Source organism: Callithrix jacchus, chromosome Y, assembly GCF_049354715.1.
Source record: "Callithrix jacchus isolate 240 chromosome Y, calJac240_pri, whole genome shotgun sequence".
Classification (NCBI taxonomy): domain Eukaryota; kingdom Metazoa; phylum Chordata; class Mammalia; order Primates; family Cebidae; genus Callithrix; species Callithrix jacchus.
Genome location: NC_133525.1, coordinates 9,209,219 through 9,281,307, shown reverse-complemented (window position 1 = coordinate 9,281,307; position 72,089 = coordinate 9,209,219). Strand labels below are relative to the sequence as shown.

The 72,089-nt window shown below is 45.5% G+C and overlaps 1 protein-coding gene and 1 pseudogene across 1 annotated transcript; both read right to left on the bottom strand.

Annotated features, from left to right (window-relative positions):
- Positions 1-21,266: 21,266 nt before the first annotated feature.
- LOC128930812 (uncharacterized) lies at positions 21,267-32,388 on the bottom strand (annotated as a pseudogene).
- Positions 32,389-49,576: 17,188 nt separating this feature from the next.
- On the bottom strand, positions 49,577-63,635 carry LOC128930742 (RNA-binding motif protein, Y chromosome, family 1 member B-like). The gene is made up of 12 exons (XM_078364525.1): positions 63,498-63,635; positions 61,246-61,358; positions 59,973-60,076; positions 57,449-57,626; positions 55,691-55,843; positions 53,642-53,756; positions 52,666-52,776; positions 52,481-52,569; positions 51,683-51,800; positions 50,713-50,823; positions 50,539-50,627; positions 49,577-50,148 (listed from the first exon to the last, which is right to left on the bottom strand). The coding sequence occupies exons 2-12, from the start codon at positions 61,349-61,351 to the stop codon at positions 49,859-49,861; spliced, it is 1,464 nt and encodes a 487-aa protein (XP_078220651.1). The 5' UTR covers positions 61,352-61,358; positions 63,498-63,635; the 3' UTR covers positions 49,577-49,858.
- Between the last annotated feature and the right edge of the window lie 8,454 nt (positions 63,636-72,089).

Genomic DNA, 72,089 nt, shown 5'->3' with positions numbered 1-72,089 from the left:
CAAACCAACAGCCAATATCATACTGAATAGGGAAAACTGGAAGCATTCCCTTTGAAATCTGGCACTAGACAAGGATGCCCTCTCTCACCACTCCTATTCAATATAGTACTAGAAGTTCTAGCCAGAGCAATCAGGCAAGAAAATAAATACAGCGTGTTCAGATAGGAAAGGTAGAAGCTAAATTGTCAACATTTGCAGACGACATGATAGTATACCTCGAAGACCCCATCGCCTCAGCCCAAAAACTCCTGAAACTGATAAGCAACTTCAGCAGTCTCAGGATATAAAATCAATGTGCAAAAAGCACAAGCATTCCTCTACACCAATAACAGACTTAAAAAGAGCCAAATCAAGAACAAACTGCCATTCATCATTGCTACAAAGATAATAAAACACCTAGGAATACAACTTACAGGAAAAATAAGAGACCTCTTCAAGAAAAACTACAAACCACTGCTCAACGAAATAAGAGAGGACACAAACAAATGGAGAACTATTACATGTTCATGGTTAGGAAGAATATCTTGAAAATGGCTATACTGCCCAAAGTAATTTACAGAATCAATGCTATCCCCATCAAGCTACCATTGACTTTCTTCACGGAACTGGAAAAAAATCAACATGAATTTCATATGGAACCAAAAAAGAGCCTGAATAGCCAAGTGAATTCTAAGCAAAAAGAACACAGCGGGGGGCACTATACTACCGAATTTCAAATTATACTACAAGGCTACAGTGATTAAAACAGCATGGCACTGTTACCAAAACAGAGATATAGACCAATGGAAAAAAACAGAGGCATCGAAGGCAACACAACATATCTACAACCATACAATCTTTGATAAACCTGAACAAAAACAAGCAATGTAGAAAAGATTCCCTGTTTAATAAATGGTGTTTGGAAAACTGCCTAGCCATGTGTAGAAGGCAGAAACTGGACCCCTCCCTGACACCTTACATTAAAAGTAACACCAGATGAATTAAAGACTTAAACATAAGACCTGGCACCACAAAAACCCGAGAAGAAAATCTAGGAAAAACCATTCAGGACATAGGAGTAGGCAAGGACTTCATGAAGAAAACAACAAAAGCATTGGCAACAAAAGTCAAAATAGACAAATGGGACCTAATCAAACTCCACAGCCTCTGCACGGCAAAATAAACAGTCATTAGAGTGAATCAGCAACCAACAGAATGAAAAAATACTTTGCAGTTTACCCATCTGACAAGGGGCTGATATCCATAATTTACAATGAAATCAAACAGATTCAGAAGAAAAAAACAAGCCCATTCCAAAATGGACAAGGGATATGAACAGACACTTTATAAAAGAAGACATACATGAGGCCAACAAACATATGAAAAGATGCTCTTCATCACTGGTCATTAGAGAAATGCAAATCAAAACCACATTGAGATACCATCTCACACCAGTTAGAATGGCGATCATTAAAAAATCTGGAGACAACAGACTCTGGAGAGGATGTAGAGAAATAGGAACAATTTTACACTGCTGGTGGGAGTGTAAATTAGTTCAACCATTGTGGAAGACAGTGTGGCAATTCCTCAAGGCCTTAGAAATAGAAATTCCATTTGACCCAGCAATCCCATTACTGGGTATATATCCAATGGACTATAAATTGTTCTACTATCAGGACACATGCACACGAATGTTCACTGCAGCACTGTTTTCAATAGTAGAAACCTGGAACCAACCCAAATGCCCATCGATGATAAACTGGATTGGAAAAATGTGGCACATATACACCATGGAATATAATGAAGCCATCAAAAACGATGAGTTCCTGTCCTTTGTAGGGACATGGATGAATCTGGAGAACATTATTGTCAGCAAACATACATAAGAACAGAAAATGAAATACCGCATATTCTCACTCATAGCCGGGTGATGAACAATGAGAACACATGGACACAGGGAGGAGAGCGTTACAGACTGGGGTCTACTGGGGGAAACAAAAAAGAGACGGCAGCAGGAGCTGGGGAGGGATAGCATGAGGTAAAATGCCAGATGTGGGTGAAGGGGAGGAAGGCAGCAAATCACACTGTCACGTGTGTACCTATGCAACTATCTTGCATGTTCTGCACATCTACCCCAAAACCTAAAATGCAAAAAAAATATAATAAACATATCCATAACTTCCAAAACAAAAAAGATATATAATTCGGTAAGAAACCCATAAGATTATGTTCAATATCTTTTGTGATTATGCAAATTAAAGACTGCAATGAGATATGATTGCACAACAATTAGAATAATGAAAATTTCAAAGATTGACAACACCAACTGTTGGCTCGGATATGGGAAAGTCTCAGTTTTCACGGTTTTCTAGTCGAAATGTAAAATGGCACCAACCTCTGCGGAAAACAGTTTGGTTGTTATCAAAAAAGTTTAACATACATTAATCTTATGATTCCATAGTTCCACTCCTTGATATTTACCCAAGAGAAATTGAGGCACATGTCCCTAAAAAGGCATGTACATGAATGTTCATAGCTGCTTTATTTATAATAGCTAAAAACTGGGAACAACCCAAATGTCTATCCACAGGTGAATGAATACGCAAAATGTTGTATAGGGATATGGAAATACTAGGCAATAAAAAGCGATAAACTACTGATACATACAACAACATGAAGGAGTCTCGAAACAATTATTCCATGTGAGAGGACTCAAGATGGCGCAGTGAGAACAACCCAGGATTGAAGCTCTCGTTGAATGCACAAAGAGGTGGTCCGGGCCACTTTTCCAGATGGATCTTTGTTGCTCACAGAACGGGGAAATTTCCAGGCATTAAAGAGACGCGGGATCCCAGGCAGAAGTTTTGGCTGGTGCTGTAGCGCAGTGGTGCTGCACAGCGCTCCGCACATGGCACACTGGTCTGGGTGCTCTGTTGAACCGGCAATCTGAGATTTGAGAGGGCTGAATTTGAGACTGAAAAAGACTTGAACAGTGAGCCAGCCCAGGACATTCCAGGGAAACAGCGTTTGGGGTAGCGCAGTGGGACACACAAAATGGTGATTCCAAACGCTCCTGGTGGAGAGGTTTCCTTAGAGCACAGCTGAACCCAGTAGGATGCAGCTCCGTTAGGGAAAGGCATCTGCCATTACCGAGGCAATCCGCCCCTACTGAGGTACACGCCCATTCCTAACACAGCCTGCCATTGCCAATGCAACCCTCCACAACAGAAAGACTCTGCTGCAGGGCGTAGCCCATGGAAGCAGGGCAGACCGCAGCTGAAGGGAAGAGCTTGCAGCAACAGGGCGAACCTCACACCAACAGCGCAGAGTCTCGGCAGGCAAATAGTGACTAGGCTGCCTCCTAGCTGGGCAGGAAAGCACAACGGACACTCACAAAGAAAGCCAGAACCCCCCCGGAGACAGAACATGTGAGAAAAAAAGGGTTTTCTTAATGAGTTCTGTTGCAGCAGAATTAAACGTAGCAGCCTAACAGCCCTGAATGAACAACAGAGCCACAGCTCAGCACTTGAGCTCCTATAAAGTACAGATTGTCTCCTCAAGCAGCTCCCTGACCCCTCTATATCCAGAAGACTGACATTTGGCAGTCATCATTCTGGAACAAAAATAGCAGAAAAAGAAGCTGGTAGCATTGCTCCCTGTTCCGCAGCTGCTACAGATGCACCCCAGACAAGCAGGGCCTGGAGTGGACCTCAGCAGTCATACAGTGAAGGGGCTAGACTGGTGGAAGAGAAACCAAGTAACAGAAATACTTCATCATCAACAATTCGCGTGTCCACTCAGAGACCCAATCGAAAAGTCAGCAACTACACAGATGACAGATGAATAAATCCACAAAGATGGAAAAAAACCGCACAAAAAGGAGAAAAACACCCGAAATCAGAACACCTCGCCTCCTAAAAACAACCAAAAATCCTCACCAGCAAAGGAACAAAGCTGGATGGAGAATGACTGTGAGGAAATGACAAAATTAGACTTCAGAAGGTGGATAATGAGAAACTTGTGAGCTGAAAGAACATGTTTTAAATCAATGCAAAGAAACTAAGAACCTTGAAAAAAGATTTGAAAGAAGATTCGAGGAAATGATAACAAGAATGGATACCTTAGAGAGGAATATGAATGAATTAAACAAGCTGAATAACACAATACAACTTCGCTAAGCATTCACAAGTTTCAACAGCCGAATAGACCAAGCAGAAGAAAGAATATCAGAAGTCGAAGATCAACTCAACGAAATAAAATGAGAAACCAAAATCAGAGAAAAAAAGCACAAAAAGGAATGAACAAAGTCTCCAAGAAATGTGGGACTATGTGAAAAGACCTCACCTACGTTTGATAGGTGTACCAGAATGTGACGAAGAGAATAAATACAAGCTGGAAAATACTCTTCAGGACATTATCCAAAAAAATTTCCCCCACCTAGCAAGACAGGCCAACACTCAAATGCAGGAAATACAGAGAACACCACAAAAATATTCCGCAAGAAGAGCAACTTCAAGTCACATAATCGCCAGATTCAACAAAATTAAAATGAAGGAAAAAATACTAAGGGCAGCCAGAGAGAAAGGTCGGGTCACCCACAAAGGGAAGCCCATCAGACTCACAGCAGATCTCTTGACAGAAACATTACGAGCCAGAATAGAGTAAGAACAAATATTCAACATCCTTAAAGAAAAGAACTTTCAACCCAGAATTTCATCTCCAGCCAAACTGAGCTTCAGAAGTGAAGGAAAAATAAAATCCTTTGCGAACAAGTAAGTTCTCAGAGATTTTGTCACCACTAGGCCTGCTTTACAAGAGCTCCTGAAAGAGGCACTACACATACAAAGGTACAACCAGTACCAGCCATTCCAAAATCACACTAAATGCTAAAGAGCATTAACATAATGAAGAATCTACAACAACTAATAGGCAAAACAGCCAGCTAGCATCAAAATAGCAGTATCAAATTCAGACATAACAATATTCACCCTAAATGTAAATGGACTAAATGCACCAATCAAAAGACAAAGACTGGCAAATTGGATAAAAATCCAAAACCCATCAGTGTGCTGTATCCAGGAAACCCATCTAACATGCAAGGATACACAAAGGCTCAAAATAAAGGGATGGAGAAAAATTTACCGAGCCAATAGAGAGCAAAAAAATAGAAGCAGGAGTTGCAATTCTCTTCTCTGATGAAACAGACTTTAAAGCAATGAAGATCATAAGAGACAAAGAAGGCCATAACATAATGGTAAAAGGATTGATACAACAAGAGCTAACAATCCTAAACATATATGGGCCCAATGAAGGAGCACCCAGATACATAAGGCAAGTTCTTAATGACTTACAAAGAGACTTAGACTCCCACACAATAATAGTGGGAGACTTTAACACTCCTCTGTCAATATTAGACAGATCAACCAGACAGAAAATCAAGGATATCCAGGGCTTGAACTCAGACCTGGAGCAAGCAAACCTGATACACATTTACAGAACTCTCCACCCCAAATCCACAGAATATACATTCCTCTTAGCACCACATCACACCTGCTTTAGAAATGACCACATAATTGGAAGTAAGGCACTGCTCCGCAAATGCAAAATAACTGAAATCATAACAAACCGTCTCTCAGACCATAGTGCAATCAAGATAGAACTCAGAGTTCAGAAACCAACCCAGAACCACACAGCTTCATAAAAACGGAAAAACTGGCTCTTGAATGTTGACGGGATAAACAATAAAATGAAGGCAGAAATAAAGTTCTTCAAAACCAATGACAACGAAGACACAACATGCCAGAATCTCTGGGACACATTTAAAGCAGTCTCTAGAGGAAAGTATATAGCAATAAGTGCCCATATGAGAAGAATGGAGTGATCCAAATTTGACACCCTATCGTCAAAATTGAAAGAGATAGAGGATCAAGATCAAAAAAACTCAAAACCCAGCAGAAGACAAGAAATAACTAAGATCAGAGCTGAAGTGAAGAAGATAGAGACACGAAAAACCCTTCAAAAAATTTAAAAATCCAAGAGCTGGTTTTTTGAAAAGATCAACGAAATAGACAGACCACTAGCCAGATTAATTAAAAAGAAAAACGAGAACAATCAAATAGACGCAATAAAAAATGATAAAGGGGAAATCACCACAGATTCCACAGAAATACAAACTATCATCAGAGAATATTACAAACAACTCTAGGTACATAAACTAGTAAACCTGGAAGAAATAGATACATTCCTGGACTTCTGTGTCCTCCCAAGCCTAAACCAGGAGGAAGCTGAAACTATGAATAGACCAATAACAAGGTCAGAAGTTGAGGCAGCAATTAAGAGCCTACCACATAATAAAAAGCCCAGGTACAGATGGGTTCACAGCCGAATTCTACAAGACACAAAAAGAGGAGCTGATAGCATTCCTTCTGAAACTATTCCAAATAATCCAAAAAGAGGGAATCCTTCCCAAATCATTTTAGAAGACCAATATCATCCTGATAACAAAACCCGGCAGAGACCCAACGACAAAAGAAAACTTCAGCCCCATATCCATGATGAACATAGTCGCAAAAATCTTCAAACAAATACTGGCAAGCCGATTGCAACAGCAAATCAAAAAACGTATCCATCATGATTAAGTAGGATTGATCCCAGGAATGCAAGGCTGGTTCAACATACGCAAGTCTATAAATGTAATTCACCACATAAACAAAACCAAAAACAAAACCTCACGATTATCTCAATTGACAGAGAGAAGGCATTCGACAAAATTTAACAGCCTTTATGCTAAAAACCCTAAATAAACTCGGTATTGACGGAATGTATCTCAAAGTAATAAAAGTTATTTATGACAAACCAACAGCCAATATCATACTGAATGGGCAAAAACTGGAAGCATTCCCTTTGAAATCCAGCACTAGACAAAAATGACCTCTTTCACCACTCCTATTCAATATAGTACTGGAAGTTCTAGCCATAGCAATCAGGTAAGATAAATAATTAAGGGTATTCAAATAGGAAAGGTGGAAGCCAAATTGTCTCTATTTGCAGACACGATAGTATACCTAAAAAACCCCATCGCCTCAGCCCCAAAACTCCTGAAGCTGATAAGCAACTTCAGCAAAGTCTCAGAATATTAAATCAATGTGCAAAAATCACAAGCATTCCTCTACACCAATAACAGACTTAAAGAAAGCCAAATCAAGAACAAACTGCAATTAACAGTTGCTACAAAAAGAATAAAATACCTAGGAATACAACTCATAAGGAACGTAAGGGACCTCTTCAAGGAGAACTGCAAATCACTGCTCAACGAAATCAGAGGGACACAAACAGATGGAGAAACATTCCATGTTCATGGGTAGGAAGAAATAATATCATGAAAATGGCTACACTGCCCAAAGTAATATACAGAATCAATGCTATCCCCATCAAGCTACCATTGACTTTCTTCACAGAACTGGAAAAAAACACCATGAACTTCATATGGAATCAACAAAGAGCCTGCAGAGCAAAGTCAATTCTAAGCAAATAGAACACAGCGGGGGAAATCACACTATCGGATTTCAAACTATATTACAAGGCTACAGTAATCAAAACAGCACGGTACTGGTACCAAAACAGAGACATAGACCAATTGACCAAAACAGAGGCATCGGAGGCAACACAACATATCTACAACCATACAATATTTGATAAACCCGACAAAAACAAGCAATGGGAAAAGGATTCCCTTTTCAACAAATGGTGTTAGAAAAACTGGCTAGCCATGTGCAGAAAGCAGAAACAGGGCCACTTCCTGACAACTTACACTAAATTAACTCCAGATGGGTTAAAGACTTACACATAAGACCTGGCACCATAAAAACCCTAGAAGGAAATCTAGGTGAAACTATCCAGGACATAGGAGTAGGCAAGAACTTCATGAACAAAACACCAAAAGCATTGGCAACAAAAGCCAAAGTAGAGAAATGGGACCTAATCAAACTCCACAGCTTCTGTCCGGCAAAAGAAACAGTCACTAGAGTGAATCGGCAACCAACGGAATGGGAAAAATTTTTTGCAGTTTACCCATCTGACAAAGGGCTGATATCCAGAATTTACAAAGAACTCAAACAGATATCCAGGAAGATAACAAACGAGCCCATTCAAAATTGGGCAAAGGATATGAACAGACACTTTACAAAAGAAGACATATATGAGGCCAACAATCATATGAAAAAATGCTCATCATCACTGGTCATCAGAGAGATGCACATCAAAACCACATTGAGATACCATCTCACGCCAGTTAGAATGGTGGTCATTAAAAAAATATGGAGACAACAGATGCTGGAGAGGATGTGGAGAAAAAGGAACACTTTCACACTGTTGGTGGGAGTGTAAATTAGTTCAACCATTGTGGAAGACAGTGTGGCGATTCCTCAAGGCCTTAGAAATAGAAATTCCATTTGACCCACCAATCCCATTACTGGGTATATATCCAAAGAACTATAAATCGTTCTACTATAAAAACACATGCATACGAATGTTCACTGCGGCACTGTTTACAATAGCAAAGACCTGGAATCTACCCAAATGCCCACTGATTACAGACTGGATTGGGAAAATGTGGCACGTATACACCATGGAATATTATGCAGCAATCAGAAATGATGAGTTTGTGTCATTTGTAGGGACATGGATGAATCTGGAGAACATCATTCTCAGCAAACTGGCACTAGAACAGAAAATGAAACACCGCATATTCTCACTCGTAGGCGGGTGATGAAAAATGGGAACAGATGAACACAGGTAGGGGAGTACTAAACACTGGGGTCTATTGGGGGGAAAAAGGGAGGGCCAGCGGGAGGGCGAGCTGGGAAGGGATAGCCGGGGGAGAAATGCAAAATGTGGGTGAGGGGAATAAAGGAAGAAAAACACACTGCAATGTCTGTACCTATGCAACTGTCTTGCATGCTCTGCACATGGACCCCAAACCTAAAATGCAATAAAATAAAATAAAATAAATACAATCATACTGTGTGAAATAAGCCAGCTAAAAAATGAGTGCCCAACATTTGATTCAATTTATATAAAATCTTAGACATTGTTAACCCATAGATAAAACCAGAAAGTAGATCAGCAGTTCCTTGGGGTCAAGGAAGTATTTTAAAAGGCATAAAGAAATGTCTGAGGGTAATGGATATATTACTATCTTGATTGTCAGAATAGTTTAACAGATTTATAGATACATCATTAATTATCAAATTGTACACCTTAAATATATGCTCTTTCCTTTATGTCAAGTATATCTCAATAAAGTTGTTTGATTTGGGGGAAAAAAAGAATACAAATAGGCTGAAAGTGGAGAACTAAAAGTGATCTAAGGAGATCTAAGGATTTCAGGCAAATGGAACTAAAGGAGAACTAAGGTTCCAAGCAGATGGCAACAAAAAACAGCAGGGGTGACCAAACTTGGAAGAAGACAAAATAGACTACAAGTCAAAAACTGTCACAAAAGACAAGGCAACTCAAAAATGCTTATATTACAAGAAAAGAAAGACCTCAAATCAAAGCCTAACTATATCAGTTCTAAGAGGAAAAAAAAAAGAAGAGAGAATAAATCCAAGATTAGCAGAAGAAAGGAAATAAAGATTGGAGGAGACAGAGAAAAAACAGTAAGAGGAAAAAAAACGCTAAGGGTTAATTTAAAAAAATATTAACAAAATGGACAAAACCTAGGTCAGGTGTGGTGATTCCCGTCTGTAATTCCAGTGCTATGGGAGGCAGAAGCAGGTGGATCACTTGAACCCAGGAGTTAAAGACTAGGCTAAGCAACATGGAACAACGGTATTTCTATGATAGAAATACAAAAATTAGTCAGGTGTGCTGGTGTATATGCCTGTGTTCCCAGCTACTCAGGACACTGAGTTGAGAGGATCATCTAAGCCTCGGGAAATTGAGGCTGCACTAAGTAGTGATCGCATCACTGTACTCCAGCCTGTATGACAGAGTGAGATCCTGTCTCAAAAATACAAAACACAACAAAACAAAAACTCTGACAAAACTGTAGCCAGATTAAGAAAAAGAAGATTCAAAACATTTAAAATCAGAAATGAAAGGAGATATAACCAATGCTACAAAAATAAAAGCACCACAAGAATAATATGAACAGAGAGGAATTCAAGATAGTGCTGTGACAAACCAGGATTTAAGCTCTCGATTAATCCGTGGAGAGGTGAGTCAAAGCTGCATTTTGACTGAAGTTTGTTGCCCACAGAACTAGAAAATTCCTAAGTATAAAGGAGACGCAGGACACCAGGCAGAGGCTCTGCCTGGAGAAGACGGCAGCCGGCAGCCGGGGTGGCGGTGGCCAGCCCTACCCAGCGATCCCCACAGGGCGCGCTGGTCCGGGTGCCCTGTTGAAACGGCAAGCTGAGACTTGAGAGGGCTGAACTCGAGACTGAAGGGGACTTGGGCAGTGGGCCAGCCCAGGGGATTGCAGGGACACAGCGTGTGGGATAGCGCAGTGGGACAGAAAAAATAAAAATCCTACTTATAAACAGTGAGGATTTTGCAATGGGAGGCATACTTGTTGCATGACTATACACCCATGGACTCCTTGCAGCCTATCCCCCACCCCTGAAGAATGCCTCCTTATACCCACATTTTACCACTCTTCTAAATGGATCATAGTAGATAAAAAATAATTCTTTCTCCAATCGGAAAACAAAACACAGAGCCACTCATTCTTCCCCACTAACCCCTTTTTAGCCGCTTCCTAGAGCTGCCCTAGCTAGCACCCTAGGCACATGGGAAAATGAGAACTGTAAACTCACAGTTTTTTTTTAACACACATAAGCAGTTCTGTCTGCTGAACCAAGCCGTATTTTTCATGTGTGAAGCCTCAACTCACCTTGCTTCTCCACCAATTGGACTGGCTTTAGTACCCTGTTCACTTTAAGTCCCAAAATAGACATTGCTCAAGGGAACCGAAGCTTACCAGTCCTTATCAAAGCTCAAGTCTGCCAGCTCTGAGCTGTACAGCTAATAACTCTACTAACAGGACTTGGAATTACTGTGGCCCAGGAATAGGAATAGTACGGCTGTCCACCTCCCTGTCCTACTTCACACCCTCTCCAAAGATCTCCCAGACAATCTGCAACATATAGTAGAATCCATTCTTACTCTTCAATGCCAAATAGATTCTCTAGCAGCAGTTACACTCCAAAAACATCAAGGTTTAGACCTCCTCACTGATGAAAAAGGAGAACTGTGTACCTTTTTAGTGGAAGAATCCTGTTTCTGTACTAACCAGTCAAGATAGTACAAGATGCTGCACGACAGTTAAATGAAAAAGCTTCTGACATCAGAACGTTCTTCTAGGACTCCTGGGCTAATCTTTGGGGCAGTCTGGCTCCTCCCAATAGCTGGACCTCTTGTGTGTGTGTGTGTGTGTGTGTGTGTGTGTGTGTGTGTGTGTGTGTGTGTTTCTGAGATGGAGTTTTGCTCTTTCTACCCAGGCTGGAGTGCAATGGCTCGATCTCGGCTCACCGCAACCTCCGCCTCCTGGGTTCAGGCAATTCTCCTGCCTCAGCCTTCTGAGTAGCTGGGATTACAGGTACGCGCCACCATGCCCAGGTAATTTTTCGTACTTTTAGTAGAGACGGGGTTTCACCATGTTGGCCAGGATGGTCTCGATCTCTTGACCTCGTGATCCACCCGCCTTGGCCTCCCAAAGGGCTGGGATTACAGGTGTGAGCCACGGCCCCCGGCCCAGACCTCGTTTCTATCCTTCTCCTAGCAGTTGAGCCCTACCTTTTCAACTCCTCACCCAGGGCCTTATTAAACAATATAAGCTATTGTTTATATTTAAACAATATGAAACAATATAAGCTATTTGCCCTTGAAACAATATAAGCTATGTTGCTGATCCAAGAATACGAATAGTTCCAGGAAAGTCAGTCCCTATAATCTAGTCACTGCCCAAAAGTCACCTCTGTCCAGCCAGAAGCAGACAGATGACAAAGGCAGTCCTCCTCTATAATCTATTAAAAGGCTGGAATGTTAGGAACAAGCTGCCTCAGAAAATCCACTCCATGCAGGTTAACCCATTCCCTCCATTCTGATTGCTCTGCAGCAGCATTCCTGAAGTCCTATGTGGGCACCACATCAAGGCTGCCTGAAGTACTACAATGAAGCAAAACTTGATTACAGCCATCCCAGGCAGCTTGGGGGAGGACAGGGAAAACAAATGTTTATCCATACTTGTAAATTCCTGTTTGACACTTACCTGTAAAATCCGTTTTTGTTTTTGTGTTTTTAAATGCTGCCACAAAGTTTCATAATGTATTGTAAGTCTGTCACAAGTTGAGAAACTATCTCTGTGCTTATTGCAAGCTGATAGATTACTTCAGTCCTGAAACTCCCTTTTGCCCCTTTCACCCTGTAAGGTCTATTACCGAGAAAATGAAAAGCCAATTTATTCAGCTCCCGGGAGAAGTTGTATGGTCCGGGAAAGGGCCAGAGAAGTCACACTTGACTTCTCTGTTATTAAAGAGGAATTTGCTAATTTCCATGTAGTTTAGTGGGTGTTGTTTTCTATTTTTATTACAGTGTGGTTCATGAGTGTGACTGGTATGTTTTTTAAATTTTATTGTGGTGTGTTTAGTGACCAAGCATGTGGTTAATCTTAGGATATAAGCTGTGTGCAAATGAGAGGAATGTATATACTGTGCCTGTTAGATGGAGTGGTCTGTAGATATCAATTAGATTTAACTGGTCAAGGGTTGTGTTCTGTATAAGAATCTCACTGGGGATGTTGACATCTTTTATTATAATTTGTAGTTGTTTACTAAATCTGGGTGATTCAATATTGAGTGAATATACATTAGGATGGTATCATTATGTCATGCCTTTCATTATTTTTCGTATTAGTGGTTTACAGTTTCTTTTATGTAATATATAAATAGCAGCAATTCCTTTTCGTTTTCCTTTTCTTTTTTTTTTTTTAAAGATGGAGTTTTTCTCTTGTCTCCCAGGCTGAAATGCAATGGCATGATCTCAGCTCACTGAAACCTCCACCACCCGGGTTTCAGCAGCATCTCCTACTACTCCTGCCTCAGACACCCCAGTAGCTGGAAATACAGGCACCTGCCACCATGACTGGCTAATTTTTATATTTGTAGTAGAGACAGGGTTTCATCATGTTGGCCAGGCTGGTCTCAAACTCCTGACTTTAAGCGACCTGCCCATCTGAGCCTCATTTAAATGATAAAATATAATAGAAAAGAAAAGAAATGGATGCAGGGATACAAATTACATTAAAGGGGAGAATAAAACAGACATCCTGAAAGGAAAAAAACACAGTAACTCTCCCCTGTAAAATATCTCAGGAAAAACAAAATACAGAAATTACTGAAAAAATAATCCAAAATAAAGGAAATGAGACCTAAAAGATAGAGACATTTAACACAATCAGAAAAATTAATTCTTCTCAATCAGAAAGTTAACAGAGATAGGCATCATTTAAAAAATGACATTTGACTCTGAATTAAATAAATTAATTTTTACAAATAACAATACTTTTAACTGCAGACTGGAACAAGCAAAAGGAAGACTCTGAAGACAGGCTGCATAAAATTACTCAATCAGAAAGTGAAAAATAAGAATGAAAACGTATGAAGGCAGCTGACAAGAAGGGACTCTTAAATTACACAAACTTCCACATTATGGGAGTTCAAGGTATGATGTCACTTTTGCTTGTAATGGCTGTATCCAAGACCTAAAGGGGTGTATAAGTGACCATGGCAAATGTGGTTGAGTGTGATAGGCGAGGGGTGGGGAAATTGAAAAATAGTAAAAAAGGTTAGTTGGATTTGAAGTCACATGGCAAAAAAGGGTTGCTGCACTATCCCTTAGCTGGCTGAGGCAGTACCTTGTAGAATCAGAAAAAGGCAAATTAAAGAAAGGTTTCCTTTTTACTTACAATGGCAACTAGAACTTTGTTTTTAGTCCTACTGAAATTTCTAAAGTTGGTAGGTTTTGTTCCTTAAGATCTGTAGAAGCATTTTAATGAGGTAACTTATGCAGATTACTAGTAACTTTTTTAAACAAGACCCAATATTCATAAAAATTAAAGATGCATTTGAGATATGAATTATTAAAAAACCTAATAAGAGTATGTGAAATTAACATATCCCTTCAAAAACAAATTATACGAGTAGGCAGTGAACTTCTGAAATAAAATATCCACTAATACTCTTTATCTTTTTATATACCTAACAAAAGAGTATCTTAAATTAGCAGTGACATTTTATATTTTGTTCTACATTTTGAATCCTTTATTACTTACTAAACTGAAGTGAACACAACACATAATGAAAAAGACGAGCCTACTCTTTATTTATTTTGAGATGGAGTCTCGCTCTGTCACCAAGCTGAATGCAGTGGCGTGATCTGTGCTCACTGCAACCTCTGCGTCCCAGGTTTAAGTTGTTTTCCACCTCGGCCTCCTGAATAGCTAGGATTACAGATGCCCACCACCACACCTGGCTAATTTTTGTATTTTCAGTCGAAGTGGGGTTTCACCATGTTGTTCTGGCTTATCTAGAACTCCTGAACTCAGGCGATCAACCTACATTGGGTTCACAAAGTGCTGGGATTACAGGTGTGAGTCACAGTGTCCAGCCCAAGGTTTGCCTTTTAAGAGTTATGATGTTATTAAAAAGTAAAAATATGTATTTCATATATTTCCATATAGAATATTTTAAAATGTTAATTTGTCAAATATGATTTAGATCATGGTTTGGCATGACTACTGTACATCACTCAAAAAATGCAATCCCATATTTAGAATTTGGCCAACAGCCTTCATTCAGATCAATAAAGAAGAGGCAGACACTTCCTTTACATTGTTCCAAATAAGACAAACATAATTTTATATGAAGTTGGTACAAATTAGTTACAAATTATTGTCAAATTCCTGATTAAGGACTTGAGAATAAAATATCAGTGGTATCAATATTAAAACTATAAACTTTTTTGTAGCAATATATAGTAGTGGCATATCCTTCCTTTTGGCAAAGTAGGTTCAAGCAACTTATAGAACTCTATCTTGTCTGGAGTTAAATGATATTGACTACAATTATTTTAAATACTCTGTTAATAAGAATATACAGATGTCTAGTCCACATAGTCTATGACAGGCATTAAGAACTGTAGATGTACGTGAAATACAGAATATAAAATACGTAGATATCTAATACCCCATACCTCTGATATCCACTATGAGGTGTTAGAAATCACTCTACCTACAGTAAATGAATGTACACAGATAGATCTTGCAACACTTCTGTGGAAATATTAAATTATTATTTTGGATAGTATTGATTCACACTCCTTTATTACAGTAATGTCCATTTCACTCTCTAAACAATATAATTGAAATTTCAGTTAGGAATTATTAACTGTAAGCCCAGCACTTTGGGGGGCCGAGGCGGGTGGATCACGAGGTCAAGAGATCAAGACCATCCTCGTCAACATGGTGAAACCCCGTCTCTATTAAAAATACGAAAAATTAGCTGGACACAGTGGTGTTGTGCCTGTAATCCCAGCTACTCAGGAGGCTGAGGAAGGAGAATTTCTCATATCCTGTGGGGAGGAAAGCTGCCATTTCTACATAAAACGTGCATGCCACTGTGTCTCTGCAGGGACTTTCCAGAAACCAAACCCACACACATCACATTCAGACATCCTCGTCTCCCCATTCCATCCTAAAGATCCCATTAATAGAAAGAAGAAAGAAAGAAAGAAAGAAAGAAAGAAAGAAAGAAAGAAAGAAAGAAAGAAGGAAAAGAAAGAAAGAAAAGAAAAGAAAAGGAAAAGGAGTCTGGGCACAGTGGCTCACGTCTGTCATCCCAGCACTTTGGGAGGCCGAGGTGGGCAGATCATCTCACATCAGGCATTCGAGACCAGCCTGGCCAACGTGGGAAAACCCCGCCTCTACTGAAAAATAAAGAAATTAGCCAGGTTTGGTGGCGGGTGCCTGTAGTCCCATCTACTCAGGAGGGTGAGGCACGAAGAGTTGGTTCGACCGGGGAGGCGGAGGTTACAGGGCACAGCCAGCATTGTACCACGGTTCTCCAGCCTGGGTGACACAGCAAGACAGATGGAGACCAAAGAAGGAAAGAGAGAGAGAGAGAGACAGAGACAGAGAGAGATGCAGAGAGAGATACAGAGACAAAGAAGAGGAAGAAAGAGAAAGAAGAGAAAGAACGAAAGAGACAGAAGAGAAAGAAAGAAGAAAAGAGAAAGAGACAAGTAAATGAAAAGAGAGAAAGAATGAAAGGTGAGAGACAGAAAGAAATAGAGAAAAAAAGAAAGAAGGAAAAGAAACAGAAAGGAAGAGAAAGAAAAGAGAGAAAGAGAGAGAGAAAGAATGAAAGAAACAGAAAGAGGAAGGAAGGAAAGAGAAAGAGGTAGAAAGGAAGGAAGGAAAGAAGAAAGGAAGGAATAAGAGAAACAGAGGGAAAAAAGAAGACAAGAAGAGAAAAGAAAGAAATAGAAAGATGGAAGGAAGAAAAGAAAGAAAGAGTGAAAGGCCAGAGAGAAAGAAAGAAAGGAGATAGAAAGAGAGGAAAACAAAGAGAAAGAAGGAAAGAAAAAGGAAAGAGAAAAAGAAAAACAGAATAAAGAAAGAGAAAGAAGAAAAGCAGAAAGAAAAAGAGAAAGAGAGAAGGAAGGAAGGAAAGAAAGAGAAGCAGAGAGAGAGAGAAAGAAAGAGAGAGCGAGAAAGAAAGAAAGAAAAAGAAAGAAAGAAAGAAAGAAAGAAAGAAAGAAAGAAAGAAAGAAAGAAAGAGGCCGTTGGTGGCAAGAGCTGCTCACATCCCAAGCTGAAAATCCTCATTTCCCTCTGTCCCGGAGCGTCAGGGAGAAAGCAGCAGGTGGCACACACACATACCCCACACTCATTCGGGGACCGCCCATCCACACTACAGAGAGTCACCCCACTTCTCTCCCGGCAGAAAAGCAAAAGACCTTCCGGTCTCCACAGAAACCAGCACCCCACGCACACAGTTCTCTGGGCTGCATCTGTCTCATGGGGGAGCCCTTTTTGAGGGGGAAGCCTGCCTCTGTCTCCCATATGAAATCAAACCTAAGCAAGAATATCCTCCTGGCATGTCTGGGGACTCAACCGTTCCAGCCGAGGTGACAGGAAACAACTCTTTAAAAAAAAAAAAAAAAGACAGGGTTTCACCATGTTGGTCAGGCTGGTCTTGAACTCCCGACCTCAGGTGATCTGCCCGCCGCGGTTCAAGTGATTCTCCTGCCTCAGCCTCCCGAACAGCTGGGATTACAGGCACTCACAACCATACCTGGCCAATTTTTGTATTTTTATAGTAGAGACAGGGTTTCACCATCTTGGCCAGGCTGGTCTTGAACTCGTGACCTCATGATCCACCCGCCTGGGCCTCCCAAAACGGTGGAATTACAGGCATAAGTCACAGTACCCGGCCCAGTTAAGTCTATTTTAGAAGTTCAGATTCAGGACATACGCAGCAGCTCACACCTGTCATCCCAGCATTTTGGGAGGCCGAGGCGGGCAGATCCGGAGGTGAGGAGTTTGAGACCAGCCCGGTCAACAAGGCAAAATACTATCTCTGTAAAAATACAAAAAAAAAAAAAAAACCGGGCACGGTGGTGGGTGTCTGTGATCCCACCTACTTGGGAGGTTGAGGCAGGATGAGAACCTGGGAGGTGGAGGATGCGGTGAGCTGAGTCCAGCCCTGGAGGACAACAGCGAAACTCCGTCTCAAAAAGAAAAAAAGCTTAAAAAACAAAGATCCGATTCTACAGACACCATTTCTACTCACGTGGAGTGAGATTCTAGTTGAGGGGAAATTATGACAGACGGTTATGTTTCCATTTTTCAAAACTAAGCCGTTATGGGGAGAAAAAAAATATATATATATATACATATTATATATACATTTAAATATATATAAACAGATATATAAATATATATATATATATATATATATAAAAATATAGATAGATAGATAGATGAACACGACGCTATATAAGCGTTTTTCCCAAGTGTTTCAGACTCTGATGAATGAAGCTATATCTCAAAGATCCAAAATGCAATTCTTCTTTTAAATAAAAATCTCAGCTTCACGATAAAACCCTCTCTTTCCCTGTCTTTTTTTTTTTTTAATTCCTAGGTTTTTAAAAAAAAAACTGTTTGAATGAGGCAAACTCTCCAACCCCCGGATTAAGAGAAGCGGCAGGCGATTTAAAAACACTGACTGTGCGTTGTCTTTCTCTGTCTCTCTGTCATTTTACAGCTGTCCTAATATTTTTTTAATTAAAAAAATAATGAAGGGGGTTTTTGGTGTGTATAAAGAGTTATCAGCAAAACCTAAAATGCGATTAAAATAAAAAAGAAAAGAAAACATAAGTAGCTCAGAACTAAGGTCTTAAATAATCAGCAAAGTTACTCTTTTTTGTTTTGTTTTCTATTGAGATGAAATATCACCAAAAAAAAAAAAAAGAGTTATCAGAAGATACAAATTACCCAGGTCCAAATGTAGCCGCGTTTCAGCCCAATGAGAAGGTGGAGAGTGTTCTCTCAGATCTCACCACTGCACTCCAGCCTGGCCTACGTAGCAAGTCTCTGTGTCAAAATAAAAAAAATTTAAAAAAAAACAAAAAGAAAAAAAACAGAAAGAAAAGTTAGGAAGGAAGAAAAGCTGAACGTCAAAGTTGGAAACACACACATCTCCAAAAACCTTCAAACCCTGTGGATCTGTCTCTAGCTTTTACCCTTCCCAAGCAGAAGAAACATGTCCTGTGCCAAACTCACAGCCCGGCACCCCCTGCTCTGTTTTATCGCCTTCGGAGAGTCGGCCACGCTTCCACTGCGCCCAGGGCCATGTCCACACCGTGATTTCTGCAACGGGCCCGGAGTGGCCGGGCCACCAGCACTTTGAGAAGAGGCAATGCCTATTTCTTTTGAGACGGAATTTCGCTCTTGTTACTCAGGCTGGAGTGCAATGGCGCGATCCTGGCTCACCGCAGCCTCCGCCTCCTGGGTTCAGGCAATTCTCCTGCCTCAGCCTCCCCAGTAGGTGGGATTACAGGCACGCGCCACCATGCCCGGCTAATTTTTTGTATTTTTACTAGAGACAGGGTTTCACATCCACGCGCCTCGGCCTCCCAAAGTGCTGGGATGACAGGCATGAGCCACTGCACCCAGCCTTGTATGATTAATTTTTTTTCTTTTAAATCTATAATATTTATAATATTGCAAGTCATTCCATTCCATTCAAGTCAATGCTGCATCACTATTAAAACTTAAAACCACGCTGTGTCTATCTGTGTCTCGGGCAAGTCATTTGCATAAAATTCTGAATTCTGTACATCAGCAAAAAAACAAACAAACAAACAAACAAACCAAACCGAAACCGAAAATCCCACTCGACGTGGGATTCAAGTACTGGAAAAACTTGTCAAGTCGCCTCTTCTGTGCCACAAGAGACCCCGACCCGATCCCACGCTGTGGGGCCCGCTATGTTGGCTGAGAGTTCACCCTCCTCATTCAGGTCCCCAGAAGGTGGAAGACTCGCAACGTGGGAGGCTCGAGTCTCCCTCCCCTCCCCTTCCAAGCCAAGTTCACGTCCTCAGCCTTAGCCTGAGAACTGTTTCCTTATTGCTGTCTGGGCGGATGGGGGGTAGTGGAGGGGAACCCAGCGCCTGCCTCCTGGGGTTCCAAAGTCCACATTCAGATCCACACCGGTTCTGCAGTTCCTTGGATGAGGGAGGGTGTAGGAAATCCTTGGCAACGAAGAAATGGCGTTTCCATAGGAGACCAGCCCTGGGACCTTTGCAGTTTCTTCGACGGTAAGATCTTCCAAAGGTGTGTACTTATCCGCATGCATAGAGGGTGTTTAGCGCAGGAGGACGCAGCCAGGTGGGTGCGGGGTTCCCCTTCTCCAGGGTCCCAGGACGCATGAGGGGCCTTGGAGAGGGGCCGGGCAGGGCACACGGCGGCTCACCCCCTCCACCTCCTGCACCATCTCCGTTCATGGACCGTCCCAGGAGCTCCCTCCCCAGGTCTCTTGCGGGAACTCCCAGCTTGGAGGAGCAGGTGGGTGCCAGTGCACTGAGGAGCCCCTGGGGTGCAGGAGCCCCAGGGTTGCAGAAGCACGGAGGACTCCCTGGGGTGCAGGAGCACTGAGGAGCCCTCCCCTAGGTTTCAGGAGCACAGAAGAGCCCCCCTGGTTGCAGGAGCACGAGGGTGCCAGTGTACTGAGGCGCCCCCAGGGTGCAGGAGCCCTGAGGAGCCCCCGGGGTGCAGAAGCAGTGAGGAGCCCCTGGGGTGCAGGAGCACTGAGGAGAACCCCAGGTTTCAGAAGCACAGTGGAGCCCCCGGGGTGCAGGAGCACGAGGGTGCCGGTGCAATGAGGAGCTTCCAGGGTGCAGGAGCACCCAGGTAATAGGAGCATGGAGGAGCCTCCGGGGTGCACGAGCACTGAGGACCCTTCAGGTTTCAGAAGCACAGAGGAGCCCCCGGGGTGCAGGAGCACGAGGGTGCCGGTGCAACGAGGAGCTTCCAAGGTGCAGGAGCACCCAGGTTATAGGAGCATGAAGGAGCCCCCGGGGTGCACGAGCACTGAGGACACCCCAGGTTTCAGAAGCACAGAGGAGCCCCTGGGGTGCAGAATCAATGAGGAGCCCCGGGGGTGCAGAAGCAGTGAGGAGCCCCTGGGGTGCAGGAGCACTGAGGAGCGCCCCAGGTTTCAGAAGCACAGAGGAGCCCCCGGGGTGCAGGAGCACGAGGGTGCTGGTGCAATGAGGAGCTTCCAGGGTGCAGGAGCACCCAGGTTATAGGAGCATGGAGGAGCCCCCGGGGTGCACGAGCACTGAGGACCCCCCAGGTTTCAGAAGCACAGAGGAGCCCCCAGGGTGCAGGAGCACGAGGGTGTCGGTGCAATGAGGAGCTTCCAGGGTGCAGGAGCACCCAGGTTATAGGAGCACGGAGGAGCCCCTGGCGTGCACGAGCACTGAGGACACTCCAGGTTTCAGAAGCACAGAGGATCCCCCGGGGTGCAAGAGCACGCGGGTGCCAGTGCACTGAGGAGCCCCCGGGGTGCAGAACCACTGAAGAGACCCTGGGGTTCAGAAGGACTGCGGGCCGCGGGAGGAGCTCGAAGGGGAGTTGGAGTGCAGGTCGCTGTGCAGGCTGGGTGCGCGGGGCCCCAGAGTCCGCAGGCGCGAAAGGCGGGGAGGACGGCGCGCTGGGGTCAGAGCCCCAGGGCCTCCGCGGCCTTGCACGCCTCGAGCCGGAGGTTGGCGATGCTGGAGTTTTTGCTGTTGCTCTTCGCGGCCGCGGCGACCACGGCGGCGGCCGAGGCGGACTCGGCCAGCGACGCGATGGGCAGCCCGAACAGCGGCGGGGGGAAGATCAGGTAGGGCGGGTGCGCCGCCAGGTGCGGGTGCAGGTGCTGGTGCGCGTGGGCCACGCCTTCCAGCTGCAGCTGAGCCTGGACCTGCGAAGCGGACCCGGGCGGGGTGAGGGCGCAGGATTGGGGATTGGGGAACCCTTCCCCCCCTGCAAGCCCCCCAACGCGTCTCCTCTCCCCCGCAGAGCGTCATCCCTTCTCCAACTCTGCAAGCCACACCCCCATCTGACTGTCCTCTTTCCCCCGGCCCAGAGCTGGTGCTGACTTCCAGACTAGCTTGGGCCAGGGGAATCCAAACAGCTCCCCGAAAAGCGCATCGGAGTAGGGTTCACATCGGGGCACCCACCCGGGAGTTCAAGATGCCTTCTGTTTCCCGGGATTCAGGGTCTGGACAGCGGCTCATCCCACCGCCCCCAAGTAGGGAACACCAGCTCCCCACACCTCTCCTGGCAACATCAGGTCCCCAAGCCTCTCCCGTGGACACCAGCTCCCCAACCCTCTCCCCGGAGACACCAGCTTCCCAAGCTTCTCCTGGGAACATCAGGTCCCCAAGCCTCTCCTAAGGACAACAGCTTCCCAAGCCTGTTCCTAGAGACATCAGGTGCCCAAGCCTCTTCCTGTAGACAGCCGGTCCCCAAGCCTGGGATGTGGGGGGACACCAGCTCCCCAACCCTCTCCCCAGAGACAGCAGGTCCCCAAGCCTCTCCCTATGGACACCAGCTCCCCAAGACTCTTCCAGGGAAACCAGGTCCCCAAGCCTTTCCCCGAGGGACAGCAGGTCCCCAAGCGTCTCCTCGGGGACATCAGCTGCCCCAAGCCTCTCCCGGAAACACCCGCTCCCCAAGCCTGGTCCAGGGAAACCAGGTCCCCAAGCCTCTCCCCCAGGGACACCAGCTCCCCAAGGCTCCATTGCGCAAAGCCAGGCAGGCCTGCAGGCTCCAGCGGCCTCATTTCACCCGGTCCTGCATCCCAGAGACTGTGCAAGAGGTGGGCTCTGTCCCCAGCCTGGAGGCCACATGCCCAGGAGGGGAGAACAGGAGGGACGCGGACCCCACTTCTTCGGGCCTGAGCCGTGGAGACTTGGAGAGCTCCCGCTCGGGCTCCATTTCTGAATTTTTCATTTACGATTTACAGCTTTATACCTGCAGCTCCCAGCGCCAACCCCATGGCCCTCCACCCTCAGCCAGCAGAGGCAGAGGCCAGACGTCTGGGACCTGACGCCCTTCGGCAAACGAGCGCGCGAATAAAAAACGCCGACTTGTCCCCTTGGAATAAAACGGTCAAGAACGGAGACCACGCGTCCCCGCTGTGTGCCCCCAGCCCCGTTTCACCCAGGCTTGCAGTCTCGACCCCCAAATTGGAAACCAAGGCAGCCGTGCTGCGTCCAGCCAGGGCGCAAGTGGGCACTGTCCCAAAACCCTGCACCCCCTTCCACGCAGTTCCCAAATCCCCGCCACACACACCCAATCCCAAGTCGGCTGGGAGCTGAGCAGGGTGTTACCAGCTCAGAGGTGCACAGCCCAGGACGGAAGTGGGGGGGCAGCAGGAGCCGGGTAGACGCCCCAGGCCTTCGGGCACTTGAGGGATTAGTGAAAGGGACATGAGTTTCACGAGGGGATGCCAGCTCCCCAATCCTGTATCCCAGGAACACCAGCTCCCCAGGACTCTTTCTGGGACACCAGCTCCACAATCCTGTCCCCCGGGAACACCAGCTCCCCAAGCCTCTTTCTGGGACACCAGATCCCCAATCCTGTCTCCCGGGAACACCAGCTCCCCAAGCCTCTTTCTGGAAAGCCAGCTCCCCAATCCTGTCTCCCGGGAACACCAGTTCCCCCATCCTCTTTCTGGGACACCAGCTCCCCAGTCCTGTCTCCCGGGAACACCAGGTCACCAAGCCTCTTTCTGGGACACCAGCTCCTCAATCCTGTCTCCCGGGAACACCAGCTCCCCAAGCCTCTTTCTGGGATGCCAGCTCCCCAATCCTGTCTCCCGGGAACACCAGCTCCCCAAGCCTCTTTCTGGGATGCCAGCTACCCAATCCTCTCTCCCCAGAACACCAGGTCCCCAAGGCTCTATCCCATCTCTGATCCTCAGGCCCAGGCATCCCACATTTCTTAACCAGGCAGACAGCCAGGTGGGGTTGCGGGGGGCGATGCCTGGCGGGGTGGGATTTCTCACCACTCTGATTTTTGTAAGATTTCTGCTGAAGCTTGTGTATGTTCACCTTTCCAAAGGAGGCCCTTGGAGTTTACAGCGTGATATATCTATTTTTTTTTTCTTTTCTCAGAGTGTTGCTGTGTCCCCAGGCTGGAGTAAATTGGTGTCATATCAGCTCACCGCAACCTCCGTCCCCCCGCAGGTTCAAGCGATTCTCCTGCCTCAGTCTCCCAAGTAGGTGCGATGACAGGCGCGTGACACCACCACGCCCGGCTAATTTCTGTGTTTTTAGTAGAGACGGGGATTCACCGTGTGGGTCAGGCTGCTCTCGAACTCCCGACCTCAGGTGATCCACCCGCCTCGGCCTCCCAAAGTGCTGGGATGACAGACAGGAGCCACCGCGCCCAGTCTAGCCCGATTTAATACGTGCCAAGACGCCTCTAAATGCTCCCTTGGAAAAGCCACTGCCTCCCGCTCCGCAGGGCTAGCCGAGGAGCCGGGAGTGTTAGAATTTGGGAGTCAGTGGGGGGCGGGGGCCGGGCAGCAGAGGAGGAGGCAACGGGTCCCCGGGGTTTTTCAGAGGAAGAAAAACCAGCTACCTGTTGGAAAGGCATCCGCAAAGCTCCCATATTCACGTAGGGTGCCACTCGGCAGCCGTCTAGGTGGTTGGTGGTGCCCAGGATGACTCCTGTGGTGAAAAGGAAGAGGCGTGAGTGTGTGGGGGGGTCCCCCCAGGAAGGCCCCACCACCACCACCACCCCCCCACCAGCTTCGGGGTCCCACCCCCAATCCCCGACACCCACCTTTATGCATCTGATTCTCCTGTTTCCTGCACTTGGCTCTTCTATTCTGGAACCACACCTCGGTGGGAAGGCAGACAGAGTTTGCACAAGGGTGTCAGGATTCAGCCCGGGGCCTGGACAGGGAGCACCCTCCCTGCCAGGCTGCACGGAGCACTTTTGCACCTCTGGGAGCCCGGAGGTAACCGACGGGGGATGGGGGTGTCAGCCCCTTATGGACCCTCTGTATCCACCCATGCATAACTGCCTACCTAGAACTGGAATTTATGGGGATTTTCTTTTTAACGTTTGTTTGTTTTAATTTTGTTTTCATGGTTTATTTTATTTTGACACAGAGTCTCGCTCTGTCGCCCAGGCTGGAGTGCAATGGCCGATCTCCGCTCACTGCAAACTCTCCCTCCCGGGTTCAAGCGATTCTCCTGCATCAGCCTACCGAGTAGCTGGGATCACAGACGCTCCCCCCACACCACACTCGGCTAATTGATTTATTTTTATTTTTTTCTATTTTTAGAGTAGTCGGGATTTCTCCATGTTAGCCAGGCTGGTCTCGAACTCCGGACCTCAACTGATCTGCCGGCCTCAGCCTCCCAAGTGCTGGGATGACAGGCGTGGGCCACTGAGGCTGGCCTCAAACACTCTCTGCCCCAAGTAACTGACACGTGTGAGTCAATACCGATTAATTTAAAATGAAAGTTGTATTCTGAGACATGAAACATGCACTCTGCAACTTCGCAGCGTTCTGGGTGGGCACCCGGACTCCCGATGCCTGGAGACCCTGAGAAAAACCCCGGCTTTCGACCTTCACACTTTACCCAGCAAGGCAGTGGGCGAGCCGATGGCTTAAGAGTCCCTGGAGCCCAGAAAACGTGTTTCCCTTCCCCATGGCCTCCTAGGAAGCCTTGGGGAGCTGAAGGGACTCCATTCATATTATGGGAGTCGTGAACATCCTGGAGAGGTTCCCACCCAGGAATAGCAGGCTGTGGCAATAGGGGCGTTGTGCTCCTGTTACGCCTTCTGAGTCTCGGGGGAAGCCTCGACAAAGTGGGGTGCAGCAGAACAGGGGATTCCCCGCCCCACCCGAGGAGCCTGGGGAAAATCACAGGCCTCATGTCAAGACTTGGGTGCAGATTCCACCCCCTGGCCTCCCACAGGCTTGGAATTCAGAGTCCCCTCTGCCCCAAGCTGACCAGCTGGGAAAGGCGGGGAACTTAGGCTCCCTCCGGCGCCCCCCACAGCACCCCCTTGGCAGTGTCAGTCCCTGGATTCCGTTTCACAGGTTTTCTGTGGCAGCCCGACCTGCAAGCAGACCCACACTCCAGTGCACAAGAAAAATTGTTTGTGCAGAGACGGGGACCCTTAGCCAAGGCGGGTGAGCGTCCCAGCAGTTCCAGCTGTTCTGGGCAAAAACCGGCAGCCATCGCCCCCGGCCGTGCAGAGCCCAGGGCCGGCGCCCCTGTAAATCGAACCTCAGAAATCCCTGGGAGTTTGGAGGCGAAACAACGTGGTCTCGAACCCAGGACGGAGCATCCCTCAGCGGTTTCGGAATAACATTTTCAGTCCGTAAGTGACTCCCGCCGGGATGAAAACGTTATCCTTTTGCCCAGCAAATCCTCCTGACACCCCCATCAAAAAAAAAAAAAAAAAATCCCCAGCCTGGGCTATAACATTGAAATTCACCCACCATTGCCCTGTTTCCAAAGCCCGCCTTGACACCCCAAAGCACACTGCCCCTGCACTGCTTGGCAAGGAAGCCCCAGGAAGGCCATTAAAAAAAAATCCTCCTGAAATCTGGAAATCCTGGTTGCGTCTCCCTTTCCAAAAGCGAGGCGGGGTGTGGGGGCGGAAATAATGATTCTGAAAAATAAACGTGATGAATTAGGTGCTTGGCGAGATGCTCATAAATCAAGGCTGGAGTGAGTGATTCGGGATCAAGTCCAATTAGGCCCGAATATGGTAAAGCGAAGTGTGTTACACTGTTTTAGAGACTTATTTCTTCATTAAGAGGCAGTCACGGATTCCTTCCACAAACACCAGTAAAGCGATTTCCTTTTGATTTCCATTAGAGACAGTAAATAATGACATTTAATTTAGCCATGCGCCATAAACCCGGAGGTGGCTGTTTGTAATGAAATCACGGGCTGGCCACTCACCGCGCTCTCATAACTTTCCATTACAACGCTGACAGCTGGGCGATATGAGTTTCCAAAGACCCCCCCGCCCACCAACACCCACCACTAAAAATAAAAGGTTAATGACGACCCGCGAAGTCCCACACTCCATTGAAACTCTATCGGCTGAGAGCGGGGGACACGCTGTACCCAGAGAGGGGACCCAAGTACTCTGAGATCCCTGGGACTAAAATATCCCTCCTCGTCCCAGCGCTTTGGGAGGCCCGAGGCGGGTGGATCACGAGGTCAAGAGATCGAGACCATCCAGGCCAACTTGGTGAAACCCCGTCTCTACTAAAAATACAAAAAAAATTAGCCGGGCATGGTGGCGGTGGCTGTGATCCCAGCTACTGGGGGAACTGAGGCAGGAGAATTGCCTGAACTCAGGAGGCAGAGGTTGCAGTGAGCCGACATCGCGCCATTGCACTCCAGCCTGGGTAACAAGAGCAAAACTCCGTCTCAAAAACAAACAAAAAAAAGTAGTTTTCACCTGTGTAAAGTAACTACTTATTGTCGCTTTTTAAAAATTGCAAGCAGGCAAATGAAAAAGGTGCTGGGCAGGTGCCATGGCTCACGTGTGTTATCCCAGCACTTTCGGAGGCCGAGGTGGGTGGATCACAAGGTCAGGAGTTCGAGACCAGCTCAACCAACATGGTGAAAACCCGTCTCTACTAAAAATACACAAAATTAGCTGGGAACAGTGGCGCGTGCCCGTAATCCCAGCTACTGGGGAGACCGAGGCAGGAAAATTCCCTGGACCCAGGAGGCGGAGGTTGTGGTGAGCCGAGATCACGCCATTGCATTCCAGCCAGCGTGCCAAGACCGAAACTCCGTCTCCAAAACATAAATAAATAAAAATAAAATAAAATATCCCTCCTGGACCCGGTCCCTTCCACCCTTGACACCTTCCACTGTGTGGGTTGGGGGGGGAGTGATATCCCTGTTTGAACCAATTGATTTTTTCCAGGAGGACCTGAACCCTGCTGGCCAACGTTTACGACTGGACAGTTCTCCCTGCGGGCCACGGAGAATGATGCCTTTCATTCCGTTCCCATATCTGTTACTATTATTATTATGATTATTTACCAGGGTTAAATTTCCCTGGACCTCCAGGATCGATAGCCCTGGGCTGTCTCCCCCCGAAGTGTGTTTATTTTACGGGGTGGAAGGGGGGTGCAGACACACCCCACTGTCACCAATTTTGTGCCACAGTTGTAAGGTAATAGACTACGGAAAGAAATAGTGTGGAATTAAATTACGAGTAATTTATTTTTATAGAAACCGTCCATCAACAGCCGGGGACGTACGAGAGGTCCCAGGCAGACAGACACACCGGGACGTGACATACATGGGACACCCCCCCAAACCCCCACCCCATCACCCAAACTTTAATATTTTCATTAACTTATCTGGGGCCGTCCAATCCATCTTCTGGGAGAGGGCTGGAGGTAACGAAAGCTTCCTTCCCTCCTGGAGGCCACAGAGATTCTGACCAGGATCTCCCGGACCTGGACAGATGCGTTTTTTGTGGGGGGACTACAGCTGTCACCTACACGACAGCACCTGGAAGTCTTTATTTCACGCTCAGGATTCTGAGAAAGGCTTTTCAAGGCAGCCACAGGGGAAGACACAAGGGACCCAGGGAATCGGGGGCCAAAACATATTTTTTAAATGAAACATCTCAAAAGAGACTCTGCAGCTAACTCATCTGTGTCCTAATCCCCTAAGCAACATGGAGGGAAACTTGTGCTTGACAATAATGTACCCCAGAGAAACGCAAAGGAATGAGGAGTTACAAACACACACACACACACACACGGAAATATAGACACACATGTACATACACACACAGACACACATATATATACAAACAGAGACATATATATACACACTGACACACACAGACATATAAACACACACAGACATATATACACACAGAGAAATATATATACATGCACACACGAACATATATATACACACACACAGATATATACACACACAGACATATATATATACAGACATATATATATACACACAGACATATATATATACAGACATATATATACACACAGACAGACATATAGACACACAGAAACACAGACACACACAGACATATATATATACACACAGATACATACAGACACACGCACCCAGACATATAGACACACACACAGAGACAGACACACACAGACATAGACACATATAGACACACACACAGACATACATACACACACATACAGACATACACACACACAGACACACATATACAGACACACAGACATATATATACCCACAGACATATATAAACACACACAGACATACATATACCCACAGACATATATACACACACACAGACATACACACACAGAGACAAATATATACACACCCACAGCCATATATATACATACACATATATACACACAGACATATACACACACACATATACACACACAGACATACATACACACACACACATATATATACTGTTTTACAAGATCTTTTATTAACAATATATATTTAATTTAATTTATATATATATTTTAATGAAACTTCTGGGAACACCTGCATGTAACACACATATGTATAAACATATGTATTTAATTTCATGTATATACATATACATTTTATATATATATGCATTTTAATGAAAGATCTTGTAAAACGCTCCCCCTATCTCTGGCTAAGCACTTTGCTTTGAATGGATGCATCCCCAGTGGGCAATCTTAATTTCATTTATTTTCCAAGGGGTTCCCCCGGGCCCGGGGATCCCAACCCTGTCACTCTCCCGCTCTCTCCCTCTCTCTGGCTCCCTTCTGTCCTGTGCAGAACCAGGAGGAGTTCAGCTGCCAGGGGGATGAGCTTGGAACCTGCTCTCCCACCAGCACCCAGGAAATAAACTCATACATTTAACTCAATGTGTGCAAAACCGAGGAAGCCTCTTCCCCCTCCCCCACATGCCCATGCTCCTGGTCCCCAGGAAATAAATTTATACATTTAAGTGAATGCCACGCTCCTGGTACCCCGTGCCTGCTCAGATGGGCACTGTGGATTGGCACGTGCCTCTGGGAGACCCCCAGGCCTGGCCTAATGGTCTCCTCTCATCCAGATGCCAAAAGTGTCCTTCATTCTCCCCACAGCTCCCGGGAGCAGGAGGGAGGAGGGGTCCTGGGGAAGGGAGGAGGGAGATGGAGGAAAGACAGGACCCTATTTCTGACCACCTAGGGTCACACTGCACCCCTCTTATTTGGATCCTAAGCACGCTGAGGAGCCTGGTAGGATTCCTGAGGACCCTAAATGCAGTCGGAAGGGAAGACAGAACGGAATCAGGGGCCTTGATACATGTTTTTAAATGAAAGAGCTTGTAAAACACTCTGCTTCAAAACCTAACTGTATCTATCTTCACGTCCTAAGCAAAATCAAGGGAAAACGGTGTTTGAATGGACTGACCCCACGGAAACCGAAAGTAATCACGGGTCAAAATATATAAACATTTATAGAAACAAATATATATTTACAAAAACAAATATGTAAATATATTTTTCCAAAACAAATATATAAATATATATTTTCTAAGCAAACATATAAATATATATTTTCTAAATAAATATATATGATATATATACAAATAAATACATGTACAAATATGCATATTTGCACAAAGAAATGTATATACAAATATGCATGTTTGTATAAAAAATATATACAAATATATATAAACAAATATATATATCATTGTTTGCCCTTACATATATGTGTATATGTATATGTTTGCCTTTATATATATAAATATAAATATTTTATAGGCCTTTATATATATATATGTCTCTACACGAATGCGTTTTCCTTTATATATAAATATATCTACAAATGAATAGACATAATGTGTGTTTATGTATATATAAAAAATATATCTACAAATAAATATAAACAAATGTGTGCCTTTATATATATTAATATATGTATATTTTATATGCCTTTATATATATATAAAACTATCTCATATACCTTTATATATCAATATATATATATATTTTATACGTGTTTATTTATACGTATGTCATATGCCTTTATATATATAAATATACACATTGTATGCCTTTATATATATATATAACTATTTTGTATGCCTTTATATATATAAATATATATTTTATTTGCCTTTATGTATATATAACTATGTTGTATGCCTTTATATATACACACAGATATTTTTAAATGCCTTTATATATATATATATATACATATAACTGTGGTATGACTTCATATATATAAATAGATATTTTACACGCCTTTATATATATATCACTACGGTGTATGCGTTTACATATATAAACATACATGTAAAAGCAAACAAATATATGTATATACACATATACAAACATACAAGAGACACATACCCAAATCTCAAGGCAAACATGCGTAGGCATACAGAAACACAACATACATATATGTGCGTCTGCGTGTATTTGTTGGATCTTCGCGCAGACAAACCCCGGGATCCACCCCACAGGCCGCAGGCGTCTCCCCAAGGCCGCGCACCCCACGCGCCCCGCGTGCCCCAGCTCCGCGCGCTCCGGGCAGGGCCCCTGGTGGTGACCAGGGCGCAGTTGGCGCAGCTGGTGCGCCCCGCGGGTCCCCCCCAACCCTGGGGTTCCTGCCTGCACGCGCGCCTCCCAGAGCCCCAGGCGCTGGCTGAGCTCCTAGCTCATGAAGGCGTCGAGATAGTTCGTCTCCTCGAACAGCCGCTCCAGCTCATTGAGCTGCTGCTCCAGCGTGAAGTTGGTGCGGCTGCGCCTCTGCTTCAGCTTGGCCTGCGGGTCCTCGTCCTCCAACTTCACGTCGTCGCGTTTGTCTTTGCATTCGTAAATCCCTGCGTGGCGGCGGGGGGCGCGGCACTGAGGCGGGGGGGCGCCTCTCCAAACCCTCCCGGGGGTCCCCTCCGCCAGCGCGAGCGCGTGCGCGCCCACCCCCCCCCCCCAAGCTCCAGCGAGCAGACGACCTGGCACCGGACGCGCATCGCGGGGTGGCGGGGGGGTATTTCCGCGCCAGGAGTGTCCCGCGGTGGACACGGGGTACCCCGAAAACCCGATGCGCCTTTACGCAGGGCCCGCGTACCCGCCACGCGGCAAAAGCCGCTTTTTAGGATAAGAACCTTGTTTCCTTGACCTCCTCTCCTCCAAATAGTTTCCTCAATTATCCACTTCTAGTGTGTTGACATAACCTAACCTTTTTTAAATTATTATTATTTTAAAGGAGACTGGGGTGTCAAATCCTATTTTAAAGAAAATTATTATTACTATAATTATTATTATTATTATTTTGGAACAGTTGACGACTGTGGGGTCCCCGGCGGGGCGCCCGGGAACTGGACAGGCAGGTTGCGGATTCTAGGTCCGCGGAGAGATGGTATCCCCCTTTGCAGCGCAGCTGGGCTTCGGGGTTCGGGGACCCTCCGGGGTCTGGCCGAGCTAGAAAAGCCCCCTCCTCACGGAAACTGTCACCAGAACAGCTGAACACCACCGCCCATGGGGAACGCACCGCCGCAACCTGGGACTCGAACCCCGTTCGAAGAAATCCCTCTTTCCCAGGTACGTGCTGTCGGTCGCGCACCCACCCCACCAGGGTGCCAGAAATGGCCCTGCGTCCCCGCCAAAACAAAAAAAAAAGGTGATCTGCTTTTATTTGCTGCGGGACAGGGAAGGGCATGAAAAGTCCGCTGTCGGGTGTTTCCAGCTAGAAAGCGTTTTCTTCCTAAGGTTACACATCCAGAGCCTTGCCATGCCCTTCATCGACCCAGCGCTGGTGAAAGCGGCTCCTCTGGCGCCCGTCTGTTCCCATCTCCGGGCCTGCTGGGCGCAGAGGAAGAGCCCCGCGTGGCCCAGGCTGGTGTCAAGGGTAAGACGTTGCCATTTGCAAGTTGAGCCTTGAAACAGTCTCAGAGGCCCCCGGTCACCCACAAACTTGCAAACCTCACAAATCCCACCTGCGTCAAGGGGAACCTGGTAGAGGCCGGCGCCGCGTTCTGTGTCTTCCTTCCATCACCCACCCCAGGGCCTCCCGCGAGCTGGAATTCAGCGCCGGCCCCTCTTTCCAGCGTGGACTTCAAATTCCCTTTGGCCCCCTAAAACGCACGTGCTTCCAAGAACACGGCGTTCCTTTCCCACCCGGAGTCCTTTTCTCTGGAGCTGGCCCTGGAGCTTCCTCCTTCATTTCTCTTATGAACCCCAGTGATGGAGGCCAGCTGGGAAACTGGGCTTCGGAGGCTCCAAGCACCCTCCTGCGGGCTTTGCAAAAGCCAGGGGATTCCACGGGTGGGTGCCCGTGACTGCTCCCCCGACTCTCCAACCTCCATTTACCTCCAGCACGGGACACAGAGCTGGTGGGGTCTTGTTCCTGCCCAGTCAAGGAGAAAGGGGAGGGGGGCACTCACTGCCTGTCTTCTCCTGGGTCCCTGAATCCTTATTTTCCGCTTTCAAAAGACCTGGAGTACACTTCGCTGTGGTGCCATGTGGGGAAGAAGACAGAGGCCAGAGGAGGAAATTGGCTCACGCCCGTCATCCCAGCTCTGTCTCTGCTCTCTCTGTCTTCTTCTCTCTATACGTGTCGCTGTGTGTCTGTCTCCAATATCTCTCTCGTTTTCTCTGTCTCTGTGTGTCTGTCTCTGTTGTCTCTCTTTTTCTCTGTGTCTCTGAGTGTCTGTCTCCACTCTCTCTTTTTCTTTGTGTCTCTGTGTCTCTGTGTGCACTGTGTCTCTGTGTGTCTCTGCATGTCTGTCTCCACTGTCTTTTTCTGTCTCTGTGTGTCTCTGCGTCTGTCTCCACTGTCTGTCTGTCTCTTTTTCTCTGTGTCTCTGTGTGTCTGTCTTCACTGTCTCTCTTTTTCTCTGTCTCTGTGTGTCTCTGCATCTCTGTCTCTGCTGTCTCTCTCTTTTTCTCTCTATATGTGTCTCCCCTGTCTCCCTTTGTCTCTGTATATCTGCATGTCTGTCTCCAATGTCTCTATTTCCTGTGTCTCTGTGTGTCTCTGCATGTCTGTCTCTGCTGTCTTTTTTCTCTGTGTCTCTGTGTGTCTCTGTCTGTCCCTGTGTGTCCATCTTTCCCTGCTTCCTTCTGTCCCTCTCACTCTCCTCCTCCTCTGTATCTCTGTCTCTCTCTCTTTTCCTGTGTCTCTGTATCTCTGTCCCTGTCTCTCTTTCTCTACGTCTGTCTCTCGGTCTCTGTTTCCCTGTAGTTGAATTTAAAGTCACAGTTATAATTTAGTTTAAGCTTCTGGTAAGAGACGGGAGAGCGCTTTTGGGGGGCAGGGGTGAGTGGGGCCCCCCACTTAGCCTGTCCCCGAGACAGAGTCCGGTTTTTACAGAAGAACCACCTCCGCTTCCCACCCAGAAACTCTCAGCAAACACAATGTCTTTGGCATAGAAGAAAACGGCTCCCGCGTTGGACACGATTTATTTCAAAGCCGTTCGTTAAGCTCCTCCGCGCGCCCCGCGGCTTCCCCCAGATCCCCTTCCCGGGGTTCGGAGCCGCCTCGCCCCACGGAATCGGCTGGCGGGCGCGGCGCTACGCACGTTTACAGCTCCCCGGGTCGGAGGAGAAGGCCCCGAGGCCAGGATTTTCCTAAGAAAGAAACGAAGGCAGGACTGGAGCCCGTTGGAAAAGCTGGGAGGTCTCCACGGTGGGAGGCCCGGGTGCAAGGAGGATGGGAGCTGGGGCCGCGCGCTGCCCGCCGCAGACTCGAACCGCCTCGCATCCTGGGCGCAGACACGGGGCTGGGGTGGATCCTGGCGGCCATGGGGCCTACTATGAACACACACATATACGTATTTTTGAGGCATGTATATTTGAGCTGAGATTGAGCCACTGTACTCCAGCCTGGGCAGCACAGCAAGACCCCTTCTCAAAAATTAAAAAAAAAATAAATAAAAGCAAAGGCATACATAGGAAATGCTTCTATCTAGCCTAGCGCCTACGGACATGGCTAAACTATTTTCCCCAAATTGGTGCAAAGTCACTTTCTCATCAGGAGCATCAGAGTCAGCTTCCTCAGAATTTTAACAAGTACAATAGTTTAAATAACCAGCAAATGTGCAGCAGCCAATGTCTAAACACACAAGAGGTTGGGTGACCAGGGGGATAGGGGAGGACATTTCTTTCTTTTCCTTATTCTTTTTTTTTTTTTTTGAGACGAAGTTTTGTTCTTGTTACCCAGGCTGGAGTGCAATGGCGTGATCTTGGTTCACCGCAACCTCCACCTCTCAGGATTAGGCAATTCTCCTGACTCAGCCTCCCGAGTAGCTGGAATTACAGGCACGTACCATCATGCCCAGCTGATTTTTTTGTATTTTTAGTAGAGATGAGGTTTCACCTTGTTGGGCAGACTGGTCTCGAACTCCTGACCCTGTGATCCACCCTCCTCAGCCTCCGAAAGTGCTGGGATTACAGGCCTGAGCCGCCGCACCCGTCCCATCCCCATTACTTCTTAAATTCTATTTCTATTTCTATTCTATTCTATTCTATTCTATTCTATTCTATTCTATTCTATTCTATTCTATTCTATTTATTTGAGACACAGTTTTGCTCTTGTTACCCAGGCTAGAGTGCAATGGCATGATCTCGGCTCACCACAACCTCCGCCTCCTGGGTTCAGGCAATTCTCCTGCCTCAGCCTCCTGAGTAGCTGAGATTACAGGGACCTTCCATTATCCCCAGTTAATTTCTTGTATTTTTAGTAGAGACTAGGGTTTCTCCATGTTGGCCAGGCTGGTCTCGAACTCCCAACCTCAGGTGATCCTCCCGCCTCGGCCTCTCAAAGTGCTGGGATGACAAGTGTTAGCCACAGAAACATCTGAGTCACTGTCTGAGGGCTCTGCCTGACCCTTGGGGACTGGGACCCACCTCTCTGTAGACCTACCTCCCCGCAGCACATGACCCAGCCCTCCCCCACGGCCCCCTTTTCAACATCTTCCCAGTGTGGATGAACTGCAGAGATAATCGCCAAGAGCAGAGTCAGAGGGCTGGGGGAGGACGGGGGAGAGAGAATGAGACAGAGAGAGAGAGAGAGAGACAGAGAGAGAAAGAGAGAGAGAGAAAGAGAGAGAGAGAATCAAGACTCAAAATTACCTATCACTGCTGGCTTGTGACAGGTGACCTGCATCTGCTAATTAATTCCACACTCGGGCCAGACACGGATTTTTTTTTCCTCTGTCTCTCTCTCTTGACAGCAAAGACCCGGGTGTCTCTTCATCCTGTTTCTAGGACGTCCTGGAAAATTCCAGAAGCGGGAGGCTTCAACCCCTTATCTCCAAGCACCTGTGGACTCCCTAAGTTCACCAGGGAATTCAGACGGGGTTTCACCATGTCATCCAGGCTGGTCTCGAACTCCCGACCTCAGGCGATCAACTTCCCTCAGCCTTCCAAGTAGCTGGAGTTAGAGGTACCTCCCACCGCACCTGGCTAATTTTCTTTTCTTTTCTTTTTAGTAGAGACGGGGTTTCACCACGTCATCCAGGCTGGTCTCAAACTCCCGACCTCAGCAGATCCCCCTGCCTCAACCTCCCAAAGCGCTGGGATGGCAGATGGGAGCCACCTTCCCTGCCCACCTGCCCAGATTCCGGCTGCATCCAGAAAAAGCTGCAAGACAAAGGGCCCCACAGTAAATAAATAAAAAATAACGCTTGGTGGAGACCGCCCTCCTACAAGGATGTCGGCTGCATCCCAGGGACAGGTTTCCAGGGTAACTGTTTTCCTTACCTGACATGTTGCTGAAGCCCGGGGGGGGGGTCTGGGCTGGACCAGCTGGTGCTGAGGCTGAACACCCCATGCCCAGGATACCCTCCCACGTCAGCTGCGCCTCCTGAAATGTGTCAGAAAACATTACATCAGGAGGGAAAGGCCGGTGTTTGTGGATTCCCACAGATTTCTAGATAATCAGGTCCTCAGTGGCAGCCTGATGGCAGAGACGGGTGGAAGAGGTGTGATTGTTGGGGGGTGGGGGGTGTGGGGGTCAGTGACCTGGGCTTGGTGGGGAGAGGAGGAGGCTGAGATTCCCACACACACGTGGAAGGTTTATTGGGCTAAAATATATGCAAAATTAGCCGAGTGTGCGGATGGGCGCCTGTAATGCCAGCTTCTCGGGAGGCTGAGGCCGGAGAATCGCTTGAACCCGGGAGGCAGAGGTCGCAGTGAGCCACGATCATGGCACTGCCCTCCAGCCTGGACAACACAGTGAGGTGACGTCTCAAAATACATAGGTAAATACATAAATAAAGAGGTAGATAGACACATAGAGAAATAGGTAGGTAGATTTTTACATGGATACATACATACATACATAGACATGAAGATAGATAGATAGATACATAGAAAGACACATAGATAGATGATAGATAGATAAATAGACAGACACATAGATAGATACATATATACATATATAGACATGTAGATAGATGATAGACATATAGATGAACAGATAGATACATAGATAAATACATAGACAAACATATAGATAGATACATAGACAGATACATATGTACATACATAGACGTGTAGATAGATGATCGATACATAGATAGACACACAGATGGATAGATAGATAGACACGTAGATGGACAGATAGATACATAGATAGATAAATAGACACGTGGATAGATACATAGATAGATGGATAGATAGATACATACATACATATATAGACACGTATGTATATATACACATATGTATATAGATAGACACATAGATAGATAGATAGATGATAGATAGATAGATAGATAGATAGATAGATAGATAGATACATAAATAGATACATAGATAGATACATAGATAGATGGATGGATTCCTTTTAGTTGATTTTTATTTCAGGTGGAATGTCTATGAATTGAGGTACTCTAATTTCTTTTTAAATTTATTTATTATTCTTCGAGTTCTGGGGCACATGTGCAGAGCATGCAGAATTGTTACACAGGTAGACACATGCCAGGGTGGTTTGCTGCACCCATCAACGCGTCATCTACATTAGATAGGTCTCCTAATGCTGCCCCTCCACAATCCCCCCACCCCCTGCTGTACCTCCCCTAGCTCCCCACACCCTGCTATCCCTCCCATAGCTCCCCACCCCCTGCTCTCCTTCCCCAATCTCCCCACCCCTGCTGTCCTTCCCCAATCTCCCCACCCCTGCTATTCCTCCCCTAACCCCAACCCCACAGAGGCCTGAGTTTGTGATGTTCCCCTCCCTGTATCCATGTGTTCTAATTGTCCAACGCCTACTTATGAGTGAGAACATGTGGTGTTTGGTTTTCTGTTCTTGTGTCCATTTGTTGAGAATGATGGTTTCCAGCTGCATCCATGTCCCTGCAAAGGACAGGAACTCATCCTTTTTCATGGCTGCATAGTATTCCATGCTGTGTAGGTGCCACATTTTCCCAGTCCAGTCTATCATCGATGGGCATTTGGGTTGGTTCCAGGTCTTTGCTATTGTAAACAGCGCTGCAATGAACATGTGTGTGCACGTTTTGTAACCTTCACTTTCTGCTGACCTGTAAACCATGCTGGAGGTGAAAAAGTGTCGAATTTCAAATACTGGCTCAGGAGGACGAGAGTTACATAGGAACCTTTATAACAAATACACGTCTACTGGGCCTGGTGGCTCCGTAATCCCAGTCCTTTCGGAGGCCGAGTCAGGAGGAACGCTTGAGGCTTGGAGTTGAAGACCAGCCTCACCAACAGCAGAAAACCCCCATCTCTATAAAAGAAGAAAAATACAAAACTGATTGGTCCGACGCACTTGGGAGGCTGAGGTAGGAGGATCGCTGGAGCCTGGGAGGTGGAGGCTGCGGTGAGCTCAGATTGTACCACTGAACTCCAGCCTGGGCGACAGAGCAAGACCTTGTTGAAATAAACATTTTTTTGTTTCTTCTTGAGACGGAGTCTCACGCTGTCACCCAGGCTGGAGCACACTGGTGTGATCTCGGCTCACTGCAGCCTCCACCTCCCGGGTTCAAGCAATTCTCCCACCTCACCCTCCTGAATACCTAAGACCACAGGCACGCACCACCTCACCCAGGTAATTTTTGTATTTTTAGAAGAGATGGGGTTTCACTGTGTTGGCCAGGCTGGTCTCAAACTCCTGAAATTGTGATCCGACCGCCTCAGCCTCCCAAAGTGCTGGGATCACAGGCTGCAGTCATCTCGCCCGGCCAGAAATAAATAAACGAATTGAACGAACACTCCTCTGTCATCACCGTCACACCCCAAAAAGCATGTCTCTAGGGCCAGGCGCGGTGGCTCACGGCTGGCATCCCAGTACTTTGGGAGGCTGAAGCGGGTGGATCACCAGGTCAAGAGATCGAGACCATCCCGGTCAACACGGTGAAACCCAATCTCTACTAAAAATACAAAATATTAGCTGGGCATGGTGGCGCATGCCTGTAATCCCAGCTACTGGGGAGACTGAGGCAGGAGAATTGCCTGAACCCAGGAGGCGGAGGGTGCGGTGAGTTGAGATCACGCCATTGCACTCCAGAGTGGGTGACAAGAGCGAAACTCCGTCTCAAAAAAGAAAAACCTGTATGATCATAAATCCCAGCTATAGAGTTCGACCGTACACCGTGACCGGCTAATTTTTGTATTTTTAGTAGAGACCGGGTTTCACCATGTTGGCCAGGCTGGTCTCGAACTCCCGACCTCAGGGGATCCTCCGGCCTCGGCCTCCCAAAGTGCTGGGATGACTCTATTTCCATGTAACGTCCGATTCACAGGTGCTCAGTGGGATTTGTGTTTTCCGGGGCCACCGGCGTGAATGGTCCCAAGTGTCCTCCCCCGCAAAAACACCCCTGGATGGTCCTACCCGATTTCAACACCATGAAATAACAGACTCACTGCTGGCAACTCGACCCACCCTTCACCACCACGGTCCTGCCAGGATGATGATTTTTCCAGAGGCACGCTGGGAACCATCTGTGCTCACTGTTTTGGGGCGCAGGCCGCCAGGGCGAGACCTAGGACACGCAGGTCTCCATCCTGGTGACATCTTGGCCCGAAAGTGCAGTGAGGAATCAGGGCACATTTCTCTTGGATTCCAGAGGCGGGTGGTATGGTGGGGGGTGGTCAAAGGCATTTCCTGTCCACACAGCAGGTGTCCATGGGCGCGTGGCATACAAGGCATGGTTCTTAGGGGTGTCTGCCTGGCTCTGACCCTGACTTCTGCTTTTGGGGATGTTCTGCCTCCCATGAGAAGTTGGCCCCAGTGAGAACATGTGGGGAAGGATGGGGGTGCCATGGGGGTGCCATTAGTTGGCCGGAGGTGGGGGCCACGGAGAGTGCAGGGACAGGGCGGTCCGGGGGTCCAGACCCCTCCGGGACCCCGAGGCATGGTTTGCTGGTTTGCGGGGGGGGGGGGGAACGGAGTGTAACGGCCCAGGGCTCCTTCTGCCCTGGGTCAGCACACCTGGTTTCCATTACCCCGGAGCTTGTCAGAAAGAAGCAATTTCCTCTCCACTGCGGCGTCTACGCTGGGACGGCGGGTCCTGCCCTGTCTCCGGCTTTTCTCCTCCCCTCGCCGTCTGCTGCGTTTTCCTCTTTGTGTCTCTGACTCTCTCCTGTTCTCCTTCTGTTCTTCTTTCTCTCTCCCTCTTTCTCTTTTCTCCCTCTGACTCTGTCTGTGTTCCCTTCTCCTTCCTTCTCTGTCTTTGTTCTTTTTTCTTTTTCTTTTTTCTTTCTTTCTCTCTCTCTGACTTCTCTCTGTCTCTCTCTCTGTCTGTCTTTGTCTCTCTCTGTCTCTTTCTCTCTCTGTGTGTCTCTCTCTCTTCTCTCCTGTCTCTTTCTATTTCTGTTTCTCTGTCTGTCTGTCTCTGTCTCTGTCTCTCTCTCTCTTTCTCTCTTTATCTCTCTCTCTGTCTCTCTCTCTTTCTCCCTCTTCCTCTCTTTCTCTCTTTCTGTCTCGCTCTCTTTCTGTCTCGCTCTCTTTCTCTCTCTTTCTCTCTTTCTCCTTACCTCTTTCTGTCTTCTCCTTTCTCTATCTCCATTTCTGTTTTTATCTGTATCTCTACCTGTATCTCCATTTCTATTATTATTTCTGTCTCTAAGTTGACCTTCTCTATCTCTGTCTCTGTATCTATCTCTATCTATATTATTATTTCTATTAAAGGTCCTTGACACTTGTGAATTAGACATTTTTAAACATCCAGAAATATACATTTAAGTTTACGTGACTCATACAAATATTTAATAGATAAAAGTAGTTTAAAATTGTTCAATACAAAAACTTACATGGTACTCAGAGAGGAGACCCTCTCCACTCCTCCAGCTTCCTGGCCTCAACCTCCTCCTTCTGCCCTCTGGATGGAATGGAGGGTGAGAAAATAAATAAAATTCCAAAGAGTTGGTAAAATGACTCCCTTTATAGTTCACAGAGTCTCTGATATCCGTAAGCATTGAAAGATTTGCAAATGAATGTTATCTGTCATGGCTGAAGCCCAGCACTGGGTCACCACCACCACCACATCTGCACGGTCCAGTCTCCATCCTGGAAACACCCCTGCCAACTAATAATTTGCTGGTCTTTTCTCTCTAAGCCCCCTCCCCTGCGTGTTCATGCTCAAGCTGCATATGAATTAGGAAATCAGTGAAGTCAAAAGTTTGTACGGTTGGATATTCAGTAAATACCCCGTGACATAGTTTCCCCTTTAGCGTTGTAAGCCTGTAAAGGAGGAGACAAGCTACTTCTCGAGGAGTTTAGTGAATGAGGCTGTAGCGCCCCACAGCTCCCAGCCAAATAAAAAGCCACTTCATTTTTCAGTTCAATGTTCAAGAGGCTTCTTCCTCATCACTCCTGCTTCATTTTGGTACCCTGACCTCACAGGAGGCAGAAGAGGACACGCAGACACAGAGGAGAGGGTCCTGTGGAGATGGAGGCAGAGAATGAAGTGATGGGGCCACAAGCCTTCTGACTAGCTGGGAGTACAGGTGTGTAGTCCCACAGGTACTAGGACTAGAGGCTCTTTCTACTATCTTTTTGTTTTTTTCTTTTTTAAGAAATGTGGTTGTTGCTATATTCCTTAAGCTTCTTTTGGACTCCAGGCTTTAAGATCTTTCTGTCATGGCCCTGCAAAGCGCTGGAATTAGGCGAGAGCCAGTGCATCCGGCTAGAGCCTCATATTTTTTGGTAGTATCAGCATGGTTTGCTTCTCAAAGCAAACCCCACTTTCAGAAGAAAACCCCACTGGAGAGGTGTTACACATTCTGATAGAGTCAGCTTTGAAAGGTCCATTTGTCTCTTCCTTCGCTTCCTGATATGTGGAAGGGCAGCAAATCCTGTCCGTAAAATTTACACTTACTGAAGCCTGCCACATGAAGGTAACAGAGCACATGATGACCTCTTTGTACGGTGCATCTGAAAGAAAACTCAAAAATGTGTCTGGGTGTGGTGGCTGACACCTGTAGTCCCAGCAGGTTGAGAGGACGGGGCAGGTGGATTATTGAGGTCAGGTGTTCGAGGCCAGCCAGCACCCCTGGACAAATCCTGTGTCCAATAAAAATACAAACATTAGAGGCCGGTGTGTTGGATCCCTCTTGTAACCCCAGCACTTTGGGAGGCTGAGGTGGGTGGATCACCGGAGGTCAGGAGTTTGAGACAAGGCTGACCAACAAGGTGAAACCCTGTCTCTACTAAAAACACAAAAATTAGCCGGCCGTAGTGGTGAGTCCCTGTAATTGCGGCTCCTTCACACGCTGAGGCAGGAGAACGCTTGAAGCAGGGAAGAAGATGTTGCAGTGAGCCGAGATTGTATCTCACAGGTTATTTTCTGTTTCCATTCTATTAAATTCTTATGAACGAATTTCACATGGAGATGATTTAGGAAAAATACTCCTATGGTCAGGGTATCATAGACACTTTTTTTATAAACCGCGTCTCACTTGTCTCTGAAAATAACATGCAGTGGAGCGAGCTAGCAAACTCACTGCAGACTGGTCCTCATCTCCTTAAGCTACATCCCAAAAAGTAGGAGGTACACTGACGCACAATGTCAGGCAGCACCGGGTGGGCTTCCAGCCTCCTGGAACAGGGCAGGTGGGGAAGGAGAGCCCAGAGGCAGGCCCAGAGTGTCAGGACGGTGAGGGGGTAATGGGTGCGGGATACGGAGGGGAACTGAGGCCAGGATCCTCTAGAGAGGAGGGCAGCTGGCTTGCCAGTGCCGTGAGAGCAGATGGTCCAGGCCAGGAGACAAGGACAGCACTCGCAAGGGAGAACAGCAGTGCCAAGGATGCTTCATGCCCAGCAGAGAGTCCAAGGGCACATTTCGCTGAGAAAGGAGTAATGGGAGTCCACATGCCAATGCAGCCCCTGAAGCACCCCTGTTCCCTGTGCCTGTTTCCAGCAAACTCACCACAAAAACGCAAGTGACTCAGGACACAGGTTTACCGTGCACAAGGCTGCTGTCCTCTTTCGGTGCTGCACACAAAGCGGTGTAGGCCCAGAACAGTATCAGCTCCCTCTGTTGCACCCATGTGAGCACAGTGGGGAGCACCGGACACAGCCCTGCAGTCCCTGCGACCCACAGCGGTTCCCTCCTGGGGAAATGCCTACCCCTCAGGGAGACCAGGAGAAGAGGACACGGCACACCCAGACGGCAGCAGAGCCTGTCTGGCACACAGCAATGCAGGGGCCACCTGCAGGTCAGGAATGCTGAGGAAGCAGCAGCCTTACAACAGACAACACCACCCCTGCTACCTGCTGTCCCCTTCTTCTGCGCCCTGCCCCTGGTCAGTGCAGGCTCTCTCAGCCTGGCTCCATCAGCCCCCAAAACCACCACAGCCATGACGGTGTGCCCCCAACACAGGGCAGAGGCAGAGGACCAGCATGGGAAGGTGCCAGGCCAAAGGGCTGGAGGATAGCCCTGCCCCACACTCTCCAGCTCTTGCAAAGCTCCAGGGTGTTTGCTGGCACGCCCACCACCCAATCATCTGGAGGCTCCTTGGCCAGAGGCAGACTGTGCAGCACACCCAGATGTCAACCTGCATCAGAAACCATGATGAATTCCTGCACAGCTGCATGCTGGGTTTGCAGGTCCAGTAGGGGGAGCCTGTTTCTGGGGGAGGGGTCCGAGCTCTGGGTCCCATTGAGGTTCCCCTGGTTGGATGGCGGGCGGGTTCAGCGGGAGAGCTGGGAATGGGGGAACACATGCTTCGCTCTGGCTAGTGGGCCACCTCAGCCCAGCTTGGTGGGCGAAATGGGCCCTTTGAGTCCCACCTCTTTCTCTTCCTTGGCAGGTAGGTGGAGAAACTCAACCACCGCAGGTGCCGGCGCCAGAACAAAGTTTTCCATTTGTCACAACCTTTCCTTCCACAGGGAAGTAATCATTAAGGAGTATGGCATTGGCAACCATGGTAATGCGTGCCTCCGGCCTTGTAGGGGAGGTGGTGTGAGGGAGGTCAGGCCTCCCATGAGCCTTGCCGACTCCTCTCCCTCCTGGATACAAGGTATCTGGTTCCACTTCAGTCCAGTGCTTCTTGGGTCATGAAGCTCAAGCCCCCACCTGCAGGCAGGACATCGCCTGTGTGAGCTTCTTCAGCTGTTTGGCTGACTGTGACTGCCCAGGGTCTGGAGGGATTTCTCAGGTGGGGCCACCGTGAGGCATCATGGGAAAGCACCTTGCTGGTTGGTCACTCTTTGGCCCCTGGGGAATTGGCTTTCCACCATGACCCCACCTGTCCTGGACCCATTTCTGCAGTCCCCCAAATCATCAGTCAGGGCCTGGGGCTCAATCCCCTACTGCACTACCTGAGGCATTTAGACCCTCAGAGAGAGGCAACAGGGAGGAGGCCAGGTGAGCTCCCCAGGGCTCTGCTCTGAGAGGCCAAAAAATGGGTCAAAGAGAACTATGGCTAAGGTGACCTTTATGTCAATCAGCTAAACACTAATAATACAAAAATCTTTGGGGCATGGTGGTGCACCTTCATCATCCTGGCTCCTCAGGAGGCTGAGGCAGGAGAATCTCTAGAACCCAAAGGACCGAGAAAGCAGAGAGCCAATATCCTGACACTGCACTCCAACCTGGAGTGAGACTACATCCCAAAATAAATAAAGACGTGAGAAGAAAGAAAGAAAGAGAAAGAAAGGATGGAAGAAAGAGAAAGAAAGAAAGAAAGAAAGAAAGAAAGAAAGAAAGAAAGAAAGAAAGAAAGAAAGAAAGAAACTGGGTCACAAAGAATTGGAGCCAAGCAAGGTGACCATTATCTAAACCTGTCCTTGAATTGGTCCTGGGGGTTCACTCTTGTAGACTCATCAAATGGAGAGGCCGTCGCAGGTGGATCACCTGAGGTGAGGATTTCACGACCAGCATGGACACCATGGTGAAACCTCATCTGTACTAAGAAAAAAAAAAATTACCTGGGTGTGGTTGTGGGCACCTGTCATCTCAGGTGCCCAGGAGACTGAGGCATCAGAATCACCTGAACTTGAAAGGCAGAGACTGCAGTGAGCCGAGATTTGGCCACTGCACTCCTGCCTGGATGACACAGCCAGACACTGTCCCAAACTAACAAACGAAAAACGTGAGTGGCTAGAATTTATTCTCAGAGTCATGGTACCTGATCATATGCCCCTCTGAACGCTGAGCAGATGGAAATACCATAGTGGAAGGTGCCTGTAATCCCAGATACTCTGAAGGCTGAGGTGAGAGAATCCCTTGAGCCCAGGAGATTCAGGCTGCAGTGAGCCGAGATTGCACTACTGCACTCCAGCCTGCATGACAGAATGAGACCCCGCCTCAAAAAATAAATAAATAAATAAAAATTTCATTTGAGGGAGAAGTTAATTAAAGTCCACACTTCAGCTTTGAAATTACTTCAAAATCCTTTTTATTTTATGATTTGGGACAGTGTCTGGCTCTGTCACCCAAGCTGGTGTGCAGTGCCTTTATCTAGGCTCTCTGCAAATCCACTGCCTCCTAAAGAAGATTCTCTTGCTTCTGCCTGTAGAGTAGCTGTCATTATTCGTTCCTGGCAACACACACGGTTAATTTCTGTAGTCTTTTAGGAGAAATGCGGTTTCGCCACGTTGAGCAGGTTGGCCTCGAACTCCTGACCTCAAGTAATCTGGCTGCCTTGGCCTCCCAAAGTGCTGGGATTATAGGTGTGAGCCACTGCGCCCGGCCTCCAGTTGGCATATCTTGCTGTTAGGTTTGAGCCTGAATGAGCCCAATTTGACAATAAAGGATGGCAGTATCTCTTTCCAGATGCAGAGAGTGTCACAAATGAATTGAAATTGATCTTCAGTATTCTAGGCAGTCGAATGTATTCTGGTTTTCAATTTTGACTAATCTGGTAGGTTTGACTAATCTTTTTGTTTTTTAGATAAAATCGCAATTGCACATCTCACGAGTGCCAAAGAAAATGCATGTTTAATATTTTCCAACAAATTATGACATTTTTGTGGTAGAAGTATCATGTACCAGAAAATCAAACCTTTGTAAAATCTCAAATGCATATTATAGTTAGCATACATGCCCATTGCTGTCCAGTCATGAGGTAATTGACGTTGATTCAAGTTCAGTCTCTAAGAATGTGTAACAGCTGTTCAGCGGGTTTTACTTTTTCAGGTAATTGTATTTATTTATTTATTTTTGGAGACAGAAGGTTCTCACTCTCACCCAGGCAGAAGTGCATTGGTGTGAACTGAAGCCTCATTGCAGCCTCAGACTCCTGGACCGAAACAATTCTCTTGCCACAGCCTCCTGAGTACCTGGGAGTACAGGTGTGTAGTCTCACGGGTACTAGGACTAGACGCTATGTCTAATTTTCTTTGATTGTTATTGGTTTTATTTTTTAAAGAAAGGTGGTTGTTGCTATATTGCTTAGGCTTCTTTTGAACTTTTGGCTTTGAGATCTTTCGGTCTCGGCCCCCCAGAGTGCCGGAATCAGGCGAGAGCCAGTGCATCTGGCTAGAACTTCCTATTTTTTGGTAATATCAGCGTGGTTTGCTTCTCAAAGCAAACCCCACTTTCAGAAGGAAACCCCACTGGAGAGGTGTTACACATTGTTGGAGAGTCAGCTTTGAAAGGTCCATTTATCTCTTCCTTCAACTTACAGATATGCGGAAATGCAGCAAATCCTGTCCGTATAATTTACACTTACTGATGACTTCCAAGTGAAGGTATCAGAGCACATGATGAGTTCCTTGTACAGTGCATCTGAAAGAAAACTCAAAAATGTGGTTGGGTGAGTTAGCTGACGACTGTAGTCCCAGGAGGTTGGGAGGCAGAGGCAGGTGGATTATTGAGGTCAGGCGTTCGAGGCCAGCCAGGACCCCGAGAAGAAACCCTGTCTCCTCTAAAAATACAAACATTAGAGGCCGGGTGCGTTGGATCACTCTTGTAACCCCGGCACTTTGGGAGGCTTAGGTGGATGGATCGCCTGAGGTCAGGAGTTTGAGACCAGGGTGACCAACATGGTGAAAGCCTGTCTCTACTAAAAATACAAAAATTAGCCGGCCGTAGTGGTGAGTCCCTGTAATTCCGGCTACTTCACACGCTGAGGCAGGAGAACGCTTGAAGCAGGGAAGAAGATGTTGCAGTGAGCCGAGATTGTATCTCACAGGTTATTTCCTGTTTCCCATTCTATTAAATTCATATGAACGAATTTCACATGAAGATGGTTTAGGAAAAATACTCCTATGGTCAGAGTATCATAGACACTTTTTGTTTAAAACGTGTCTCCCTGGCCTCTGAAAATAACCTGCAGTGGAGCGGGCTAGTAAGCTCACTGCAGACTGGTCCTCATCTCTTTAAGATATCCTCCTGCCTTAGCATCCAAAAAAGAGGAGGTACACTGATGCACAATTAAATGCAGCCATTTCTGCCTATTTCCTAGAGACTCTATTTCTCCATGTCGCCCAGCCTTTGTCTCAAATGCCTCAGGTGAAGCGCAATGCCTGCCTCAGCCTTGCAAAGTGCTGCCATTAAGGACCCGAGTTACCACACCTGGACAGACACTATATCTTGATTTGCCACTGTGAAGACACACAAGACTAGGGAGTTTTATCATTTTATTTAATCTTCAGATTTCTACGCTGTATGTGAACGAAAATGCAACATCATAACATGAATAACCCACCCGAAGGTCAAAGTTGCAAACTTCTCTTTTCTGAAATTATTTGCACATTTTTACCCTAAAAAACAAATCTGGTCCAATTTTCTCATGAAAATACTTCCTTCCACAGATTAGTTTGTTACCTCTAAACACTACGGATTATAAGAGTTCTGTTTCAATGGAAAACTAAAGAGCACTCACGTAAGCATTCTTACATGTTTAGTAGTTATTTGTATCTTTGAATAGCATATTCATCCATTAATTAGATTTTTATTCATTATATATTCCATTTCGTTAGGCGGTGTGATCCAGTAAATTAATTGGTTTACCTACTGGGGTACAAATCTTTTTATCTGATAGCATCATTGGGTTTCTCCACCACCCATTTTTATTTTGATTACCAGATAATTTATTGAACCTTTAAGCAATCTGGACTCTGAAACTTTATGCCGATGTATTGTACACTTAACTGTCCCAAAGTGACGACTTTTAAAGCACTCCTGTCCATAGTAAATTAAATCCGATAGGCTGAGCATAGGGGAAAGCTGACAGGCTTTGCATGCTGGCTTATGCCTGTATTAAAGCACTTTGGGAGACAGAAGAGGGTGGATCCTGATTGAAGGGAAGACCATTCCCAACAGGGTGAAATGGTCTCTGTACAAATTACAAAATACTAGCCAGCTGACAGACACCTGAAATCCCACTTACTAAAGTTGCAGAGGGAGAAAAATAGCTTGAAAACAATAGGTGGAGATGGCAATGAGCTAAGTTCAAGCCACTGCACCCTAGCTTCAATGACAATGCTAGTCTGCGTCACAAAAGAAATATATGAACAAGTCAATAAACTAAAAATAACTTCACAAAACACCAGCCCTTCTGGATCATACGTATTTGTGAGAATTTATTGCTACACACTTATTTATAACCATTGCAAGTATTTCAAGAAATAATTAATGTTAGTTCATGAAAGACATTGATTTTCCAATTTTTCGGAACGATTAATATCTTTAAGCTATGTATTTAGGAAATTTAGCTGGCTCACTTTTGAGTAAGGTGGAAATAGTTTTTCATAACCATTGTGCCCTCTAGTCACAGAATGCTACAAGAAGAATGTTCTGGGTACCTTCAACTTCAGCAACAAAACCCACCTAATGCTTTCCTTTATCCTTTAGTATCCCTTAAAGGGCAAATCGTTTAGTTTGAGATTAGTTCAGTAGTCTTTCTGAAGCCTTCTGAAAATTAACCTTTTGATGTGTCCAATGTGTTGGGGTTACAGGAGTGAGCCACCTGGCCTGGCCAAAACCGCTACATTTTTCTTTGAGACACATTCTCACCCTGTCCCCCAGGTGGAAGTGCAGCAGTGTAATCCTAGCTCACTGCAACGTCCGCCTCCTGAGTTCAAGCAGTTCTCCTGACTCGGCCTCCAGAGTAGCTGCGACTACAGCCATGTGCCACCATGCCTGCCTAATTTTCTGTATTTTTATTAGAGACTGGCTTTCACTCTGTAAGCGAGGATGGTTTCAATCCCCTGATCTTGTGGTCCACTTGCTTAGGCCTCCCAAAGAGGTGGGCCGCCTGCTGAGTTCAAGCAGTTCTCCTGACTCAGCCTCCAGAGTAGCTGCGACTACAGCCGTGTGCCACCATGCCTGCCTAGTTTTCTGTATTTTTATTAGAGACTGGCTTTCACCCTGTAAGCGAGGATGGTTTCAATCTCCTGACCTTGTGGTCCACTTGCTTAGGCCTCCCAAAGTGCTGGGAATACAGGGATAAACTAAAGAAACACAGCCCAGGTAGGAAACCTGTACACATTCCAACGGAATCTGGACAGAGATGCCTAGTCTTGTTTCAGCTTAGGTGCAAACAAATGAAGAAATCTCTCAACACCGCAGTTTACTCTCCTCCGTCATTTGCGTTTAAGCATGTGTAGCAATAAAATCAGGCATTTTATATTACATGGAAAATTTTATTCCGGAAATGTTAAAACGGACATTACATCAAAGCAGAATAGTTTTCAATTCAGTTGGCACTAACAGTTGTAAAATTACTTGCAAAAAATAAGCTTTTAGCTTAATACCTCAAAAACATTCATGAAGGAAGTATCTCCCCTTCCTCCCCAAAACAACCTATTTCTTATAGTGATACTCAGGTAATAATGCAGAAACCACATATTGATTTGCCATTCAACAGCAAGGTCTGGTATGCAATAATCATGATTTTTAGCAGCACCTTCAGTCTCCTTTTTCAGATCGCCTTCCCCCATCCTCTCCCTTAGGTGTCCCATCTCTTGAGCTCCCATGTGCTTCAGGAGAAGCACGGTTCATTCTCTCCACAGACGGTGGACACGTTGGTTCTTTTCTGCCACAATGCTCAGCATCAGTGGAAGAGAAATCACCATGGCTCCTTGAGTACTTCTCCCGACTTCTGCCATACCTATCTCGCGCATTGTTATCATCAGGGAAACTGCTTCCACCATAAGTCTTCCGAGGCCCCTGTGCAGGTGCTGCACCACGAGACGTCCCTGTGGGGTTAATAAAATTACGGAACTTATGTTAAAATACATGTAAACATTTTTACTGGCATCACTAAAGCATGAATCAGATAAAGTACTATTTGGAAACATTAGCATTCATCTGTCTTTATTGACAGGAGACTCTTTATTTCTGCATTGTTCACAAGGCTCTACTGAAAAGAGCCGTAAGAGCAGTATTTCCAAGTTCAAGGAATTTCATTCTGAACCGGCCCTCAATTAAAACTGAGGTTTTAAGCTTCGTACCGTTCTCTAAGCTTTCTACTGTTCAGAACGCTCAATATTTAAACATGTTGTACGTTTCCTTTATACTTTCTCGTTTAAAAACTCTGGTCTATTCAATATAATTCTGTAACTGGAAAATCAAACGTGGAGTCTTACTATGTATCTGATATGACGCTCTGTTAGAACTGCTACTACGACGTTCAAAATGATCTCTACCACCATGCCTTCCGTGGCCATCATGATCACTAGATTAAACAAAAAAAAGTTTGACACTGTCAGAATGAACAATTTAAGACATCTATTGGACAAAACCGAAAAATGTTATAATACCTGTATCCTCTAGTGGAACCTTTATCCTGTCTAGAAGGAGCGTGATCACGGTATGCATTGTGTCTACTCATCGAAGCATATTCCATGGTGTCTCGGAAACTTGGATTATTTCTGATTGCAAAAGTTGAAGAACAAATTTTAAGTTGTCAACTTCTAGTATCAAAAACACAACTTATCTACAGGTTAAATACAATAAAGGCCAGACATATATAAAGGCCTAGTCACTTCTCCAAGTACAACATGCGAATACCCAAAAGACAGGTGGAACTGATACCCATAATTGGTTATTCTCAAAATGCATTTCAAAACCCAAGAGATATCGTATTTCAGCCATACTAAAATGGCTATACATTTTAAAATGCTAGGAACACCAAGACTGTCAGAGAATGCAGATAAACTGGAATCCTGATACAATGCTTGCCGGAACGGAAAATGATGCTGCTACTACGGAGAAATGTGGTGGGGCCTCAAAACAAAAAAATTAACATCAGACCAAGAATTATCCCTCGTACATACCCAGCACTGAGTAAGTGTACTAAGACAAACGTGTGTATAAAAGTAGTGTGGAGGAAACACACAAACAAAAGAATGGCTTAACAGCCTGTGAAACAAGGGAAGTGCTATGATGTGAATGAAAGTTCAGGACATGAGGCAGAAAGAAAAGAGATACCAAAGTCGAGTCGTGTTTGAGCCCAATACCATGAAGCAGGCAGAATAGGTCAGTTCACGAACAAAACAGACTGGAGTTTTTTAGCAGCTGAGGGAAAACAGAAGATGAAAGGGACTGCTTAACTGGCAAGGGAGTTGCAGTGCGGAGTGATGAAGAGGTTCTGGACCTAGAGGGAGGTGGCTGTCGCACAACACAGCATGTAATAAATGCCACTTAATGGTTTACCTAAAAGTGTTCAATTTCCTTACGTGAATTTCATCACTAAAACCACAACACACTAGTTTTTCATTTTTCTGTTACCTAGTCTTAGTTGCATAACCATCATCTTTTCCTGACACACGGTCACGTCTCCAGGAAGAGACTGACATTCCGCGTGAAGGGCCTCCTCCGTAAAACTCTCTTCCACGTGATGGGGGACCTGCAAATTTAACATGATTAAACGTTACGGAAACAGCAGAGAACCTGAAACACTATTACCTGTTCACTGAGACAACTGTTATAAGATATTTCTTCAAGGAATCAATTCTTCTTTCCCTAAGTCGCCAGAAATGCATGACATCATGAATACTTTTTACGGCTCTGAATTATCCCTTGATTCCTACAAGGCCAGTTCTTACAAACTTAAGCCACACGCTAATACTTGGGTAGAGGTTCACTTTCTATGGCTTATAACTATTAGTTATCATTTTCCTTCTCATATGAATCGCCCACGTCTATTAATGACACAGGCAAAACACGTAAAACCATCAACGTCTTCGCTGATTGTAAACATTCCACGTTCGTGCTTTCTCGGCTCAAGAAAGGAAATTTACCCATGTTGTTCAGTGCATCTCACTCACACACATACTGCAACCCTCGAATGGCTGCATGCTATGATTCCAACTGAATGCTCTCCTTGGTCTCTACGTGGTTGCCCCTATCTTAAAGGTGGAAAAACTAAAATGTACTACTGCAGTTTCGTAAAACTCTCTAAGCCTTCTACTGTTCAAAACTCTCGGTGTTTAAACATGTTATATTTTTCCTTTATCCTTTCCCTTTTACAGACTCAGGTCTATTCAATATGATTCTGTAATTGAAAAATCAAACGTGGAGACTTACTATATGTCTGATATGACGCTCCGTTAGGACTGCTACCAGGACGTTCAAAATGATCTCTACCACCATGCCTTCCGTAGCCATCATGACCACTAAATTAAAAAAAAAAAAAAAAAAAAAAAGATTGACACTGTCAGAATGAAAAATTTAAGAAATCTGTTGGACAAAAGCGAAAAATGTTATAATACCTATATCCTCTGGTGGGACCTTTATCCTGTCTAGAACGAGCGTGATCACGGTATGCACGGTGTCTGCGAATCGAAGCATATTCCTTGGTGTCTCGGAAACTTGGATTACTTCTGATTGCATAAGTTGAAGAAACAAATTTTAAGTTGTCAGCTTCTAGTATCAAAAACATAACTTATTTGCAGCTTAAATGAAATAAAGGCCAGACATATACAAAGGCCTGGGCACTTCTCTAAATGCAACATGGAAATGCCCAAAAGACAGGTGGAACTGACACTCATCAAGAGTTATTGAGAAAATTCACTTGAAATTCCAAGTATGAGATCATATTTCAGCCATACTAAAATGGCTATACATTTCAAAATGCTCGGAACACCAAGACTGTGAGCGAATGCGGATAAACTGGAATCCTGATACAATGCTTGCCGGAACGGAAAATGATGCAGCTACTACGGAGTGCATCAGTGGTGGGGCCTCAAAACAGAAAAGATTAACAGTAGACCAAGAATTATCACTGGTACATACCCGGCACTGAGTAAGTGTACTCAAACAAACGTTTGCATAAGAATAGTGTGGCGGAAACACGCAAACAAAAGAATGGGTTAACAGCTTGTGAAACAACTGAAGTGCTATGTATGATGTGAATGAAACTTCAGGACATGAGGCAGAAAGAAAACAGATACAAAAGTCGAGTCGTGTTTCAGCCCATGACCACGAAGCAGGCAGAACACGTCAGTTCACAAACAAAACAGACTGGAGTTTATTAGCAGCTGAGGGAAAACAGAAGATGAAAGGGACTGCTTAACTGGCAAGGGAGTTGCAGTGCGGAGCGATGAAGAGGTTTTGGAACTAGACGGAGGTGGTTGTTGCACAACACAGCATGTAAACCACTCGACGGTTTACCTTAAAATGTTCAATTTCCTTACGTGAATTTCATCACTAAAACCGCAACAGACTAGTTTTTCATTTTTCCTTTACCTATTCTTAGTTGCATAACCACCATGTTTTGGTGACATACGGTCACGTCTCCAGGAAGAGACTGACATTCCGTGTGAAGGACCTCGGTAATTCCCTCTTCCACGTGATGGGGAACCTGCAAATTTAACATGATTAAATGTCATGTAACCAGCACAAAACCTGAAACACTGTTACTTGGTTTCTATGACAACTGTTACAAGATATTTCTCCAATGACTCAGTTCTTCTTTCTCTAGGTCGCCAGAAATTCATGACACCATGAATACCTTCTTACGGCTGTGAATTATCTCTTCATTCCTGCAAGGCCAGTTCTTACACACTTAAGCCCTACACTAATACTGAGGTAAAGATTCACTTTCAATGGCTTATAACCCTTAGTTATTATTTTCCTTCTCACACGAATCGCCTACGTCTAGTAATGACACAGGCAAAACCTGTAAAACCATCAAAGTCTTCGCTGATTGTAAAGTTTCCACGTTTGTGCTTTCTCGGCTCAAGAAAGGAAACTTACCCATGTTGGTCAGTGTATCTCACTCGCACAAACACTGCAACCCTCGAATGGCTGCATGGTATGATTCCACCTAAGTGTTCTCCTTGCTGTCTAAGTGACTGTCCCCATCATAGAGGTTGAAAAATTAAAATGTACTAGTGCAGGTTTTCTAATGATGGCCAAGAATTCTTCTCCTGGCAATAAGCAGTACTATTACAGTGCTAATTACATCATTATGCTGCTCTCAAAATAGAAAAAGCCTCTTTAATATACTCTTCATGTGCAGATTCTTAGAGGTCAGCCTTCTACCTATGATGTGTCCGGTGGCTAAAGTTTTAAAGAAAATGTGCTGACTTGTGCATGTTGAGGTCGGCAGATACCTAACTTCACTGATCCTCCACTACAAAATATAAAGTTGAAAATGCAATGTTTTCATTTTCTCCATATTATCATGGAGGGCTAAGAGTAAGAATTTTAATGTGTTCTGCCTAAAATTCTCTGCTGAGAGCTGTTACTTTATTGTCTGGTTTTCTTCTGTTCGCTCTGAAAACTTACACTTCTCCTTCGCACAACTATTACTTCTATTCAACCCTACTGCTTGCCTCACGTTGCTTAGTTCGGAAATCTCCCCTCAAACAACTTCAAGTCCTACACTAAGTATCTTGTGTTAATGTTTAAACATCCCTGTACCGTCTTAATTGACAGCCCTTCCTATATTTCACAACTCTGCACTTCTGTGACATGCACATAGCTCAAAATGTCGGACACGCTCTTGTCCAACATGCATGTCTGAGGATGCTCTTAGCATCCTAAAAACCGGTCAGAATGCCTCTCACATAAGCATTGCTGGGGTCTCAGAATCTGGATGGCCAGGCACAATGGCTCACAGCGTGGGCCAGTGTGGGAGACTGAGGCAAGTCGACTGCTTGAGCTCAGGGATTTAATGTCAACTAGGACAAGGTAGTGAGATCCTGTCTCTACCAAAATATGTATTTAAAAAACAATTTCATAGGTGTGCTGGTGCATGCCACTAGCTGCAGCAACAGCAGGCAGCTTATGGAGAGTAACCGCTTGAGACCCAGAATGTGAGGCATCAATGAGCCATCATCTGGCCAGTGCACTCTGGCCTGGTGAAGGCAGTACTTCAACCCAACAAAGAAACTGAACATACAATTTGTACATCGGAACACCAGTGGTCCAATGCAAAGGAACCTAGGAAATGGAAGAATTGATAGAGTTAAGAAGATGACCTCAAAGTATACTACCAGGAACTTCAAGAAAAATTAAAAGGCATTCTCTAGCGAATACAGCGTTAAAAGGAGTGTTGCCCTCACTGTAATCCCTTTTTTATGTGACATTTGAAGCTCAAGTGTTTCTTCACCATAAAGCTGTAACTTTGGCAGTGAGATGGAAAGTGTTATATCAAAGTGTTCAAACAGTAAATATGCCAATGTATGTGTCACATCTGTTTTGTTTCTCGAACTTTAAGTTAAGCCTTCAGTTCAAAGGGCTCATTTTCAGTCATACAAAAATGACGGAATTCCATCAGGTGGCATTTACCTCGACCTCCCATCCCACTATTGCTTCTAGCCACAGTAAAAGGAGCAGATCTTTTAGGATGAGGACCTCCGCTCGCTGAAGATGGACGGCTCTCGACTGGAAAAGTTCCCCTGAAAGAACTCACGTTGAGATCACGAGTGGATTCACCACCATCTGTATTTCAAAGAAAATCTTGTCAGTTCAGTAACACCAACATTTCTTAAATGGCTGAGCAGGAGATACTTCTAAATCTTCCCTACGTATTGTAATCTTAAACATTCACGTTGGTCTATGCTAAGGAATGTAGAATTGGTATACCAAATCAGTGCAGTTTCAAAATATCAAAATCCATTTAAACATCTATAAAATAAACACTCAAGGAACACTGTATATTGGTGTGAGAAAGACAAGTGGGATAAGTGGAGAGGGAGCTCACAGCAGAAGCCTATTGCCTAAATACAAAAATATAATCAAACAAAAAAAAAGTTAGGAGATCAACGATAAATTACTGTTCATATCCTTCTGATATTATGAAACCATTTTCAAATCATATAATAAACATAAACCTAACTACACTCAAGGAATCTCAGTTATATATACAACGATACAGTGACACCTCAGAAAGATATGTCATCTGCAAATTTATGAACGTAACACAGAATTCTTATAGTTCTTTATAACATACCACTTTTACTCTTAGCCCATGATCAGTTTTAATAATCTTTAAGAATCACGTATTAAATAATAATATTCTTTTACGTATCTACAAACAAGTGTGAGGCATATTCCAATTCCTTGGTGGTGTCACATGTAAAAATATACACGTTCTCATGCATGCACAGTATTAATAATCTTCACCCTCGAGATTAATTGCAATCAAAAATGACAAAAAGACCTGCCTCTTAAAATGAAGTGAACACCGCAGTTTCAAATTTAGAAAATATCTCTCCCATATATTACATGGCTAGCAATTAAAATTCCAAACTAAATATTAGATCTTTGATGGTTGGTTAATTGATAAAACAAGTTAACCAACAGGTATTTTCTCAATACATGGTTTCTTTTTCTAAGTAAAAATTAAGCCCTCTGTCCTACTGAGTAAACCAATCTTAAATACCATTTTCAGAAGCTCTTCCTCCAGCAAAGAAAGACACATACGTATCTGTGAAGCCACGGTTTCTGGCATTTCTGAGTCACAGAATCATTTGAGACGTTGCAGTTCTATACTCCATGAATGGAAAATGCTTTATGGCAGGCCTATTTACACATTCTCCGTATCAAAACCGAAACGGTTCTGTATTGTGTACATGTTTACACACACACACGCGCGCGCGCGCACGCACACTCACACACACAAACAAATATTGTTAAGTAAGTCCTCTACTGCGCAGTTACTAATGTCCCATTGGAAGGGCTTCTAGGTTTCATGGTATTTGGATAACACAACCCACATGAAATTCTGAGACCCAAAATAAGAAACTCTAAAGTACAACTAATGGAAACGTGTTGAGTGGAAAATCTGTGGAGAACATGTAATCAAGATTCATAAACTCCATTCAATTTGAAACGTGTCTTACTTCGATGCAAAGTAATTCGGAGTTTAGAACCAGTTTCAGATATTAGTTTAATCATTCCACTTTTAGTATTCATCAATAATGTTGCTCATTAACAGTTAGTTTTCTGTTCATAAAGGATATAAATAAATTTCAGAAATTTCCACGTTTTCAAGCTTTTTGTCTTTCAGTCCTGTGCTTCCGACTTTATATTTTATAACGTTACCCAAGCGTTCTCCACGTGAGGGATGCCGACGTCTCGTCTGTCCTCTACTTCCACTTGCAGATCTCTGCTCTCCTGTGGGTCTCCTCTTTCTTGAAAAACGCAGTGTTCCCTGCCTGCCACCACTTTGAAAAAACGGTTCCTTGGCTTGTTCTACTTTCATTGTTTTTCCATCCACAAACTGAAAGGATTAAGTATACCATCAGCAACAGTGCCACATTTGAACTAATCATATTTTACAGACGTTTTTACATCAACTGTATTAACATTCTAGATGTCGTCTCCTAAACAAACACAAACTTTCTTTTTCCTGAAATGCCCACATTGCGAACACTGCAAAACCTGCAACAATCACTGGGACCATGCATTCTGTTAAGAAATGAACACCAATTCCATTATTCGATTCCCTCGAAAAGGCCTCCGCTACTAAAAACTGCACCTAGAAAAGTTAAACCATGACAAATTGTACGGGACAATGTCGCCCATCTCTTCTTCACAATACAGAATCTCTTTCACCTTTGCACTCACATCACATATTTAAAAGCCTCGGTGTCTGGAGCCCATACGAAAGGATGTGTCATTTGAAAACATAAGGTTATTTATTCAAAGTGATCAGTCACATTATACATTATGAATACTTTCTTGATCCTGCTGCTGTCAATCACACAAAATGTCCCAATATGATTTACAGTTCTGTATCTACTCTAGTTCTTTCTCAATAAGCGTGATCCCTGTTTAGTCTCATTCATATTTTCTGCCTTACTCATTTCTTACTTTGCCTAGAGGTGTCCTTAAAACAAGACCCTTAATGTAGTACTTCATGTTATTTCTGAGAAATGGTTTACTGACCTAATTAAATTCACAAAAACTTTCTTCAGTTCCATCTTTTCTGTAGGCCCAAGTAATGTTTGACCGAGTTCTGCTAATAACTCTATTTGAACGTTACATGGCTTTTGTTATTTGGGAAAAGATCTTAAACTCCGTCCAAGACTTGCTGCATCCAAATCAGCAGTTCTTCCTATCTTGAGACATCTTGTGTTATTTCTCGGCCCAGAATAATTTCCCCAGTTTTGCGCATGGTCGCTTCCTTCCCAGTGTTCCAAGTCAGACACAATTTCTTAAACTGCAAGCTCCCTGTGAAAACTCTATAGGATCTTCTTTATTTCCCTTCTCAACGTTTGTCTGCATATGACATTTATATTAACTTTTCCATTATAAAATATGTGAGACAGGTAATTTGGAAAAGATATCTACACAGATGAACTCTGCTTGAGCACGAAACCTGGGGGGAAATACCAAAATATTACGATACCTAGGTCAAAACTGTCCCCATACCAAGCATGAAACCACGAACCGAAGCAACTATCAGGTTGTACTACACCTTAAAATATGAGAGGATATGGGTGAATAAAGATAAGTTAGTGATCAAGTGATTAATACCTAATACAGTGAGCACAAAATTTCTGTAACAGACACTGAGGGAGAACACAGGAAACCTAACTTGTTCTTAAAGGATAAACTGCCATTTGCGCAACATTTACGTGGAAGAGTAATACTCAAGAGGTCCAGGAAAACATACTGGGAATGGCATCCATATAGCAGGAACTAAAAACCGATTGGGATAACGTTGTAAAATAAAAAAGCTCCAGGGCATCTCCAAGGGAATGATCCTGAATGCAACGTAAAGGAATTCAGTAGGTAAGAGACTTGCATAAAAGTTTAAAGCTGTAACAAATACAGAGTCCCTAGAATTTAAGACTCCACAGGACGTGATGCACTGTTCGGACCGAAGCAAGTGCTGGAACACACTGGAAGAGTTAGCAAGAAGGTATGCATGTTACCTAGTGACGAGGTATGCATGTCACCCCGGTTACAGAAGGAAAAAAAAAAAGTTCTCAGGAGAAGGGCGCAAGGATGGGCAAACATGTCAGTTGCTTGTTGTGTTATCCGGCTTCAATGTTCTCGCATTATTTTCTATTTTCAAGTACCTAACACTTCCTTAAATGTAACGGTCTTGTTTAAATGAACTTTCTCAAGAATGTATTTTCAGAGAATGGCAGAGAATCGTTACTTCTTGTGAGAGTCTGTCTAGACGTCGATCTACAAAAGACTTATATTTTCTACGTCTGTCTAGATGTCGATCCACCGTTTCTCTGTGCTATAGACGTTTCCCTACGAGTTGGACGTGTGATTTCTTTAGCAGCCATTTAATAAACTTGACTGATGTTTCTTATTTTCGTCAGAGTTCCTTCTAAGTTTTAAAGCTGTTCAAAAGCTTTCAAACCCTATTTACACTCAGACTGAAATAAAAACATAGAAACTGGATTACCATAACGCAATTTATATAATGTTCCTTCCAATATCCTTCCAACTACACTTGCATTGATATGTCCAAGAAAGAGGATAGCTAATCCATTTCCATTCATACGTCATTATATTATTTTCAAAGTGTACTGGTACTGAAAAGACCTAGATATGCTGTTAATTGAAGAACAGGCTTAGAATAGCACTAATAAGGGAAACTTACCTTTCCATTCAACTCGCTGGCAGCAAGTTCAGCATCTGCAGGGTTCTCAAAAGTAATGAACCCGAAGCCTCTGCACTTCATGCTTCCATCTTTCTTCAAGAGAACTAAAATATATGAAAACCTTTTCATTTATAGAATGGACCTACTACGATAGTACTAACTATCTGAATGTTACATCAAGAAACAAGAAAATTCCAATTCACATCCTTCCTGTGATTCTTCACACTGAGTCACCCCTATCAACAGCCTATTTTCTTCCATTTTCCTAACTGACTCCATCTTAGCTGTGAGCCTGACATGCTCCATTTAGCTTCTCCCTCCCTGCCTCGGCCCCCTAGAGGTGCATTCCTAGGTCACACTGCATTCAAAGCTACTCCCAGTACCTGTAACCACTGTAACCACATCCTGTTTGGCAAGTCTACCTGCTACTCTCAATACCCTCCTCGGGGTTTGAGCCTATGAAAAGTTCCCCCTGCTACCTCCTCCATGCTTGGATGCAAATACCCTTAGCAACCAACCATCCTGGGAACCTCCTGCCCCCTGGGTACCAGGTTCCTTATCTAACTTGCTTGTTCTGCATCTGTAAAATTCTGCTTCAGCTAGGCTCCACCTCCCCTACCTAACGCAAGGCATAAAGGGAAATCAAGCCCCTTCGTCTGGCCTGAGAGATTATCAGGGTGAGCTGTCTCACAGACAAATAATGGGCTCTTAATTTGGAACTCAGAGTCTCCTTCTCCTTCTCCCTCCTCATCCTCCCCCTCCCCCTCCCCCTCCGCCTCCTCCTTCTTCTTCTTCTTCTTCTTCTTTTTGAGACTGAATGTCTCTCCTTACCCAGGCCGAAGTGCAATGGCCCCATCTGGGCTCACCGCAACCTCCGCCTCCTGGGTTCAGGCAATTCCACTGCCTCAGCCTCCTGAGTAGCTGGGATTACAGACATGTGCCACCGTGCCCAGCTAATTTTTGTATTTTTAGTAGAGACGGGGTTTCACCGTGTTGACTAGGATGGTCTCGATCTCTTGACCTCGTGATCCACCCGCCTCGGCCTCCCAAAGTGCTGGGATTACAGGCGTGAGCCACCGCGCCCCACTGGCCGTACTATGCAGGTGAACTTTACCACAGACCCTTCACCTGCTGCCATGAGAATATCCTGAATACCGAATAGAAACTTCAAAACAAGAGCTTAAAAACAAACAGAAAATTAAGTAAACTATTACAGATATTAAGTATATGTTTACTTTGGGGACAAAACCTGTATGTTGGCTTTAAGGGTTACCTTCAGAAACGGGACCATGTCTCTCAAATACTGCTTTTAGCGTCTCTTCCGTGGCTTCTCTAGTGAGCCCACCAACGAACAGCTGGCCAAGGCAACCTGCTTCCATAATTTTGCTGTAAATGGTAAAAAAATAAATCTATATTTAGATAACAATAACAAGGTGAAAATATTAAATTTTTTTACATCCTGTGTTGAAAACTGATGTGAAATTCCCTTAACGGGGCTGTCCTATTTTAATGTATCTTACTTCCTATACCGGTAACATAAAGAGCACAAGGGGGAATGGCTTCATGGCTTAATGGTACATTTCACTGCATACCTGAGAAAATCTCTTTAGTAAAACCAGAAAAGGGAAGCTATTCTAATTTTACAAAGTGGAAATACACAGGATTCCCCAATTTAAATAGTTTTCGTTGAAAATTGTAGCTTTTATGAAGTACAATTGTTGTAAAGAGGTAAGATTCCTGATGCCAATGTGCACTGCTCCCTGCAGCCTCCTCCGGCCAGCCTCAAGTGATCCTGTCACATGTCAGCTTCCCAAGTAGCTGGGACTACAGTGGCCTGCTACCAGAGGTGGGGTGTGCGTGTGTGCGTGTGTGTTTTCAACATAGATCCAGGTGGCCCCATGTAGCTAACAGAGCTGTGTAGGTGTGTTTGTGTGTGTATGTGTGCAGGGGTGCGTGCAGGGATGTGTGTGTGTGTGTGTGTGTGTGCACGCGCGCGCGTGTGTGTCTTTAAATAGACCCAGGTTGTCCCATGCTGACAACCTTTGAATCTTCTGGGCTCAAGTGATATGCCAGCAAGAAGCTACCAAGGTGATGGTTTCTTTAAGGGGGAACTGCCACAGGAAACCACCTGATATCTTGATAAATGATTTAATGACACGCTTAACCTACATGCTTTCTTCGGGGAGAACATTTTAAATATTGTACAATCTTTTGGTGATTGGAAATATACACGAGATCGGGTATCTACAAACTCTGGCTTTCTGCCATAAATATCTTTGGCCTTTCAGGGACCGGGCTGCAAATTAAGGGGTGAAGCACTCTAAGTCTCTGAGCCCCGCCTCCGTGAGGTCGGCAGAGGCTAGGAGCAGTACTCTGGCCGGGAGTACTGCTCCACTTTTACAAAGTGGAAATACACAGGATTCCCCAATTTAAATAGTTTGTAAAAAGGCACGCGAGAAATCTCAGTGGCCATCTCCTTATGAGAAGGTAGCATCTGAGAATGACGTGAGGTGCCACAGCTGCATGACACCATCCACCCTATCACCATGCTGTCACACACTGCACTCCATTCCACCCCGCTGCCGCCAAAACTGCCCCATCACGCCGTTCTGAGCAGAAGCCCCGCCGCACCCCGTGCCCCTTGGCAAGCGGCCGACTCTCCGCTCGGCAGCATGTCCACTCGCCGCCTTCTTCCCCCTACCAACCCCTCGTCTGTGAAAAAGCTGCCTTCCTCCAAACCGGTCCCTGGTGCCTGAATGGCAACAGGTTATAGGACCCCCGTTATGTTACTCAGGCTACTCTCCAACTCGTGACCTCGTCATTCTTACATCTTCACTTCCGAAAATGTTGGGATTACAGGAGTAGGTCAGTTTGCCAGGTTAATACAAAACCTTAAGCACATCTCTTTGTTTCCGTTTTCGGCTATCTACCGCCATTTATCTCCCTTACAAACACGTCTTCCATTTAAATTACTTACGGTAGCAGAGATACATGAAAAGCCTTTCAAATACTGTCATCGATTACACGTTTAAAAGAGGCAAATTTAAACTGATTATTCATGGTTCCAGACTTGTACATACCCGAGAGTAATGCAATTTATGTGAAAATTTGCTAAGTCCTGTGAAGAAAATCAGAAATTTGCAATGTGCTAGGTAAAAGTACAGGTTGTTTGTTTGTTTGTTTTTCTGATCACAGTGCTTAAGTACACTGCCTGTGCATTTGACTTATGACCGCATTCACAGAGAATAACCGTTTCCATAAAAAGTGCACGGGACAACAATGGCGCCCGAGGTCCGTCTCCCACACCTTGCCCCCACATCGGACTTGTCCAACCGTAAAGGGAAGAATCCTCAAGAAACATCAATGAGTTTAACCAACATGAGTTTCTCACGAGCACTAAGGACGACCCCCTCTCTACCGTCTCCTCCCATATTTCAACACCCACACACTGAAAACCACAGCAGCCCCTTTCACTGAAGACGTCCGAACACCTCGCTGCGTTTGTATTCTTGCCGAGAGACCAACCTGAGCGGAGAAACAAAACCACAGGTGCTTCTCAGTAGGACAAACAGCCTCTGGGTCACCGGGCCCTCAGGGTGCTGGCACCTGGCTCTGGAACGCCTCTAGCCCCGCTGCCGTGTGAGACGCCTGGAACCGGACTGCGCGGGAAAGAGCCCCCGGCAGCCCAGCGGAAGAAGCGGAAACTGCGCCTCTCCGCAGCAGCCAATCAGTGCGACGGTGGGTGGGACGCGGTGGGGCGCGGTGGGGCGGGGCGGGGCCGCATCCGGGTGTCCTGCAGCTCCACCCTCCTCGGGCAAGCCACGTGTGACGAGCTGTCAGAGTTTCCGCCCAGTGGCGCTGGGTTCACGCGCAGGCCTGGCGGGCAGGGAGCCCTTTGGAATTGCGGGCATGGAAGTCCCACGGCCTAACTGCCATCATGAGTGTGGCAGGCCACTGACCCACAGCCAACACATGAAACATCTCACTTCATTAGGCAGGCCAGGCAGATGGTACTGAATGTTGCAATTCCAGAGGAGAGGGGGAGGGACCAGCGCGGGCTGCCGGGGCAAGGGCGGCCCGGGTGGCTTGCCGGAAGTGGGGCGGGGCAGGCACGTCAGAGGAGTGTCCTAGTACCTTGCCCTGTTGGAGATTATCTCCTCGGAAAACACCAGTGGCCAAATTCCACATGAACTCTCGCAGGTCTACGTGAATACAGGCTCCGAGTGTCATGCTCTCTCCCTGAGAATGCAGGTCTCCCAGGAGCATGTCTTCCGTCATGTGTCCTGGGCACCCGAGAGACAAGTCAGCAGGGTTGCCCATAGATGGCCTGAGTGCATGCCGTTGTGTACTGCCTTGCAGACTCCGAGGCTCCTGCAAGAGTGCAGCAGCCAGTGGGCTGCCTGCCGGCGACGATCGTCTAGAGGACCAAGGCCTGGCCTATGGCTCCTGGGCTCCTGAGCATAGCTACCCACGCTGTGGCCTATGACCCCAAGGCATGTGAATTGGACGGCGGCCCAGCAAAACTCCCCTGGAACCCTGGATCCACATAGGTGTGAGATGTGGTTCTTCTCAGCAGAGCGCCACCTGAAGGAACGTTGTTCCCCACAGTGTAGGGGTGTGGAGGTGTGGGCTGGGCGATGCAGGCCGGTATCTGTGGGAGCCCCAAGCAGGGCACCATGTTGAGCCTGGAGGCAGAAGAGGGGGACTACTGTACAGAGCTAGGAAGTGGACTTGTGGTTGGAGGTGATGCTGGTGGTGGACTACATAATCATGGTTGTGGAGGTGTCGGCCGAGGAGGAGGCTGATGTTGAGCCACAAGACAAGGACCAGTGGGCATGGTGTCGCCCTGGCCCTGGCCCCTGCATACCTGGCTGGACTCACTGAAGGTCTCTGACTTGCAGCTTTGGGGCTTAAGGACCAGAGCTGTATCCTTGCAACTGCCCCTTCAGAATAGCTGACAGAAGCGGGTGAGCCTCAGGCTTCCAGAGGTGGAGTTTGGTGAAGCAAGGCCTGAGGTGCAGGGGGTCAGCCAGAAGGCGGCGGTGGGTGACAGGAGGGAAACCGAGGCCAGACGCCTGTAGACAGGAGGAAAGCTTGCTTGCAGGTGCTATAAGAACATGTGTTAGGGACTGGGACCCAAGCTCATTGCTAACAAGGGAGAGTAGCAGTGCCAGGAGCCCTTAGCACACAGCAGAAAGTTGAAGGGCATGTTTCTCCGGGAATGTCAATGGAGAAAGGGGAGTCTCCATGTCCATGGCAACTATTGAACTACCACCGCTCCCAAAGCCTGTTCCCGGGAGCTCTCTCCAGAAACACAAGGTGCTCAACAGTGGTTCACAGTGCACGGGGATTCTGTCTTCTTCAAGACAGGCACCAGCACCTCAGACATGCTTTTATTCTCTGCTGGCACAGCACCTAAAGGGGTGTAAGCACTGAACATGTGTAACCTCCATTGTACCCATCAGAGAAACCAGGAGAATAGGACACCACATGTCAGGACAACAGCACAGCCTGCCCAGCACCCATCACACAAGGGCCACGTGAACTCTGGAACCCTAGGGAAGCAGCCACTTCACACCACAACACCCTGCCTCCCAAACCCACTGCCCACTTTTCTGTACCTGACCTCTGATGAGCACAGGCTTTCTCCATCATGCTCTACCTGGCTCCAAGACCATCACAGCCAGGACGGTGGCCCCACAGCAGAGTGAGAGAGGACCATCAAGGAATGGGGGGGTGCCACATCAGATGTCTGTGGATAGCCCTGTCCCATAATTCTAGTGCTGTTGCAAAGTTGCACGGTGTTTTATGTCATGCCCAGCCAATCTAATGGAAGCTCCTTACCACAGGCAGATAGCGCAGTCATACCAAGATATTGGCCTGGATCAGAAAGCATGATGAAGTCCCGCGTAACTATGTGATGGATTTGCAGGTCAGTCTTGGGAGGGATTGGGTGTCCAGGTCAGGGGGGACTGCAAGATGTCTCAGTGGGAGAGCTAGGAATGGAAAAGGTATGCTTCACTCCAGCTAGCAGGCTACTTTAGTCCATCTAGATGAAATGGTCCCTTTGGGTTTATCCTGTTTCTTTCTAAGAAGACAGGCAGGTAGACGAACAAATCCATCCAGGGTAATTTTTTTTCCCCTCATTTCAGCCTTTACTCCTGCAGTGAAGTGATCATTAAGGAGTATCCTTGTAAGGAGTCCCTCCTGGCACGGTATGGGAGACGGTATGCGGAAGGGCAAGCCTGGCATGAGCCTCCCTGAGTTCTTTTCTTCCAGGATACAGGGTTTCTCATTCCACAGCAGTTGGTAGTTCTGGGATCACAAAGGTGAAGTCCCAAGCTGCAGGCAGTACACCACCTCCCTGAGCATCTTCAGCTGTTTGGCTCACCGTGACTGCCCAGATTCTGGCAGGATTGCTGTGCTGGGGCCACTGTGGGGATGGTAGGAGAGGACATTGTTGGTTATTTCTTGGCCTCTGGAGAATTCACTTTGAACGAGGGCCTGACCTGTCCCAAATCATTTCCCTAGGACCCCAGATCATGAGCGAGGACCTGGGCCTTAATCCCCTGCAGTGCCGCCTCAAGGGAGTTAGGCACTCAGAGAAGAAACAGAGACTAGGTCAGGTGAGCAGCTCAGGGCTCAGGGCTAAGATGCCTGTATGTTCTGGAGCTGTGATGCATGTGGAGAAACCAAAGCTGAGGGAAGTTACTGCAGTGGGCAAATGCAGGCCATCCACGGACTGAAGAAAGGTCCATTAAGGAACTGTAACACCCACAGTTCAGGATGGGAGACGTTAATGCTGCCTAGGAGGCATAAGTGGCTAAGACATGTTGCTGAGAAGCAAGTATCAAGGGATAGCTGCCTCATCATATCTAGCCTGGCCCTTTCCCCACCCTGAGTCCTGTTGTTACCTGGGGTTCGGTTTGAGCCTAACTAGGGCCCTCTCACCCTCAATGCGGATGTCTACCTGAGGTCCAACTAGGTCTATGTCCTCCCAGAACGGTTCTTCTGGACCAGTCATATGCTGTGACATGACCCCAAGCTTTCCTGACATGCTCGCATTCCTCTGCCATCCTCACTCACACTGCCTAGGCACCCCAGACACAATAGACCACTGCACAGGGGATCTGGAGGACCACATTGGGCTCACAGGAGAGGAAATGTGAAGAGGTGGCAAAATGGCAGGGGCCTTCTGTGCGTGTCCAGAGAGGGAATCTGGCTGGGCATAAGGAAAAGTTAGCCTAAGTATTGCTGTGAAAAGTCAGTGTCACTTGTCCCTGAGCATGGGTGCACACACAGATGGTTTAAATCACATTGGCATCAATACTGCCTAAGTGATCTACAGACTCTATGCCACACCTGTAGAAATATCAATGGCCCATTCTTCATACAACAGATAATAGATTGTTTCTCATTGGACTGAAATATCAGAGCTGTAATGGGAACAATACCAGAAGAAATCACAAAGAAGAAGCTCCGTGACATTGAAGTACACAAAGAAGGGCTCAGAATGACAGCAAAAGCACAGTACAAAATATGAAAAAATAGAGAATGGAGTCATATCAAACTAAGATGCCTCAGCTCACCGCAGAAAACTTAACAGAGGGAAGAGACTTTGCACAAGGTGGGAGAAATCATTGGATCACCATACATCTGATAATGAGTGAATATTTACACACTGTGAGGAACTCAACTAACTAGCCCGAAAACAAACGGGCTAATGCCGTGAATATTCATCTGTTAAACTAAAACATATGACTGCCCAGCCCGAATATTACAAAGTGCTTGTCATCCTTAATCCACTGGGCAAATGCAAATCATAACCACAATGAAATTTCATCTCACTTCCATCAGAATGGCCATTATCCAAAAGACAAATGAACACCATTTCTGTTGAGGATGAAGACGAAAGGATATCCTTGCACACATTTGGTGAGAATGGAATTTAGTATAGGGAGAGTGAGACAGAGAATTACTTGATCCCAGGGGGCAAATTTTGCAGTGAGCCACGGTCAAACCACTGCACTTTATCCTGGGTGACAGACACTTGCCACATTGTCGGAAAAAAATAGAAAGTAAGGCATAACATTTTTGTTTATTTTGGATTTACTAATATAGTAATTGTACTATGTTATATGAGTAGACATTTAAGATTTTACAAACATTTTTATGGCAATACAGTCATTGCTGATGTTCACTGAGAATGTGCTCTCCTTTGAGCAGAGCCTAATTGGAATCTGGTTTTATTACGAAACCTTGTCTGAAATATCAAACACATTTAAGAATAATTTGCACAGAAGCAGAACCAGGTAGCTTTAAATACTAAAGTTGATCACGGAGTCAGTATTATAAAGCCCTCAAACAAAAACCAGCCTGGTAATTGCTTGCACATTTCACTGCCTAAGAAATCAGAAAGATGATCACTTCTTTCCAAGCTCTTCAGAGAGGAGAGGTATTCAACTAAATCTCTGAAAGGCTCCCAAACCCCCTATTTAAAAGCAAACAAATAAAATTTAAAATTAGCCAGGCGTGATAATAACCACCTATAATCTCCAGTACTCAGGAACCTGAGATGGGAGGATCACTGGGGCCCAGGTGCTTGAGGCTGCAGTTTAATTTCAAAAGGATATATTGAATAAATAAATAAATAAAGGCTTTTTTGGACAATGACCATTTGTACTTCACTTAGGTAAATAATGAGGACAAATCTAGTAACACCTGACTTACTTTGTGAACAGGATTAGTAACTTCAGAGAGAATTTTGTATTATGGAAAACTAAATACTGTCCAGGTGAATTGTCTTACATCTTTTGATAGTATATATTTTCATAGGCTTGTTTTATACAGTCTATAGCTGCAACTCTTTAAAGTTGCAACATTGCGTTCTTTTTTCGTGAGTTGGCATCACTGAAAACTGACACTGCCCAGTAGCCCTGAAACTATGTAAGCTGAGGCTGAATCACTACATAGGAACATTTTTAAAAAATCATCTGCAGGCCTGTAATACATAATGACAACACCAAAAATCTTAAGTCTGCAAACCAAGGAATTCATTAAACCATCACTGCCATCTTCACTCTACGACTTAACAAATACTTTGAGCTCAACATTTACAAATGTCAACTGGATGTTCTATGGAAGGGGAACATCTCCTCAAAGGACCTTTAATGGGAAATGATCATATCAGGAAGACAGCGCCCTTATGGCTGTTAATAGCTCCCTCCTAAACGAAACCAATGAATTTCCAAGCCCCTTCTACCGGGTGTTAAAAGAAACCAATGAATTCCCAAGCCCCTTCTACTGGGTGTAGGCTCACCAAGAGGGCTGTTTAAAATGCATGAAGTGGGCACTCAACCAAACACTGTATTTCTTGGTGCCTTGATCTTGGGGTACCTGACCTCTAGGATTGGAGGAAATGTTTCTTTTTCTTTCTTAATTTTTTATTGGATTTTAGGTTTTGGGGTACATGAGCAGAGCATGTAAGACAGTTGCATAGGAACACACATGGCAGTGTGCTTTTCTTTCCTTCTCCCCTTCACCCACATTTGGCAGGAAATGTTTCCTACAAAGCACCAAGCCCAGGTATTTCCTGATAGCAAGCCCAGTAGCCAAAGATGTTTAAAAGTATTCTATTTATTCGTTAAAAACCACTACATCCATATGAAAACTGAATCAATAAGCTTTAGGTTTTCAGCATTTCCTCTAACGTGCTAAAAGAGAATCCCTACTCCAAGGCTGATAAAATGTATCTTACAGTTATTCTTTCGTTTCCATTCCTTTAAAAAATTATGACATAATGCCTCATGGAGATAATTTGGATTAAAAACTCCCAGGGTTAGAGTATCATATACACTTAGTCACTGTGTCCTTTTCTGTTTGTTTGTTTTTTCACAGGGTCTCACTTAGGCACCCAGGCTAAAACGCAGAGATGCTAACAGGCCCAATGCAGCATGGTCCTCATGAGCTCAAGTGATCCTCCCACCTCAGCCCAAGTGTAAGGAATGTGTTGAGGCACTACCACATTCGGCAGTTTTTTCTGTCTAGTTTTAGAGACAAGATTTCTTCATGTTGCCCAGGCTTGTCTCAATCTCCTCAGCTGAAGTGATATGCCTACCTCAGCCTCCCAAAATGTGGGGATTAAAGATTTGGGCCAGCACAACTGGACAGACAGTATTTCTTGTGTTGAATCTGTGAAGACAGACAAGACTAGGGAGTTATATTTTAATTTAATTCTCACAATACTACCAGGTGAACAAAAACACAACATCATAACAGGAAAAACTCACTTGAAAATCAAAATTGGTAACTTCTTCCTTTAAAATTGTTTGTACACTTACCCTATAAAAATGATGAGCTTGTCAAAAGTTATCTCATGAAAATACTTCCTCCTTGCAGATTCGTCTGTTAATTGGAAGAAATATGGACTATAATTCTTCTAGAAATTTATATATTCAATTTATTCAGGTTTTAAGATTAAAAACAAATTGACATACTTATTTGGGTCTAAATCATTTTATTTTTATGATTAGATATTTTCTTAAACATTTAAGCAGTTCCCTACCTGCAACTTTATGCCGTTGTTTTATACACCCAACTTTCCAAAATACATGAGGTTTGGGGCATTTCTATTCACATCTTCAATTACATTTGATAGGCTCTTCATGGTGGCTCATGCCTGTAGTTCTAGCACATTGGGAGGCAGAAGGGTATGGATAAGGATTTTAAGACCAGCCTGGTTAACATGATGAAATCCTGTCTATAATAAAAATGCAAAAATTAGCCAGCTGTGGGAGCACTCACCTGTAATCCCTGTGATTCAGGATCCCATGGAAGAAAACTATCTCGAACCCAAAAGGTCAAGTTTGCAGTGAGCTGAAATTGCACCACGGTACTCCAGCCTGGGTTACAAGAGCAAAACTCCATCTCAAAAAAAAAAAAAATGGTTTGATTATTTCTGACCAGACTCTAATGTCAGACACATAACCACAAACATACCAGAAGAAATCAGAAGTACAACACCATGGCATTGGTGTGGGCAGCACTGATCCAGAAGAGACTGCAGAAGCATAGCAAATAATTTCAAAAATAGAAAGTGATCCTTTTCCTCCACATCCTCTCCAGCATCTGTTGTCTCCAGATTTTTTAATGATCGCCATTCTAACTGGCGTGAGATGGTATCTCAATGTGGTTTTGATTTGCATCTCTCTGATGACCAGTGACGATGAGCATTTTTTCATATGGGAGTGTAAATTAGTTCAACCATTGTGGAAGACAGTGTGGCGATTCCTCAAGGCCTTAGAAATAGAAATTCCATTTGACCCAGCAATCCCATTACTGGTCACATATCCAAAAGACTATAAATCGTTCTACTATAAGGACACATGTACACGAATGTTCATTGCAACACTGTTTACAATAGCAAAGACCTGGAATCAACCCAAATGCCCATTGATAATAGACTGGATTGGAAAAATGTGGCACATATACACCATGGAATATTATGCAGCAATCAGAAATGATGAGTCTGTGTCGTTTGTAGGGACATGGATGAATCTGGAAAACATCATCCTCAGCAAACTGACACAAGAACAGAAAATGAAACACCGCATATTCTCACTCATAGGCGGGTGATGAGAAATGAGAACACATGGACACAGAAAGGGGAGTACTAAACAGTGGGGTCTATTGGGGGGAAAAGGGGAGGGCCAGTGGGAGGGGGAGGTGGGGAGGGATATCCTGGGGAGAAATGCCAAATGTGGGTGAAGGGGAGAAGAAAAGCAAAGCACACTGCCATGTGTGTACCTACGCATCTGTCTTGCATGCTCTGCTCATGTACCCCAAAACCTATAATCCAATAAAAAAATTAAAAAAAAAAAAAGAAAGTGAGGTTATATCAAAGTAAGGTGCTCCACCAGCACATCACAGGAAACAACACAGAGCGAAGGGATATCCTACAGTACTGGAGAAATTATTGGATCACCACACTTCAGGTAACAAGTATAGATTTACAGCATAAAAGGAATTCAAACAACTCAATAGAATGAAAATAAATGGGCCAATAAGGTACATACTCCTTTTTGAAAGTAAGATATGCAGTTGTCCAGCAGGCATACT

Coding starts and splice junctions, on each gene's coding strand:
- LOC128930742 (XM_078364525.1), bottom strand. CDS start 61,351: ATGGAAGCAGGTTGCCTTGGCCAGCTGTTCGTTGGTGGGCTCACTAGA. Junction 60,077..61,245: donor ACATGGTCCCGTTTCTGAAG/GTAACCCTTAAA, acceptor CATATATTTTAG/TTCTCTTGAAGAAAGATGGA. Junction 53,757..55,690: donor TAGTGGGATGGGAGGTCGAG/GTAAATGCCACC, acceptor TTAAATTTGCAG/GTTCCCCATCACGTGGAAGA.